We start from the raw sequence: 72,089 nt of genomic DNA on the forward strand, positions 1-72,089 counted from the left end.
CCCCTTAGGGGGTCGGAAACGGAAAAAAAATGTAGAGGGGTCACATCAGTGGGGAGGAGTGGACAGGACAGGTGACCCAAACCTGACCAACTGGGGTATTCCATCCCATCTGCCCCATGCTCAGTATAAAAGCTGAGGGATCAAAGGGTCAGCCCCCTTCCTGCGATGGCCGACGTCCAGAGAGGACTCTCTCTGTCCATCTGCCTTTGATCCCGATCCGTATGTTCCTGACTCCAGAGCTGGAATCCAGTTTCCATTCGTCGCTGACTCCAGTCTGGGACTTGCCCAGTGCCTGCCAGTGATGCAACTGTCATCCTGGGAGCTAGATATGGTTTTGGTAAATTCAGCCGAAACCACGACAGCATCTACAAGCACACAGGTTCAAAAAGCTCTGCATGTTAATCCCTGCAGAGAAATTAATTTTTTCGCTCATGTTATAAACTGAATTTTATTCTTATTAAGTTATAAATCATCTACCAACACACTTCTTTCCTACTCTCCCACCTCCTTCATGCTGCCCCTACACCAGACTGACTGATACAAGAAGTGAAGACCACAACCAAACTTCCAAAATAAACTCAGAAAGTATATTGCATGGCTGCAAAGCACATTCTGCAAAGAACACCAAAAGCGATTTCAAGCACAGGCAAAAGAAAAAGAATCCTGAATCATGGGAGTGAAACACAAATACCCATTGCCAGGAGATAAGATATATGATATGCCGAAAACAAGTTGAGAAATTACATTCTCAAGCAGCCACATGCAACAGCTCTGACCGTTTCTCTGTTACTGCGTTAGATAATGATCAGACCAGGAAAAGCATCAGGTGACACATGAAGGAGGCACTGCAACACTTACATCTCTCTGCTTCTTACTTCATGGGGGTGTCTGAATTCAGTCAGTTATTATCCAGCAAATAGAAGGCAATAGTTAAATGCTAAAGGATAACATTCAGCTAGTTTTTAGCCCACGATAGGTGAAAAATATCAGCAGGAAGACACACCTTGACTATGAGACCGATTATCAGTTTTTAATAGAACTGGAAATATATTGAGGGTGCAGTAAATGTATGCTGTATAGCAGGTAACATGTCACGCAGGTTGTTATGGAAACACATTGTCATTTGGGTGGAAACTCTTTAGAAAATTGAAGGGACTGCTTGCAAAAAGAAACAACTGTCATATCCTTACATCTGAAGAGCTGAATCAAGTATTAAACCCCCAGGACAACCCTTTGACACCAAAGAGAGGATGCTTATATGTAAAAGGAAGAGAGGCACAGACCAGTAGCAACACTTGTTGTTGTTGGAGTTCCAAGTCCCCAGGACTTCTTGTCCTGGTACCCTGCGACTAGCAAAGCAAAACGTGACAGTGTGAAGATGGTTTGGGGTAAGAAAAGTGCTGGAAGACTGATGGAGATTGACTTAGACAAGTACTGAATATAAGGCAAGTAGAGTTACTGTTTGATTAATAAAGCAATAGCTCAGGCCCTGAAATAAAGCCAAGCTGCCACATGCTCATTTTGTGGAGAAAAACTGACTCAGATAAGAGCCTCGGGTGTCTGGAGAGTTCAGTGAGGAGGAAGATGTCAGGACATACTGACCTGGAGGGCTACCTAGAAATGAACCTACAGAGTCATCTCAGCTTTGATGGTCAGCAGGAGGGTGAGTAGGACATGATGTTTCTCTTTACAAGGACTAGGCAAAAAAGGTTAGTACTAAGCACTGTTTTATTAGGAGAGCTAACAGGTGGGGATTTGACATTTCTGAGCATAAAGCCACGGAGGGAAGCTGCCTTTGGTAGAACTAGTGGGAATTTTAGGCAGCGAGAGCTAAACATCTCACAAGCCCATCAGGCAAATATTTGAAAGAATAATAACACAATAAATGTGGAATTTTATAGCCTCAGCTAATGAGCAGGCTTCAGCACCTACAGCTCTAACATAATTGAAAAGCAGAGCATTACTTAACTTATTTCTCATCAGTGTAGGTGTTTCATCCTCAAGGCTCAGTTTAATCTCCTTCACTCGCTTATTCCACCAGTGATCTGCCAAGAGTATTTCCCCTTTCGCTAGGCTGCCGAATTCTGCCTTTCGTAAAAGGCAGGACTATTAACTGGAATAACTCTCTGGGATTTGCTTCTGTTCTTTGTTTTGATGGGTAAACACCAGGTCCCACTGCATTTTTCCTCTCTCTTCTGTGGCGATATTAAACATATGCACTGCTTTTGCAAGATCTATCAAAACAAAAAACTATCTTCATGCAGGTTTTACAGTAGTCCTCTTCAGAATAAAAACAGATAAATACATAGAACAGACAGGTTAAAGAAGACGACAAAAGAGCAAGGCATCAGTCTCATGTAATACAGTTGCTACAGCTTTACATGGATTGATTCTGAGATGCTGTTCATCCCCAAACTCTTCCTCAAGTCTGCTTGAGTTGTGGATGCTCAACCTATCCTTTTGATTAATACTGCAAATAGCTCATGAATCAAGTTTGGCCTAATTTTCCAAAGCACTTAGATTTTCCTATCAGTCTGATATCACAGAACAGAACAGCAGCTGCTGGCTGCTCTGTTTGTGTAAAAGGGGGGTCAACAACACTTGAGAAAGTGTCTTGGAAGTCAAAACCCTGAAAATGAAAAACTCTCCATTAGAGAACCAGAACTTGCCTCTTCAATTAGGACTGTTCGAGCCCTGTTCATCCCTTCCTTAGCCCTCCAAGGAAATCTCCAACCACACCAGAAAACCTAATCTTAACATTCCCAGCATCGACAGAGGTGGAAAACAAATGCAGAGAACCACCGCTCCCCCCGCCCCATCTTTTTTTTTTCTTGATAAAAACCTTTTGGGTTGTTTCTGCCCTCTGATAAAGACATGAAAAAGAGGATAAATCCAATTCTGCAGGTCACCCTTATAGTTCTGACTAAATAATAGACACAAGGGTGTCAGTGACCTTCTTGTAAGATGGGTATCTGCTGATCTGCTCAGAGCAAGTTGTGCCTGCACAGAACTGGTCCCACTGTGAAGTTTACAGCTCTAAGCCTATTACAAAGGCTGAAGGAGTTTAGATGAAGGAAGAAAGGAATACATGTTTTCTGGGATTTATGTCTACAAGGGGGGAACAGTTTAAAGAACCCTATGGTAAACAGAAGTCAGACACTAATCCTCTTTTATTTCTTGTCTCTGTAGCAGGAATGCAAGGCTCCACAGCCATGAGAAGTGCTTACTTGGGAGAGACAGGCAACAAAGTTGAGAGCCCTCATCTGTACTTGTGCATCCCAGGCAAAGAGCCAGGGCATTCATGTGGGAGAGTCAAGGCAGTGACTAACAGATCTACTGCTCTGGGCTGGAAAGACCTAGTCCTCTTCTGCAGAAACCTTGCTTGCAGCTGCTATGGCAACAGGATAAAATGGACGCAGAAGAGGACCTTATTTTTTTTTTTAACTCTGTGCTGAGTCACCTGCTCTGCCTTGAAAAGCAAGTGAGGTCACTTTGTCCTGAAGCGGGAGGGCTGTTTCTGTAGTTCAGAATGAACCATCACAAAGCGGCCAGTGCACATCACAGCTGTAATCCCAGTACTCTGTATGAAATAGGTCCTGCTCATTAAACCCATCACTGAAACACAGCCACACCACAAGACAGACAGGGATGCAGAAGATAGCGTACCAGTAATGAAGAACCAGTGCAGTTAGGCAGAGCACAGTGCATGTTATTACAGGTTACAGGGCTCAGAGCCTTAGTTTGGTAAAGCCTCACACTGCCTAATTAAGTGTTACAAATAATCAGGCCTTATCTCACACCACATCCAAAAGGCATCATGTATCCTAACATCATCGCATACCTTTGGCTGATCCATGGGTCAGTGAAAGAAATCTCCAGCTCAGTGGCCTGTCCTGAGTTTCCATCAGAGGTTTCCTGTCCAACTTCTGGCCAGCTTATGAAGACTGATGAGCTCAGGGTCCCCAGGTGTTGGTGCTCTGGGCATATGTTGAGATAATTAAAGACACTTGGTTCCACCCTCAGCTGACTCCATCAGCAATTGCAGGAGGAATTACGGTCGTGCTGTACTCTATGGGGAAAGCCTTACCATCACTGTTTTTGGAAAAATGACACTCCTGTAAATATACGTTGCTATTTTGAGAGGGTTTTTTTGGTAACTACCATAGTGGTCCGCAGAACCCAGCCACCCTCGTTGAACAGAGCACACTCCAGAAACCATATTGCCTCAAAGAACTGGTTCCTACAAAAGCCAAGACAAAGCTTAGGAGCAGGAAATACAGTCACATCTGCAGAACTGAGACAAGAGGGATTTACTAACTGTCGTGCAGGAAGTCCGTGGCCAAGACCAGCTGCTTTGAGACCTGACAGTCTAACAGCTAAAACATAAGATGTTCCTCCATTTGTAAGCCCAGCCCCAATAAACTTTCAGCTTTATTTTGAGCCTTTTATTTCACTTCACTTTCACTGCTAAAAGTAATACTGATTATCCCAAGAGGAGGAGAATATTTCTTTGCCTCTCAGAGGTGCCACGGCAATTAACATGGGTATAACTTTTTAGGAAGCTACAGAAATGGAAGGCACTGTAGAAGTTCAAAGCAATATTATTATATGACTCAGAAAATGATACAATATGCTGACAGAAATTACACAGTATAGTGCTTAATAAACTTACAGCCAGCATAATAAAAATTCTGTCAGTAATAAAGTCCTCTCCCAGTTGACTGCAGACCTGTGTTGCCAAAAATTATCACCCCCCTGCAGATTCTATAGAACTCCACCTTCATACTCAGTAAAATGGTACCCCAATGACATTGGCAGCCCTTTTATTTATTATCTACAGTAATGAAAAATACTAATAATTAACCTTAAAATTCTTGGGCTTAGTACTAAACTGACACATTAAAAAAGTAAAAAGACTTTATGCACACTTAGGTGAATGCATCTGCATCCAAGTGAGTAAGCCATCATGCTGTGGAGCTACCTGAATCTAATATCTTAGATGTAACCTTTATTCCCCTTTACAGTTCTCTTCCTTTCTGACCCAGATGTTATTTACACTATGTCTTATTGCGGAATCATCTGGGCAATCTGTTCTTACATCCCTGTTTGGCCTGCAAAGCAACCAACACCTGTCCAGAAGCCTTAAAAATAATACAGAACAACAATAAAGCATTAGTAGAAATTTCTTCACTTCTAGCACGATGTCAGTTTTTCCTATTACTTTAGCAAGTAGCCACGAATAACGTATTTGTGCACACAAGTGATTGTGTGGAGAGCAAACATGCTGCCACAAATGCCAATGGCCAGTAATGTCTGTGGGACCATTTTGAAAGGCCTTTGATTTACTTTTTGTTAGGCATAAATGATCTGGTCATCGATTATGTGATCAAAACCAACATCTTGTCCACTCAGCTGTCAGCATTTTCCAAAAGGAGAACAGCATAGTCATAGAATAGTTTGTAAATAGCAAAGCAAAAGCTGTTCACATAAACAGATCAATGGACAAATGCATAGAGAAAACAGGGCCAATTGCCAGATTAGTCATAAAGAGAAGTGATTAGAATTCATGAAATGAGCATTACCAGTTTACCAGCTTTAACTATCACACCGCAGCAGACACTGCATTTCAGAAGACAGTAGTCTGAGCACAATGTGTTTGAAGTATTTGAATACTCATGAAGTACTGGTTTGAATCCACAACCTTTGGTCCCTTTATGGATGACAGGCCACATATCGGGATGTTTACTGAATGCAGATAAAACTTCGAAAGCAGTCTCTACTACCGGATAATAACAATAACTTATTAGCTTTTCATTAAAGGAAAAGAATTAGTGAGCAGTGTCCTTGGCCAGTCTTCTCAAGTCCGGCACGAGCATGCTATGCATGACTCATAGCTTTCTGTTTGTTGCAAAGCTGTGAACAGTGGCTTTTTATGTTATGCATACCACAAATTTCTGTTTCTGCACAGTCCCGTCCTTGTCACACTGATCTGAAGGTTTAGTGCAGACTATGAAAGCTACAGGATCTGCCTTTCCATGTCATCTACCAGACTGGACCACAATCCACATCACTAACAAAGAATGTGTTAGTTTGCCTTTCCCATGCAAATTGAAAGACAACCCATAAGCCAAATTCAGCTGAACTCTAAAATACAGCCCACGGTCAAAACAAGGGGCACACAGAAGTCGTGGGGATGGGGGACAGAAGGGGGAGAGGGGAGCCCCTAGGATCGCCCAACAGCAGGGTTAGGTTCTGTAATATCTACAAATAATTTCTATTTCAAAGGCTGTTGAAGCTGTGGGAGTTTCAGAGAGATCACAGCGGGGCACGACAATAGAAATGCTTGTCACATCCATGAGTGGGACATCCAGATTTAAGAGAAAGCTGCTGTCTGCACTACTTGATTCAAGTGCAATGAGGTAGACGGTGCTGACCCTACCTGTAACCAGCCAAAGCTGAGTGACAGAGTATGCCTGGCCAAACAGCATCAGCAGGGAGTGCGATTCATTACAGGGTACCAACTGTGCAGCTAGAAAGACACCATCACCAATGTTACAGCCATAAATCTTTACCTGAATCCTACTGACGGGCTTAAGCACGATCCTGATGAGATTCTTCTCTTTGCATATGTTATGAAAGAGGACTCATGACTTGGAACTGATTCAGAGAAAAATTCTTGTGTGAAATACTCAAATTCTAAGACCAGCCTGGAACCTGGCTCCTTCTTGCACTAAACATTTGCTTACAGATCCTTAAAAAGGCACAAAAAAAAAAAAAAAAAAAAGAAAAAGAGAAAGCTGAGCAAGTCATTTGTCAAAGGAAATTATGAAGAGGGAAGTGCTCAAGAACAATACATACTTATCATACTGTGGGAAACGTCAAAATTCTTTTGATATATTTACAGTGCAGTTACCCTGTGTTATGTCTTCGAAGGATGTGATGACCAAATGCCACAAGGCCTTCTCAGAAACGTAACATAGACCTAATAAATACATAAATAATCCAACATTTCTTTGACATTTATTGACTTCCCAGGGTCTCATGGAATATGAAAGACTGGCCTCTGGAATTTTAAGCAGTGTTGCCTTGTGTAATTGAAAGGCAAAAGATGGAAGGACTTTGTGTTCCCATAGTCTGAGATGCAAAAAGAATACAAGAAGTTGAAGGCAGGAGGAGAGGAAGTAGCTACTGAGCATGTTCTGAAGCCAGAGATAATATGGGTACCAATCTCTCATCCAGAGAGCCCATCAGTTAAATCTCATCTGTCAGAGTGAACTGGGATTGGCGTTTAAAATTCATATTCCATAGAAGAAACTAGAATTTAGGTTTGAGCACAGTTTAAGATGGCTTCTCATGCCACAGTGCCTTTGCTGAGATTTCTCCCTCATCCACTCTATTGGGATGTGGATACTGCTAGAATCATTCAGTGCACAACCAGAAAAAAATGAGGTTTTCCCCCCCTACTACTTCCCCCTACATTACAGAACGGTAAACAGGAAACAGATTTTGTCACCGGTCACGTTTTCAGTCTTTCTACAAGATGCTTCAAAATGTAGTTTATGAAGATACTCAGTTTGGACAAGAAGGAATGTACTGAGGAGGATTTCATGAAGCAAAACTGGCAATATTGGTGATAGTTGGTCCAATGTTGTGAAGATCTTGGAATTTGTGCTGTTTTCTTAAAAAATATATTGGTTGAATTGCAAAACTATAAATGTAAATAGTTTATATATCTGTGTGTGTACATATAGGGAAAGAAGCAGAATGTAAAGACAATGGAATAGCTCAAACTCCAATTCAGCTATCATGCTTGCAGAGCTTGATTTACTGTTTTTAATAGGGTGTCTTCTCTATGCTGGAGCTGTCTTAGGCATCATTAAATTACTAAAATTTGTTGCAAGCTAAGAACATACATATGTTTTTACAACGGTTCAGCTCAAATACCATAACTCATCTGACAGTAATTGTAAAGCACCACGAGATGAGGCTGAGACCAGACTGAACCCTCATGTGCACCCTCCTCCCCTCCTCATCCCCCCTCAAATAGCAAATAACCTCAACATGAGGGAAAAACAGACTGCCACTTCAATTTCCAGGACTAAATCAGAAAGAATAGGGGTCTGAATCTTTTTATTCCAAACTCAGACCCACCAACCTGGCTGACAGGCTGTGTGTTGCTCTGAATTGTGGGCTCTTCTTTCCTCTATCTGAAAAATCCTGATCTGCTTTGGAATGGTAATAGATCCTTTTAAAATCGGCATTAGGAAAGGCTGCCCTTACCAACTATAAACCATGAAATACGCATAGAAAGCACTGAAGTCAGACTTAAGTCACTTGTTTTGGTGCTTTTGGTTGAACCCAAGACAAGGAGATGTGTCAAGTGCATCAGGTGCATTCAAGAAAGGATGATACTGAAAAAGACTCTCCTTTTGAAGTTCTTGTGTTCCTCAAGGAACAAATCCAGGAAAGTTATTAGGCCTCTTATCTTGCTTTTGCAATTTTTTTGTGAACATAATGGATCTAATGTGGCTTCTCAATTTGAATTCCCCTAGAGTTAATATCCAGATCTGTATGGAATCAATGGAAGCTCAAAGAAAGAGGTCAGTGAAGCTAGAATTTCACTGCAAATGATAAACTCCTTTTTTATTATAACCATGACAAAATATGTCATTGCCTTGATATCCTTTCCTCTCCCATTCCAATCACAGGCAAAGGTGGCAGGTACCCTGTACTATGCTCAAGAGGATGCTGCAGCAATGAGATGACTTTGAAAGTTGGCCATTAGTAGGTCTTCCTCTGCTCTTGCAGAAGTCATTTTGAAAACATCACAAGGAATGCACTGTTATCCCTTTGCTACCCCGTCAGTTACTTGTTAAACATCATAATTTATTTCTGAGAAGCTGATTCTTGTTTCCTCAGCCTCTTCGCTTTTTCCAGAGATCTGGCTGCCTTGACAGAAACTAGGAAAAAATCAGAGCTGTGCTGTTATTGTTCTCTCCAAGTGGAATTTTTCCCCAGAATTTTCCAAGCTTTTTTTTTTCCCATACCAAAGACATCTTTTGACACAGGATGGAAATTGCATTTTTCTATGAGAGTTATAAAAAGGTGAATAAATATAATATTAAAAAGAAGCCTTATCATTGCATTCATCCAAATGAAGTTAAATATATAGGCGTACTTTACGCAACAGACTATGCCTCTTAGGTCTTGGCCACAATTCTCTGCCTGAAGCATGTCCCAGTGTCCAAAGCTCAGCTTAAACCATTTTTGTGTGCTTAGCAACTGATCTTTCATTTCTCAGTTGTTGCGTTGCCGTCACCTAACTACAGTCCAAGTTTTAGTATTCCTTCTCCAGGGTAAATTCCATTACATGATGCTGACTTCCTACAACACAAGCTATTATTTCCAGGGGTGGGGGTGGGGATTTTTAAAAGGCAAGAGCTGTAATTCTTGTATTTGCTGTCTGTGTTATAATCATACTTTTTTCATTTGTGATAGCATTTTTATTAATAGATTTCAAGGCTGGAAAAACGGAATAATGTTTCTGGCACACCATTTTACAGACAGGGAATCTCATATACAAGAAACGTCAGTGGCAAAAGACTACAAAATCTCAACTCCAGGAGTGGTGTCAAGACTGGATAATTCTTCAGTAATTCACAGACAACCCAATTTCAGGTACACAAGCATTTCTTTTCTTCAGTATTAGAAGTCTACCAACAGGTTGACAACACTTCTGTGTTTGGCCTATCACTCTATAGGGATATCAGCAGTACCAAAAGCCACAGCAAATTAAGATCATGGCATTCTATGCCCTTGGTCTGAAGATGAAATCCTACCTCTTAAACTTCCTTAATCATCTGAGTAGCCTTCGTGTCCGTTCACCAAGTGAGTTGTAAGGACAGACTGTACAAATGAGGTCTAATCAGAAACCTTCATGCATCTGATCTGCAGAAGGGCTAACTACCCACAGCTCCAGCTGAAGGTCACCAATTCCTTATCTTCACTCCCTCTGGGAGCTAGGACCATTCCCTCACTTAAAACATCTTATAACTAACGGAGGGTTGCTCCTCAGCCAGCTATGCCCAGGTACGCTGCTTTACTCACTTGGTCTAGACTGGCACAAGCCCTCCCTTTGATGTGGCATTTTCCACATCAAAGCTCTCGGGAGAAGACTCTGCTTTTGCTGAGCATTATGTATGACTCTCTGAGGCATCAGACTATAGCTCAGCTCTGTTACTAGAAGTCTTTAACTTTACTACTCTGTACTATGTATTGCAGCACAAAGCAGCTCAAGTGCCTACCAGCACTGCAGCACTGGGGCCACACAGGTGGTTTGTCATCACGGATGGGGAAGCCAGAAAGAGGAGCTCTTGCCAGCGACTGGCAAGTGCAGATTTACAACAGCGGCTCGTCTGTGCTCTTCCTTCTCTCTCAGGAGCTAAAGGTTCTGTATTAAGTAAACTGACTCACCAAATAACCCGCAGGGAGCTTTTCAAAATGACTCAAAACATTGCTAACAGGCTGCCAAGCTGCATCGCTGCACTGACTACACAAAACACAGTCGTCCTGGTGTTATCTTGCTGGCCAAGACAGGGCCATGTAACTCACCTGCTCCAAAGATACTTGTAAAAAAACATTATCCTCTACAGGCCATACAATATCTTGGGATCTCTGTTCCACTTTCCTGTGTCTTCACTTATCCAAGCACATCTTTTGGTAAGCAATTTGCCTTCAAAGTACTGTGCGTGAAAAGAAAAACATACCAAAGTTTCGTGATCACATTTCAGTCCCCTAACAGTTCATGGAAACATTTCTTTCTCATTTTTGCACAAGAAGCTGAAGTTACAGCAAGGAAAGGCAAAATGAAATCCTGAAATGTTCCTGAAGATCACATTCTGTCATAGCAGACTACAAGTAAGAGCCATAACCCAGACAGCCCAGAGCACATAAGGACCTGTAAAGATAACCAGCAACACTCAGAGAAATTTCATCAAGAAAATGGACAAAAAAATTACACAGACAGTATTAAGGTTATAAACCAATAAGCAAAATTTCTGTAGTTCTTCAAAGAAGATGTTCCCTCTCATTACACAGAGGGGCATGACACTCCCACAGAAAACATTATCTTCCTCCTCAGCAGAAACTCATATGAAATGCCAGTTGTAAGAGGCACTTAAGACAAATAAGCACCAAGTTCCCTGCCTTGCGTCTTCTCCTCACCACACAAATGACGTATTCACCCTTTAGAGAAGTGAACCTCATGGATGCCTTACATAAAAGCAGGACTAAAGAAGAACAGTCCTCACTTCAGTTTCACACCTCCTCTGGGTATTGCTATAAACCCCTTCAAAATCAGAAACATTTCTCACTTTGCTTTCCAGGAGGCAAGGCATAGCAATATGTTTTGGTTTCAGGATCTTGTATCTTTATTTTACATTCCACAAAGTCTTTCTGCTTCCCAGTCCTACACACATCTGGGTAGGCCCTTTCTGGGGCAATGCAAAGAGCACAGAAAAAAACCCAACTGTGAACCCATAAATAAGGATTTCTTTGTGCAAGGTGTTACCAGAGAGGCTGAGCTGAGCTGACCCATGCTTATGCTCAGGGTTGAGCTGCCTGACATTGGTGGCCTGTGAGGGACAGGGAAGGACATCACCTCAGGAAGTCTGGGGCTCAATCCAGAGTGAAAGCAAATGGCTGGCTATTAACCTATGCCACAAAAAGCTTTTGAAAACCTGGCATGAGGGAGTGAATTGCTTTCCCTGTAATCACTGCTCATTTACCTCTCCCATATTTCTGATTATGCTGTTCTGAGACACTTGATAATGGCCAAACCCACCCTTCCTTTTTGCTTTCTCATTGTTGAACCCTTTGTTTTCATAAGTTTCTCAATCACCCCAGAGTCACCCAGTTCCAGTTTCCAACGTGCTCTCTGTGTCCTCCATTCACAATTACTTACAGGGCTGCTGCCTTTCCTTGTCTCCAGATCTCTTTGAGCAAAGAACTGCCTTGTTCAAGGGTAAACTGGATGACAATCCCTATACCAGTGCAAACATGTTGCTTCTTTCTCACAAAGCCCCTTACAGCTGCTCAAGCTATTGATACCTTAAAACTAAAGCAGAAAATATGAGCCCCACACCTCAGAAAACCCCAAAGTGACAGGAACTAACAATCTTGCAGCTGTACACTCTAAAAAAGCTCCTGTGACGCCTTTCTCATTCGTTGTCACATCTAGTCATAGAATCATAGAATTGCTTTGGTTGGAAGGGACCTTTCAGATCATCGAGTCCAACCATCAACCTAACACCGACAAAAACCATCACTAAACCACGTCCCTCAGCACCACGTCTGTGCACGCATAAAGCTCTGCTGTACAGACTCTCAGCAGAGGGCGTATGGGACACCTCCAGTATCGAGGAGGTGGTCTCTAAAAGGCTTTTAGAATATGGGCTGTAGCAGCACAATTATCAGTGAAGAGCAAACACACTGTGCACTAAAAATAATCATTGAAGATCCTTTCATAGCTTCAACACAAGGTAAAGATTACCGAGACTCACACAAAAGCTATACCACACAAAAAGCAATTGGACATTTGGGGCTTTTACTTGTTTTAATGACTTTGATCCGGACAAAGCACTGCAGGTAATAGATGCTTTACAAAGCATTTAGTTTTTTATAGGTTAATCTGCTTAAAGCAGATGCAAAATTATTAAAAGACGAATTAGTATTCCTTGTAAGGGAAGCTTTGGGTTTTGTGCACAGAAGGTTGTCCACAGCCTCAGCCTTATCTTTCTTCTCAAGTAAAGCTGCCTTCATTCCTTGTTTTCATGGCTCAGAGAGGCTGGACCCAGACCCAGCAAGGCAGCTATTTTCTTACTCATACTTCCACTGCCATCTAGTGCCTCCGGCACAGACCGCAAGGTCCTCTTTCTTTACGAACTTGTCACAAAAGATAAAAAGTCCTAAGGTTCATGTCAAACCTCAGTTTTTCATTCGGAAACCAATCTTTGTGATACCACTATAGATTTTTTTTTTTCTGAGTACAGATCAGACTTGCCGTAATGAGATGGGTTTTTTTTTTTTTCTGTAGCCTGAAGTATGAGCTACCCCTCCTGACTGTCTGGGCTGAGTGGTGGTTTCAAATACCGTGTCAGTCACACTCAGTGAACTGGAATAGCACCGCTGTTTATCTGGTTGTGGTTAGGACCAAGAGACTTTTCACAGGGAATTAGTTCTCCTGAGGAAAAGAAATAGCTATAGTTAAGCAATAATGTGAACAGTGTTCATTAGCGTCAGGAATACGACATTGAGAAAAGGTGACTGCAGATATAACAAGCGGACTTGGCCTTGTTTTCCTCTCATATCATTCTGCTCTTTTACCAGCTGCAACTTCCATCATTTTTTTCAATGAAAAGAAGGGAGAGAGCCTGGAGACAAGCATTTCTGAGCGCATATTATGGACTCAGGCTTTTTATAAATGCATTACCACAACTCCTCCTATCTTGTTAAGTCATGATAAGTATGCAGGGACTGATAGAACTCCAAGGAGACTCTGTGCAAGCTTTACATCCCTCCCCAATGTGTTTCTACACCAAACAAGGCTGTTTCCAACCTATCCTATTGATCTCCATTCTACTGGTTCCACTAGAAATGCAGCTCCGTGAAGCACAGCATGTTGCCTTATCTTCTCTGGAAGATTTCCTTGCGGACAGTGGCAGCTGTTGGTGATGTGCCTGTTTCAGCTCACTGACTCTACCACTTTTGCCTGTTTTTTTTTTCCCCCTGTTGTGAGACTGTTGAATTGAGAAGCCATAGGACACTACTGTACTGCTGATCCTCAGAATCAAGGGAGTCCCTTCCAAAATTCTGTGAAAAAACCTACACCCATCGTGTGACTATCATTACAGGTAGAGCACCATCACTGTCCTACGCGCTGTAGCTCTCTGACATGAAGAACAACAAAGACAGCATCTTCAAAAGAAAATAAAGTCACCACTCGCAGTCCCCAACCATCACAAACACGGAGCTGACAACTGCTGAGCAGAGGCACATCCGCAATGGCTTACTCTCAGAGCACTGTCATTTTCCCACTTTTACACTTTCAAGAGGAGGTGACATGAGCTTTTAATCAATGCTTTCCCCTGCTAATGCTTTCAGTCTTTGTAGGAAGTTAAAGCAGCAGCTCTATTTCAGATCTATTAAGCACAAGTGCCACTATATCTATGTGCTGCATCTGTTTTCTAATGAGGAAACTGAGGCATAGAGTGAAGCCAGGACACCATGTTTGGAATAAATACCATACTATGACATCCAAGATTTCTTTAAATCTTAAACTGCTTGCATTCATTCTTATTTGCATAGGCACTTTAAAAAACAGTTGCAATTTTCTACCCTTTGGCTGGTGCACTCCAAATCTCCAACCACTACTCAAAGCTCTAGTAAGTGTAGTGAATTTAAATGTTAATAAAAAATCCAGGACTATCCAGGACTGCACAGAATGCTCCATAATCACTTAAAACAGAACAGTACATTTTGAAAAGTCAATAGAGCTTCATAAGTAAATTCATTATATTGTGCTTTCAGAGCACTGTCCCCAACAGAGATAAACCCAAACAGAGAACCTCCAGATCATCAGAAATGCACAGCATGCAACACGCACTTCTCTTTTATCTACAGTAGAGGGCACTGGTAATATTTACATGGTACTGAGCTCCTCACAGGGTTAAAGAAGCAGAATACGCCCCACAATCTTTTGAAAGAAGCAGGCACAAGGAGAAAAAGATAATTCACTTAGACAAAGCCAGGCTGAAATCTCACAGGGCGAATATAATCATCACCACACCTATACTCAGCATTTAGTGGAACCTAGCAACTTTCATAGAGATATTGCCTTCTGAAATGACCCAGTATGGGTAACCACCCCCAGCAGATGCCTTCAAAGGCATCTGAGGATGCAGTATATGCTCATCAGGGAGGATGCTAAACACAGAATTGCAGAATTGAAGAGAATTGCACCCTGTGGCTCCCAGACCTCCTCCCCCCGCCTCTGCGTACCTCCCACTGCCCTGCCCACCTCGAGCAAGTTGTAGACTGCCATGAGGGCACCCCTCAGCCTTCTCTTCTCCAAGCTGAACGAGCCAAGTGACCTCAGCCCCTCCTCCTAAGTCTTGCCCTCCAGGCCTTTCGCCACCTGGCTCACCCTCCTCTGCACACACTCGCAGAGTCTGATGTCCTTCTCACATTGAGGCGCCCAAAACTGCACACGGAAATCGAGGTGGGGCCGCACCAGCGCAGGGAAGAGTGGGACAATCCCCTCTCTCCCCCAGCCGGCTGTGCTCTGCCTGCTGGATGCACCCCAGGACACGCTTGGCCCTTTGGGCTTCCACAGCACACTCTGCACTCCGATTCCACTTGCCATCAACCCAAACCCCCGGCTCTCTTTCCGCGGGGCTGCTCTCCAGCCTCTAGGCCCCCAAGAAAAGGGAAAAAGGCTGGGCTGGACCAGGGCCGGGGCAGAAACGCTGGCCCCCGGGGCGGGGGGTGGGTTCTCACCCGCCATCCGGGGCCCAGCCGCTGGCGGGAGCGCCTTGCGCCGGGCACGGCGCCGCCACCGCCGTCGGGGCCGGGCACAGGCCTCGCTGCCTCCCCGCTGCCTCCCCCCTCTCCTACCTGCCCCCGGCTCCCTGCGGCTCCCGGACCCGCTCCCCCCGCCGCCACCTCCCTCCCAGCCCCACTGAGACCCTGCTCTCTCCCCTCCTGCAGGCCATGGCTGTCACAGAGCTGTTGCTCGCTGTGCTTCTCCAGAGCTGCTTCGAGCTCCCACAGGTGCTCGGCCATTGTCTGGACGCGGCCACGCAAGAGCGCGTGGCGCAGGGTGCGAGGAACCTGCGAGAGCAGGTGACTCGCCTGGGCCGGGGGCTGGAGCAGGCTGCCTTTGCCTGGGCAGCCCCGATCCTCCCTGCCTTGCAGCAATGGCAGGTCCTGGCCACCGCTGCAGTCCTCCTCCTGGTCTTTGGTCTCTGCTGCTGGCTCAGGAGAAGGTGCCGCCAACCAGCCGGCAGCAGCAAGGACGGCTCCACCATGGGCAAGGCTGATCTGGAAGAAAAATCCAGCGTTGCCCTGGCTGGGCGCAGCATTCCCGCCCAGCGCCTCCTGGACCTGTCCGAATCCTTCACGAAGGTGGAGGAGCTGGTGGACGACCTTCTCCGCATCTGCCAGAAGCTCTCCAGGAACAGTTTCATGCCACGACTGAGGCCAGTCGTCGGGGTGAGCAGCACCTTACGAGGTTGGAGTCCCTGCGAGGAGGATGCCATCTACCGCCTGCTCGTGCCCCTGAGCCCCCCTCGTGGCCATGTCTTCCACCTGGAGACGGGCACCACCTCCAAGGACATGCCGGCAAGGAAGTCCAGCCTCCGCGTAAAGCTGCAGTGCACCTGCACGAGGGAGCAGCTGCCCGGGGACATGCTGTGCTTCCTGCACCACCCCCAGAAGGAACTGAGGGAAAAACAGGGTCCCAGCCTCCTGGGCGTCCTCTGCACCGGCCCCTACCTGGACATGGAGAAGACCACACGCTGGTTGCAGATAGTGCTGAAAAGGGCCTGGGCGGCTATGCCTCAGTCGACCCACTGCCGGCTGACGGTGCTGCCCTCCAGGCACTCCTGCAACCTCCGGCTCACGGATGCTTCCGGCAGTACCGTCCTCATTGAGCTGGTGTTCGGAGTGAAGCAAGACGACTCCTACGTCTTCCTGAGCTGAAGGGGCCATTGCCGGGGGCCTTGCAGCAGAGACTCACCGCTGTCACCCCCTGGACAGCGATTGCCCTCCCTGTTCCCGAGACCCTTCCTTGGGGATCTTTACCCCATGTAAATACGTTTCAATAATCCCTTGTTTGACCAAACGCTGTGCCCGTCAGAGTCTGGGCATCACTTTGTTGGGGAAGGCGGGCGTAGGGTGCTGGCGGCTCAGCTGCCACGAGGTTGGGGAGCGTTTTGCAGAAGAGCGGCTGCAGCGGGCTCTGCTTTCGTGAGTCTCTGGGCTTTGGCTTCCCGGGGCTTGTGGGTCACTCCCAGGAGCAGCTCGGCATCGCACAGCTGCTCAGCCCCTTGCCCGCCTTGGGACGGTGGAGAGACTCTGAAGGGGAAAAGTGGGAAAACTTGTGGGCTCAGCTGAGACGGTCCGGTAGGTGAAGCACGAGCTACACATTGAAGCAAAGCAAAGTAAGAATTCACACACTGCTCCCCTGCTCTGCCCACCAGACCTGCCCGGGATGTTTAAAGGTAAAGGACACCCCGCAGTATCTTGGTACACAGTGCCAAGTGAAATCTTGTAAACACTGCTGCGACACACATTTTCCTCTGCTCAACTGCTAGTAGGTGTTCCGGGTTGTTTTTTAAAACACAAGTTCTAGAAACACCACCTTTTATCATTTCATTAACACATGAGCATGAATCAAAGGAACATATCTAGTGCAAAAGGAACTTGCTCTGAACTTTTCATGGGTTACCAGGATCGGGCAGGATAATTGCTAAGGTTCCAGCCACACACAAAAATCATTTAACCTTTACCCAAGATATCTTTGTTAAGAAAATGGATCATCATCTGCGTTTTATTTCTGTTTTAGCAAGCCCTGACATTACATAGTATTTCTTCTCATCAAGTATCAAAATATGCTCAAAAACTTAAAATAGCTGTGTGATGATTCTGCTACAAGCCTAGCAAGTCTTTTAAAATCAGGGTATTTTTTACAACCTTCCCCCCACAAGCACTTCCAGCATGTGCTAGACTTGTGTGAATGTAGTACTTACAAGGGGCATTAAAAGAAAAACAAGAAAAACTAACAAAAAAAAAAAAAAAAAAAAAAAAAAAATCAAAGTGAGTGTAATAAGGTCTCCAACCACTGGCCCTCTTTGGCCAGTCATCAAAGATAGCAATCATCAAAGATAGCAATAATTATGGTGGCTACTTTCACAATACGCACACCCTGCCAGAACAGGGACTCTGGCTAGAAACTTCAGGTAAGGCAACAAAAAATTATTACGTGAAAACAACTCACCTGCTGCTGCCATGCAGTAAAACTGATTCCACAAGGAAAGAGCAAACCACTATCACTCCCAATCAAATCCTGAACTAGAAATTTACTTTTGATACAGTAAAACCAGAAAGTGACTGCAAAAGGAATCATCAATAGCCTAAAGTAAGCGTCTCCTGTACTTTTAAAGGAAAGGAGTCCTGCTGTTTTGCAGGAATTTGGAAATCCCAAGAACTGCTCATCATGCCTAACCCCAAAGGTGGGGTGGCAGAGAAGGGACAGAATTGATTTTGATGCAGTGTTTGTGTAGGTGGTGGCACATACCTGGCTACCGGAAGAGAGTATTTCCAGGGTAACTCCTATCTACTGTCATGATGGCCTGGAAAACATGACTAGCTTTATGGAATTTCTCCCCCGCTTTTAAAGTTTAACACTTAAGTTCAGGCAGGGGGGGGAAAAAAACAAGAAGCACATTTCAAGCCAGATTCAAAAGGATACTCGAAGTAAGGAAGCCTCATTTAAACTTAAAAAGTACATCCATACAGCAGTGTGTTTCCATATCTAGAAAAAGACTTTCAGCTAAATCTCACAAGACTTCAGTACTTGGAAGTTTTGCATAGCTGGCCTTCAAATAAAATTTAATTCCCTTAACTAAATGCAAAAAAAAAAAAAAAAAAAAAAAAAAAAACCAAAAACAAAAAAACCCCAAATCCAGAAAGTAATAAAATGTATATTGAGCACTGTAAAAAAAAAAAATAAAAAATTATCAACAGGACAAGTCCTAATGCATATGGATTTTGAGATATTTGTTAATGAGGGCTGTTTGGCTATTCAGAGTGTCAGAAAAACTCTTCCAACCCAATTAAGCTAATGCCAAGCATATTTATCAGGAACCACAATGGACAAACTGTCAGCTTTACTACTGGAGAAAACGAAGACCCATTTACAGAAGCACTCTGCACAAATAAAGGGGTTTTAAGTGTTTTATTTGTCCTTTTGGAATGATTAGTATTTATAATCAACAATATAAATCCACCCCTCAGTAAGAGACCTGACAGCTTGTTATTGCCAAACATATTACAGCCTGCTGAAGGGTGAAGAATTACAGACATATAAAGATGAATAACATTATATCACCATTAAAACACTTAGTCTGTTCATAACAGTTTAATCCTCTAACACTATAAATTAAGATTAGAAAAAAAATCAACACTTCCAGTGATAAAGTACATTGTGTTTAGTACACAATATAACAGTACAGTTTATTACACTAGTGCATTAAAAGGTAAAAAAACTGGACATCTCCTTTGGAATAACTGCATCATTGCTGATCTCCCTCTTACACCAACACTGCTTACAGCCACACAAGCTACCAGGAAGACTCCAAGAAGTATCCTAACAGGAAAATCCGTCACAGCTAAAATAAGTTTATTATGAGAACTACTTCTCCTATACTCATATTGCTTGAATATGAGGACCTAAAATTAGATTCCTTCACATCTGGAGTTACCAGTGACATCCATTCTGAAATCAAGCAAGTCATGAACAGATTTGCATCCACACTTCAACCATCAAATGAAACTGAAGTGGAAAAATGGCTTTCATTTTTCACCCACTTAACTAAATAGTTATTTAATATTTGGAAGCCTTCTACAAGAGTTTTAAAGTTAAGTGGTTTGGACCATTTTTCAAGGTTACCAGCACATATGAAACTTGCATGTATGAATGATTCGTAACCAATCAATAGCAGTATCAGGATAATTGCTAAAATATTAAACATTTCTACTTATTAGAGATAGAATTTTGAGATCTCAAAAGCTAATTTGGAAGATAACCTTTATAAAATTTTTCCAGTAATGATTCTATTACATTAACTCATTACATTACATTAAATGGCAACTTCGAAGACTGAAGTTAACACTTAACTGGAATCAGCCTTCAAAATAAAGTGGATCAGAATAATAATCTGTATAAATCGAAGTATACTGCAAATCTGTTTCTCAAATATAAAATACTGCCTGCTACAGATAGGGCACTAGTGGCTGTATGAGGCTATACAGACCACGGAACTACTTGCTTGCCAACTAGGATGTGAATGAGAAAAGCAGACGGGCACAGGAAGCATGTTTCACTATGGCAATAGACATCATCTTCATTCAAACTGACCAACCGCAAACAAGGTAAATTCAGAAGCCAACCGAATTTGGAATGTGTATAATCAAAATCCCATTTGGTATCTCATTGTATTTGTATTCCAATCAATGTTTTTTAATGTAGCACAGTAACTTGGGAAAAACCCAACAATGAAGCAACAGCTAAAGAGAATCCCTCCTTTCCCAAGGATGTGAAATTCACTCTAAACTTTACTCCATGATGCCTAGGAAAAGTTTAAAAACAGAGACTCTTAAGTCAGTACCACTGCCTGGCACACTAAGCCATTCTGCCCGCGCCCACCTGCAGCCACTTACTTTATGAACAGATTGCAAGCTCTTAAGGGTAAAGACTATTTTGTTTGTTTATTTTATTTTATGGCAGGATGTGATAGTGTTCAAATCTCCTCTGTGCTACAGTAATATAATAAACTCAATAAGACTGCTATGCTTTAATTATTTCTTCTCTAATATTTAGATCAAAAGTGAGAGATGGTTGCCCAAGTTTCTAGGAAAAAAAGGCCAGTTTTTCCACATGTGACCTAAAACAGAAGTAAGCACTTGGCTTGTCAGCATCAATGATGCAAAGCTTTTATTCTTTGCACCATTCGAAAAACCCCACAAGACTACCACTACCAAACAGCAAGTTACAGTATCTCTTCATCCATTTCAACCCTTTAATTGGAAAGAGGAGGTAGTTTAGAAGTAAGGCACTGCCTGATATCAGCCGTAAGGCATGCTTCCATTCCACTGAAAACATGATCTATTTTAAGACTGGCAATGAAAGTTGGAAGAAGTAATTAAATGCACTTGGAGTACCGTAATGTCTAGCCTCAGACTGTAGCAGAAAAAACAGACAAAATAGTTTTTCTATAGTAAAAAAAAAAAAAGGTACTACATTTGAGAATGACAGACCTACAAAAGTATGGGGCCACTGGCTCATAAGGCTTACTGGCATTTAATTCTTTCAGAGTGAAAGGAATGGACACAACCATGTAAGTGTTAAAAGTGCATCTTGAGATGCCTCTGTCTTCTGCTAACTTCTAAAGTTATCTTAAAAATTATCTGGGAAGTTAAGGTGTTGAAATTGAAAGAGATTTAAATCCAAGATTTTGTTGTCATCATTACCTTGAACTAAAATTTACCCCCAAAAATCAAAGGGCAGAAATCCCATAGCAACCAGGGGGTAAAGTTACAGACATGTTGATACCTATTCAAGTAAACCTTTAACAAATAGTAAGGAGAGAATTCAGATTCCTTGCCGACTGATCGATCCCAGCATAGTGTTAAGTTGCCCTCAAAGTTTGAACTGGCTTTTATTCAAAGTAATACCAAGAACTGGGTTCTTCAAATGCAAAAGCCACCTCAGCTCGCTTCGACATGAAAGTTGTCAAACTGTGCAAACTCAAAGGAGCGAGTTCCAATAGCGGCCCAGCCGTTACTTGGTTTGGAAATGGTGACATTCTCCCAGAGCGGATAACCATTTAACAGTCCTGAGGCAGAAGTGCCCTGTCAAAAAAGGAAAAAGTTATCTTTTTAAAATTCAGTGATTAAGTATGTTGACACTGAGCCTACTCACATGGGAGAAGAGACAAGGCAGAAAGATGTCAAGTCAAATTTCAACTGTACTTCACACATTTTCCATGCAGAGGTGCTTCTAAATATTGCATAGAATCTTCCTGTGCCCGTCAGCCCTGTGAAACAGATCTAACACCTTTACAGCGAATACATAAAAGGCTCATCTTCCCCTAACTCACAGTTTTGCAACCTCAGTGTAGGATCTGAAAGGGAAAGTGGTTTTCCTCTCCCACTTGCATTAGGCACCCTCGAACAGCCCAACTCTCTTAAGGGGTATGATACACCTGGCACTGATTCTGTAGAATTAGGGAAAAGTCAAAAGGAAAGGGAGATGTATTTTAGACATTAAGCTGAGAGGAAGAGGGGACAGCAGAACTTTTAAGTATTATGTTGCCATTAAAATTAAAAATAGATTCAGGAAAACTTATATTTTATCTTGCCAGTGGGCCACTAAACAGTATTTAGAAAAAGTACTGCAATTTACTTGTATTTCTAGATCTGAAAGACAATTACAGAAACAGGTAAAAGCAAAGAATGCCTTCCAAAAAGCGGTCAGCGTGAGAATTCTTTAAAGAGGGCTCTGCACTTCTGTTACATCAAAGGCATATTTGGTACAAAATACTCCAGCAGCACAGATGGAAGTTTGTAGCATCATAATTTTAAAATTACCACCACCATTTTGTGTTTTAAATGATTTATGTTCATATTCAGCACCCCATTCAGGTTAGCAAATGTCTTGGCCCATTTTACAGGTAAGTGTAGCATACAAAAGCCAAACCTAAACTACATCCATTCCAGTAAACGCCTCGTGTACGAGCATCCCTTTGTCTCCTCATGTGAAAGCACAAAAGACAAAAAGCAGCTTCTAACACTCACTGACATTTTAAGATGAGGGAAAGACTCGGTGCATAATTTTAAAAGCCAGTTTACTTCAGTAGGAGATGTCCCCACCAAGGATTCAAGCTTCCTCACGTTTCAGGCCACATTGCAGTTGCAGAGGTTACATTAGGCAAAAGAATTAGGCATTCAGCAGAGGAACTTAAAGCCTTTTAGTTACTTGCACCAGTGTCACGCGCAGCTAAGCGCACAGGTATACTGAAAGTAGGGCTTGGGACTCCTTTCCTCATCAAGTGACTATGGGCAAAAGGGGTGGAGTTAGGGGTGCGGGGAAGGGGAGGGAAGAAGAACTGTGGCCAGGCTTCTCATTAACTGTGGCCTATTTTTAAAGCAACACTATGCCTGTGCTTTTTCAGTATAAGAAAGAAGGATGGCAGCTCACCTGAGTTCTCCAGCCCTTAACTACCTCCACATACAAAGCCCTAGCATACAAATGGAACTGGTGGGAGTCAGATTTGTAAAACAGGCCAGTATGGTATTTTACTGACAGTCCTCAGAACAGGAAGTTGAGTCATGATCTTCTCATTAGATTAAAAAGATTTGCCTCTCTAGCCTTCCTACCTGCAGCTTTCAATTCATCTTTCCATTTATTTTCCACACCCCTTCCAGTTTCTCAAGATCTCTTTAAAAATACAGGCACCGCAAGTTGGTATGGTATTTTAATATTGGTTTAAAATAGGAGAGATGTTATTTATGTTTTAGATAGGGCAAACTCATGCAAGTAGACAATCAACAGTATAGCACAGTTTTGTCTAAACCATTTAGGGCTGGAAGTTTCATAACTGGTTTTCTCGCTTTTTACCCGTGTCCTTACCTGAATGTTCAGAGTAAGCGTGTGCCACGCATTATCCCGGACACCAGAAAGGCCTTTCATTAATATTTCTTCTCCGGCTGCAAAACACGCTTAAGGTTAGCAAAGTGTTACCTCACCCTTTCGCTGAAACCGATAGATAAATATCAAGCCAGCAAAAGGAAAACAATACCTATTTTTCAGAAGTGTTCAGGACTGGCATGTTACCACTTTCAACTGCAGCATGGAAGGCTTAACACCCAAACCTGGACTCTACATTATCAGTGCATTCCCCTGTTTTGCCAGGACTGTTTTTCCACTGAAATCTCCAATGCTCTTGGGAATCTGGCCTGAGATAAGGATTCTCCTCTATTGAGAGTATGGGTTCATGAAGTGTGACAGTAGTTATTGCTCTGCTTGTTCTATAGACCTCCTTGTTTATGTATTGGAACTTTTTTAAATCAGAGGGTTTGAGTTGCCACTCATGCTGCTTATAGTCAAAATTTAAGCTAAGCAAAAATTGGGTGTGACTGACACCTGGGTGAAAGGCCTGAAAAAAAAAATAAAATGAAGTGCTACAAGTATAATCTTTATTCAGAATAATTATTCAGCAGAGAGTCTTAGCTGGAAGTTAATTTAACATTCAGGCTCCCTTCTAGAAAACTATAAAGGTGACAAAAATTATTATATCGTGTAACAAGTCTGAAATAATGAGGTGGTTAATCAAAATCCTCTCATTTCATCTAGGAAAATTATTTCTGACAGCCTGAGAAACTACTTCGGTAATGGTATGTCATACTGAAAGTAAATACTGGAGTCGATCCTAAACATATTTTTACATACAGCTTAAACTTCAGTTGTATGGAGTTAGACATTGCAAAGTTTCCTTAGGGAGCACCGGTATGTTAAGAGAAGCTAATGTAAAGCCTTCTTCATGATACACATCCATGATAAAAAAGGAATGGGGGAAAAGAAAAAAAAAAACCACAACAAAAAACAAACCTACAAAAAAAAGCCCAAAATGAGGAGAAATCATAAACTACAGCTACCAAATACAAAACGAGACCACTTTTAAGGTCCAGTACAGTGAGAAATGGGTCATTACAGGCTGTCTTTCTATTAGATATACCGCAGATCTAGAAGTTGCATTTGATTCGTCAGGAACTATTGAAAATTTTAATTTATGGTCATGAAGTGATAGAAAATGCATTTAAACAACAAAACCTGTCACTACTTCAAAGCAAATTAAAAAGAACTTTTAGCTATTGATGAAGTATTATGACATACACTCTTTCATGTGCCTGTCAAGTGCTCTATAGATGATCACATATGAATGCCAGCGCCACAAGAATATGCTCTCACTCCTCTGAGCCAGACTTAACAGCAAAATTTGTAATTTTTGCAAACAGTAAGCCACTCGTCATCATCACCAAAGCCAGACAAATGTACACTGACTTGCAATACTCTGCAAAACAGACCACTGCATCTCAAGCAGGTTTTTTTTTTTTAGGTGTAGTGTAAGAATACAGATCAAACTTTTCTGTAATTATTGTATCTGAGTATTTAGGAAAAGCAAAATAAAAGCAAAACCTATATTTGGTAGTGTAAAAGAGGTTTTGTCAGCAGAAAAAAAAAAAATCCAGAAAGCTGAGACCGAGAAGTGGACGGGCCAGTAGCCTTCAGATGCTCTCTTCTCATACAAAATGTGGCCATCATTAAAGCACAATGGGTTAAAGTCATAGCCATGACAACTGAGTTACAAAATCTGAATGTTAGTCATTTTTATCAGGGCTATCAAAATGACATATCAATATGTCAGCATCCTAGCAAAGAGCTGCTTACCCAGGTCACTGGTGACTCTGTAGGTGCCATCTGCAAAAACCCAGAAGAAAACTCCTTTGGTACGTCGAACATATATCCCACCATTGTCAACTCTTCCAGCAATAAACACGCCCCCATCATGTTGTTTTTCTATGTAGATGTCACAAGTGACTGTCATGTTCACCCTACAAAAGAAGTTTAGCGTTTTAACAAGCAATGAATCGATCTTTTTGAGCAGGCAGTAGGCAGAAGAGTACTCCCTATTTAGTACAGTAAACTTTTTGAGGAAAGATTTTAGCAATCCTAATTGTGACCTGCAGGTGCAAGATGCACAGGACTTGTCTGGACTCATCGTTTCCCACCTGTGAATCCATAGATTTTCTTAAGAAGAGCCATTCTTCTCAGAAACTAACAACAAAATGAAGTGTATTGTCAGCAACTTTCAATTAATTATTTAAAAAATGAACACAAACAAAACAAAAGCACGCAGAAGGTTTGCATCTCCACAGAAAAACTTTCAGGTCTGCAAATGCAAAGTCACTTTTAGACGACTAAATCAAACCCAAGATTTAAAGTTACAGCACCACATCTGCTAAAGTTTGATCTTCATTTCTCTAGGATTTTTAATACAGGCCAAGTCTTAAGTAATCCAGACCTCTTGCCCAAGAGCCCAACCAAACTTTTTTAAACAAATGTTCAAATACGTTGAAATTACGTATTTTCCTGAGGTGGCACTTCAGCTCAACAGTAAAGCACTATGTTATAACGATGGCTGCAAAGGGGAATAAAGTGAAGGAATACCAGAAAAATCAAACATCACCTAGAAAATTTACACAACGTCCCCCGCCCCAGGGTTGTGCTACAAGCCTCTTAACAGTAAAAATTAAAGGCATTCTTTACCTCTATTAGTGTACACTAAAGTTAGAAATCTACATCCCGTGTCTGGACTTGCAACATGGATACAGCCACAAGGTCACATATTTCAAAAGTCTCTAATTATCTATAATTATTTACAGAATGTGAAAAGACTCTATGATACCAGCTCAGCTGATAGCTAAATCATATTTATTTTAGCAACTTTGCTCCCCAACTCTTGCATAATAGTAAGAAGAACCCCAGATTTCATTCTAATGTAATGCTATTAGAAGTACCAGATGCTTGGATACATATTCATTACCCAAACAAGATTTCTTTTTTTCCTTCTTATGCACTAAAAAAAGAGATCCCCACATCTTGCTTAAGCCATTATAAAGAGATTGCAAGCAATCTATAATGAGTTAAATAGTAATATTTTCAGGATACAGCTAGGTTCAACAAAACCATCAGGGCAAAACGCTACCAAATTCAGGAGTAGAAACAAAAAGCTTTCACAAGCACAAGATTAAAATTCAAACCAAAACCAACTAAATAATCCTGAAATTCAATCATAATTATTTGCCATTGATGACTGAAGTCAAATATCGTTTCACAGAGAAATTCAGTGCAAGATTGGTTCGGTATTTCATTAGCACGCACTAATGGTTGAAAACATGAGCTTTAAACTGAGGATGAAGCAAACAAATCAGAGGGCCTGAAACTGAAGACTATCACTATGAAAAGTTACAAGTCAGTAAAACTTCAATAATCAACCAAATATTCAGGAAACAAGTTTGGTTCTGAAAACAAGATGAAAATTCAGAAAGAAATGGAATGAAAATGAAATTATAGGAAGTTTTTAGGAATCTCAGTACAGTAATTTAAGAATACGTCCTGTGTAGTTGTTATAGGAATCACTGAATATGATCTAGTAATGAGGAAAAGTTGATTCTAGGCAGCACACGAGACTTTGTTTAACAGATGACTGCAGAAGAAAACATCAGGTAACTGAAGAACAACCTCCAGCTACAAGATGGTGATATTCTTCCAGGCTTCAGAGCCAAAGTGATTCAATCACTTGTCCAGGCCAGAAATTAGAAGCATGAATCATGTTCTGAAAAAGCATTGCAGGGGGAAATCAATGATCCAACCAAAGTCCAAAAAACCTGACCAAATGGCTATTTTAAAGAATATATCAAAGAATTTAAGTTAGACTTCCAAATAGAAGAAAAAGTTTTAGCGTAAGTTTTATGGTTACTTACTATCACTAAACCAATTAGTTAACAGGTTCTTTTCAAACTGTTTTTTGATTTTAAATAAACACTATGCTAAAATATGCTGCTTGATTCCAAATTACCATCATTATAGACCCTAGAAATTGAAATCATAACCATACTCTTATCAAACCTCAGTTATGTTTACCCAGAAATAAAACTGTTTTGAGTAACAGTTGGATCAAATTCACACAATTCTAGGAACTGCTCAGAAGATGGCAGTCTACAACAAGTATAACTGAATTAACTCCCAGACTATTTCATTGATTCCAGATTGATCAAAATCACTAACAGTCAAGCAAGACAACTCATAATTAGGCTATTTAAACTGAAACAATTTTTTTGTTCCATTTAAAAATGCACTGAAACTCAGTGCACGCTTTGAATTAGGATTTTGACTTGGTCTTTCTAGTATGCCAACCCAGATCCATTATTCTGCAAAACCAGGTTAAACAAACATGTCCAGCAGGACATTAGGAAAAAAAATTCTAAGTGCAGCGGTTGGCCCAGCTAACAAGAGATGTGGTGGATCCTTGGATGGTTTTAAGACTCATTTAGACAAAGACACAGTTGATCTCTTAGAGTTGGCAAGAGCCCTGAGCAGGGCTCAATGACTTTTGGAAGTCCCTTTAAGTGATCATTTCTACATGTCTACGGAGAGTCTGAACGCAAAAGCCCTCTAAGAGAAATGAGGCTTGAAACAGATTAACTGATCATAATTCAGACTGGTAAGGAGGACATTTCCCAAGATGTCACTAGAAAATAGTATTTACATACCACTTAAAATTTCCTATGAGACTAATGGTCTGGTCTGCATCAGAAGCCCAAGTGATGGGTCGCTGAACCACCACCTGGCGGAGTGTGAACACATGATCTCCTGGGTCAGAAGCATTTACGAAGTATTCAAATACACCTGTCTGATCCGCAAAATTCGGGGCTTCACTGAAAGGAGGATTACCTGTTCAGAAAATAAAACCTATATCAAGACCAAAACATTATTTTCCTTCTGTGTACTCTCCAGAAATTTTGTCTGAAAATATTCTGCAGAATTTTGACTTACTCTATCAAAGCACAGTCTCCAAAGATGAAGATTTGGGAGCTGCAAGGTGATTTTAGTTTTTAAGCAGACCCCAGTCTTTGCAAAAATATATGAACAAGTAAATAACCTTCCTTCCTATCTTCCTTCCAAAAACTACTTCACTATATTTATGAGCTGTATGATTTGCATCAAGAACTTTAAAACTGTTACTGACCGCCCAGTTAAGACACAGAATTAAATACATCTCATTGCAAGTGAAGTATATAAGTGTAAATTGTTGGAGAAGCAGGTATAAACAAACAAAAATAAAACAGATTACTTCATGTCACTTCCACTAGAGGATTTAAATCACATAATTGTTATTGCCTTTCTACATTAAGACTATATCTGTGTGTGAATTAAGCTTTTGGATAAGAGAATTCTGACTTACGAATATTGAAATCATCTTTGTAATTTGAAGGAAAGGGCTGAGGTGGTGGAGGCTCTGGGCAACCACATTTCCACCCTGTCTTGAGTGTGGTTAAAGTGTAGACTTCGTCTATGTTTAGATCTAAAGAAAAACTTCCCTTCCACACCTGGAGTTAAAAGAAAGCTCAAGCTGCAAAAAATCAAACAGGTAAATAACAAAATACTCAATTCCTGAACTAAAGGAGATCTCTAAAGTCCCGATTTAAGGCAAAAATTTCATCTTCTTGCCTCAGCATTTAGTATCTCTGAACTATTCTGAAAACCCCCTTCCCCTAAACTCTTTATGACCTCCAGGTAAGCTTGTATATAGCTAGTAAAATTGTAATCCAGTGGAGCCAATAAAACATGCCCTAATTAGGCAGTTTAGGCATGAAAGTCCAGAGGTTCCAGCAAAGGGGGAAGAAACACCTGAAATTGCAGAATGTAATCAGAACTCATCAACTTACCTTAACAGGATGGAGTCGCTGGAAAAGACTAGAATTTCCGGATTCAAACCCAAGTCTAGAATGCCACACTTGAAGGGTTTCCACCATATACTACAGTCAAACACAACATAAAATTAAAAAAAAAAAAAAAAAAACACCAACAAAAAATTTGAATATTCACCTTGAGAAATATCAGTCCTGTAAGTGTGTCTCATTTTTGGTATTTTAGAGCTGTCGATCACATTAGAGGCCACTCTATTCAGCTAGCCATTACATATGGCTTATCTTTTTATAGATTATATGTCCTAACATGCAGTAATGCTGCTTATAAAGACAGAAAACATTGCAATCACACATGTAATCTTTAGCTTCTCTACTACCAACAACGGTATCCCTTTGATACAAACTCTGCCTAGCAACCAGGCTAAAATAATCTCCTGCTAATTTTGCTTTAATGAGACCTTTAGTTTAGTTACTGGTTCTTTGATACTCATTTTTGAGCAAAGTACTTCGCTTACAGATCTCCAAACCTCTGCAATACTACGGTGCATCAACTACATTAGTTAGAGGTTTTAATCATATCCAAATTCATTTTACAAGACTGATCAAATGTATTCAAGATCTACTTACAAATGACCCTTTGAGGTAGAAAGTTGCTCTCTGAGGTGTCACACTGAAATGAGGCAGTGGAGGCCTGATACATTGAGAGTGATTATGAGTCTGAAGAAAAAAAATAAATGATACAAAAGGAACATACATTACTGGGATGCATCACACGGCAATGTTCATAAAAAACATATTGCATAAACGGAAATTAAAAAAGCAACATAGGATCCATTTTCAACTATTTATTTCACTGTTATCTTAATAACTGCAATTATACTAGCTTAATACTTTTATTTTGAATACTTCTTTAAAAAAGCACATGATTTAATTTCCTCACAGAGTGTGTCATCAAATTAAAGCTAATTAGTGATAAAAAGGTGACATAGAAATTGGTCTCCAGGATGATTCAACTACTTACTCAAAGTTTAGATAGGAAAAAAGGATGTCTAGTGGTCTGACTAACAAAGCTACAAGCATCAAAGAACATGCCCATAGATACTGAACTACATAAATCAAACAGGTTCTTTATATAACAAAACATCTCCTTTATCTTTTCTAGTTCATTGAAATTGCTGATGCACATACCATAGTTTCAATGATGATGGTAAGGTTTCCTAGGCCATCTGTCAGAGCTACAAAACTCCCACCTCCTTCTAAGTGTCCATCCACTTGCAAGTATGACCAGCCTGGCTGAGTAAATTGCGTTGTGTGTGCTGAGACAAAACAGAACAATAATCAGAGGAAAATAATTAAGTCTTAATAAAAAAATAATATAATTTGTAGTCTGAATTAATTTCTGTCTCAAACATTCTTACACAACAAAAAACTTGATTTTGGGAAGCAAGTCATGGAACTCCCAATACAAGAAGAAAGATTAAAGAATTATATTAAGGCACAATTAAAAATATCATCTCTGTGGCAGACCAAGCTAAAATGATAGCAATTATTTAAACAGGAAGAAAAAATTATTACATCACTATGGAACTCCATCATGCACATTCAATATGAATATTCATCACGGTTTGGATTTTCCCAAATGTCTTTTTTTTTATTTAAAAAAAGAAAAAAGGGAAGAAAAAAAGAGTTGAGCCAGAGAAAGCATAGATGGACATCTCCATGAGGAATAACTAAATAAGTAAGGTTTTCAGCATGTAAGAGAGTACTAAAGAAGAATATGACCTAGACCATGAAAATACTGAGCAACAGGAAAACAGAACAACTGCTCAGTTGCTCTGAACTGTCCATATGACAGTATGGCCACTGTTTTTTAATGTTTTTATATATACAGGTAACTAGCAGAAGAATAAAAGTGAAAGCATTTGCCTTGTTACTCCTTTATAGCATTGCATATGCTACCTGCTCTACCGAACTGTGGCAAAGACAGTAAAATATTAAAGGACTACAGAGTAGGCAATGAATATGTGTGTCCATAGAACGTATTCCCCTTTTCCCAAGCACAAGGAAGTGCTGACTTACACAAGCCACGAATCTCAAGCAGGACAAGAATACAGAGGTTCTTTGTTCCATTTTCTCAAATTGAGAGGTATCAAATGTCTACTTAAGGATTACCAAAAAAAAGACAGAAAGGAACTAGGAAATTACGCTAACCTTTATGGGCCCTTCAGATCAAAATACTTTAGTAGTAACAGTTATAGAAGGCAGTAGTTTACTTATTTACGCTGTATCTAATGGTGAAGTATTAAGATTTCCCTTGCTACTAGATCTTTCTGCTTTCTATTGAAAGGAGTTTTTTTTCTTCTTCGAAGTATTCACAAAACTTTCCACAAAAAATAATAAACATAAAAACACTAAATAAGTACAGTTATGCTCCGTGTTAGACAATCACACTTTTACCCACAAACTTTTTACCTGTAATCCAGATAGGAGCTTCTACTTTGTAGTGGCCACTCCACGGCTCTTGTGCTGTCATTAATCCACATCGACCAAAGGGCAACTCTTCATAGTAACTAGCTACCAAGTTCCATGCAATGGTTCTGGAAGAAAAACAGGTTTGCTTGCTTCATTCATACAGGTAGTATTAGATGAACTTGGTACAAGAATTTATGCTTCCTTCATTCATACAGGTAGTATTAGATGAACTTGGTACAAGAATTTATGCTTCTTTTCTGCAGCATACACCCCCAAAAAAATATCTTTCCAGCTAAAGGAGAAAATAAATAAATAAAAATAAAACAGGAGAGGAAAACAAAACAAATCAACTTTCAGTGTTGAGAACCTCTTAGGAAATGTGCACTGATTAACGACTCATATTTACCTTTCTTCCTGTTTTGAAGGGGAAAAAAAGTTAAGTTATTAAGGTTTACAGCTTTTTGTTGAGGTGGGTTTTGGGGTTTTTTTTGTTTGGCTGGCTGTTGCTGCTGGCAATTTATTATTTTTTTTTGGTGAGGATGGAGGGGTGAGACAGTGGAAGTACCACTGAAAAAAAAATACTTCCTTTATCTATACAAATAATGACAGATAACAACGCTAACCAGGCATCCTCTAGGAGTTGTTGCCATTTCAAGCAGCTGTCACAACACTGACAAGGTTAATTACTTCAGGTCTTTTGATTTGGTCTTCATTGAAAATCTTCTGCTAGGACCTTAAACTTAAGACCTGTGCACCATAAGTATGGAAGTGCAGCTTAATAAAGCAGTTATGTAGAAAGCAAAAGCTGGCATGCTGTTCTGCCACTGCATACAGATGAGTGAAAAGGCCTCATGTTCTGAAGTCGTTGCCACAGATTTATCACACTATATATGCATTCCAGAAAAGATCCTGAAATCCTACAAAAGTTGCTCATAAAATAAACACCTCTTGAGTTGTAAACTCAACAACTTGCTCACATTGAACTTGTTCTGCAGAGTTTCAAACGTGGAAAAGGAACGTAGAGAACTCAAGTTCAAAGGGAACAAGCTTAGCAAGAAAGATAAGCTGCCTTTCAGCAGGAAGTTGATTTACAATATAAAAGCCAAGATAACTTCAGTAATTCCAAGTCCATATATCAAATATTCCACAATGATTTTTAAATACAATAGAATTGTATTTAGGTCTTGCTGTCAGGTTGCTAAACAATTGCGGCATATATAATTAAAAAGGGCTTATCAAAACGAAAAAAAAATGGGAAAAGAAAGACCCCAGAATAAGATATTAAAGCATATGAGAGTCAAGAGGTAACTGGAATGGTCGGGAGTTCACATAGGAAGTATTCATGTTAGAAAATTTCAGCTTGCAGAGCAGACAGAGATTCATAGAAACCACGTGACTCAAGAAACTTCCCTTTACAAGTAGGCAGGTGCTTTATGCTGTGCTCCATTTCAAGTGTTTCAGACAAAAACCATTTTTCTTTATTGTTCCAAAATGAAGTTACATAAAAACTAAAAAGCTTTGAACAATTATGCTTAGATCTTGATGTCTACATTTTTTTAATAAGATTTTTTTTTTTCAATCTTTTTTTTTTTTTTTCTTTCAGATTAGTAGTCATTGCACTGGAAACATCAAAGTGTGTTTTCTATTCTCCTCTAATACTACAAGTTATGTGATTTCCCAATAAACAGACTAGCTTTCTTCCAGATTTCAGTTCAGAAAGAAAATGCACAGAAAACAGTAAACATATCAAAAGTCTGCAGCAAGTTTTAGAACGGAGCCTGGGAAAGAAGTTGGACCAAAAAATCCAGATAATGACACCCACACCTACTTTGTCTACTGAAGACAAACAACTTGAAAAAAACCCTAAGAAAAACAGAGATAAATTAGCTTTATTGTTATTTTCCTCCAATGTTTTTCGTGTTTTAGTTCTTCTTAAGAACATTCCCTTCTTAACAAATATCATCAGGGTCTCAAAAGCATCTGAACTCATCTGCATAAGCCATGGGATACTGCAGAATCTCAAGAACATATTAAAACTTATGGAGCTTCTACCCCAGAAAGTGGCAAGGACAGCAGACTTCATACCTTACTATACTTGAATTCAGACTGACAGTGGAGAAAGTTTCAGTTTACCTGTCATATTACCATAGTGGATGTGTTATATAGTACCTGAAACAATTCTTACACATGAAGTAGTGAAGGCGAGCAACAGTGCACAGCACTTACGAGGTCATGTTTCCATTCACGTAGTTCTGGTTCAGGATCCGAGCCCAGCAGCCTGCACCTACTTCATCGTTGAAAGTACTGTAATCTTCTGAAGACCACAGTTTCTTCTTAGTCAGCAACGCATTTGGCACCGTTTTTGTTCCAGGATAGTGAGCCCTACACACATTTTAAAAAGAAAGAGCACTTATCACAAAAATAAAATTTGAAGCCTGGAAGTACAAACAGCAGCTAAAAGCTAAAGCTATGGAAATAAATTGGAAAAAATAGGGATGATAAACAGGATTAAAGTTACAGGGAGAAGAAACAGGTTCTAGAGGCAGACTCCTTCAGTGTATCTTTACTGACAGCTATGCTTCACTTAAAGCCCACACACTTACAACGTTCTTGTTTTGTCCCATTGGTATGCAATCAAGTAAAACAGTTTCACCATCAATTGAGAAATGAATAGTTTTTCTCTACTCTTTGATGCAATTTCTACTGTTAATGAACACAACTTCCACTGTATTTGCTTTTCACTTAACACTGCTGTTAACCAAATTAATGAATTTACTTTCATTAATATCTAGATTAGTCCTTAAAAAGTGGGACATGACTAAAGAGCGTGTAACTCCTATTCCATACAAAAACTAACTTCCTAAAAAATAAGTACATAAATCTTTTTTTAAACTTTTAATAGCACTGTAGAGTGTATACTTTAAGAAGACCCACCCAAATGCACAAAATAAACATTTGCTATCAGATTACAGTGAAGGCTTTCACACACAGTATGTGCTGGATTTGTTGAACTCTATGCAATTTATATTTAAAGAAAACACTAGATCATGCTACAGCCCTCTTTTAGATGTCTTGTGCCACTCCACAGCCTCAACAACTAACAAAAGATGTGCAGCAAAGGACAGGAGATCAGCTGTGTCCAGAACAGCATGCTCTGCTCCTTCAGTAGTGAAAACAACCTTTTTATCTCACTGGAAATGAAAACTCCTACAAAGGAGTGACTATACTTCAACTACCATCAGGAAATAATTGGTCGACTCAAGGGCCACTACCATATGGAGAGACTTGAGCATCCTGATTAATATTTCAAGAAAAATCACGAACACCTAAACACCTACCTTTCTTGCTGCCTGAAAAGATGACATGGAGTAGATTTTTTGTATCACTTACAGAAGTGATGCTTCAGCAGAAACAGTGGGATTTTGGATTCTCTGCTCAAAAGAGCAGTCAGACACAGTATAACAGAAGACCATTTCAAAGAGAGAACAAAAAGTGATGTGTATCATGAAAGGGGGAAAAAGAATGGATCTTGGTGGAGAAAAGGTAATGAAAGGAGAGAAATACAACAGAAGTGACACATACCTTTAAACCTCTTGTCACTGCAAGAGAAGAATTTACCCAAAGCTATTACTATCAGTGTTTGAATTCTTCAAACCACTGTCATTTATTAAAAAATATTTTCATCGTTCTCTCCTTCTTTCAGTCTCTCTGGAACCAGTAGATGGTTGGTTCAGCATCAGGGCCTCTAGCTTTAAAGTGCTAACAAAGTGTTTTTAAAATATTAACTATTATGAGATTGAGTGTGTTTTATACAGCAGATGACGAAGCAATATAACTCCAATGGCAAAAAAAAACGCAAAACACAACACACAGTTGCCTGTGTAGGGCAGCTAAACTAAATCAGATATATTAAGAAAATAATATCAATTAAGAAAAGTTCTTATACTTATGGATTGCAAATGCTGCTTTTGCACAATTGCCCACAGTGACTTCATTTGGATAACTTTGTTAAAAAACAAACAAACAAAAGACTTCGTGTTATTTTCTGTTTTACATATAGCAATTATCTGCAGGAGAAAACAAGGATAGAAATAGTACATTTCCCCACCATTTTTCTCCCACACATCAGTACAAGGCCATAGAAATAAAATAAATCTTAAAAAGACCAGCCTGTGTAATACACTACAACGAAGATTTGCAGGAAAGCACTACCTGTAAAAACCTCAAAATCTAGTTCTCAAAAACATGTCTGGAAAACAGAAATCATCAGCTAACACCACTGTCTTTCCTACTTCTGATTCTGTGTCAGCACACAGGCCTGGGAGGGACTTGGGACAGTTTGCATTCCCACTCTGCAGACACCACAGCATGATTCCACCATGGAGTAACGTCACAACACTGTCTTGCTTTTCTTAGGTTGCTAGTTTGGGCATAATATCAAATTTCTTTAAAAGGTCTGGTTTTCTGTGACACATTCAGCCAAATGTGTTTAGAACAGATGTGATTAAGAACACATACGCTGGTAACCAAAAAGACTGAATTGTCACCTAATGGCATAATAAATTTATAGAAGGTGAAAATGAAAGTTGTTACTCCTAAACCCACTGACACTTTCTAAACGATCCCTATTTTCTTTCAATTAATAGCAGGAAGAGCGAGGGGGAGTAAGAGGGTGGTAAATTTTCAACATATTAGAGTCAGAATAGCTTGGTCTCTAACTGTATAGATTGCAAAAATCTAACTGGTTTAACTGTGTTACAAACAAGTAGCACATCTAAAGTACTACTGTGGAAGTAACAAGCCTATCTGTGAAAAAAATTGTTTTCAAGAGCTTCACCGTAATTTAAATATGTTCAAAGTAGGAGAAATACCTGCTTATAATTCATTATATTTCATTTCACTGGTAAAATTGATGCAACAGTAATAGCTCTGAAAAGCTCTTTAGAAATAGCACATTATAAAGAGCTTTGGTGACCTGCGTCATTCCTATGTGGGTGAACATCTATTAATGGTTTTACAGTGTGTCTTCAGGGCTCCCTCTAATTTCTAGCCATTACAGCATCTTGCAGATGAAGCCTGGATGCAAACAGTGCAAAATAAAACAAAAGCAGCAGCTTTAACTAATCTCCCATCCAGCTTGTCTGATGACAGACCAGTAACAATTTATGTTACCAAGTAACAAATTATGTTACCAAGTTCAAAACTGATTTTCTGTGCATTCATGAAAAAATCCTGGCTATTTGAAATACTTTTGAACTAAAAAGAAAGCCAACAATTTTTTTTTTCCAAGATACCACGATGATGATACCACGCACCACTAGATGTCCAGTAGCCAACTCATTATCCGTTACACAGGAGAGTATTTCATCTCCCGTAAAACTCACACTTGCAAAGAATTAAGCAACTACAGCTTAATAAGACAGTGTAAAAAACGTTGAGCTTCAGGAACTGACTCTGGATACATACTTGTAGCTGCCAAAAGCCAGACAGGAAGCATGCTCACTACGTTGGGATCGTGGTAACTACTGTGGCTTTGTATGCAACCAGAGTGAGTTCACAATTGCTTTCACTTGATGATCCACAAATGATCCGAGACTACTGGCAAAAAACTGCCAGGATACTTCTTGTTGTTCAGAATGGGAGGAGGGATTGATTTGGAGGGAAAACCTTTATTTCTGCACCTCCTGTGGGTCAGATTATAAAGATGAATGAAAAGGACTCAAGGTGAAGCAAGGAACAGGCACATTTGAAGCATGTGATTGGGTCAGGCAAGTTCATGGAATCTAATAATTAAAATTTAGAGCTACTACAAAAAGAAAAGTTAATGAACAAGCCTTACACACATATCCACTCAGCAGACAAGTCAGTAATCAATCTCACATTTAGTCTACTACTTTTGTAAAATATTAGCATTATATGATGAAACCCAGAACTAGAAAAACAAGTCAGCTGGTCACATGCTTTCCAAACAAAATCTTTCCATCAAAACAAAATGGGAACTAAGAATCAAGACATTATTATAACTAAAACAAAAAGAATCACAGCCCCAATTCATTTCTGGATCATGCCCATTTCTGTAACAGACCAGCGGAAGTCAGTAATATAAGGCTGTACACAAAACTCTATAAAGCTGAAGTGCTTTTTGCATGCCAAATACAGGAACCAAAACAACCCTCAGAATAAACAAGATTGTCCAAAAAAACCTTCAATTCATCAAAAGTGCAGCCACAGCCAATAGGAATCTTCCACGTGATAGGAAACTCACAATTCAGTTAAGGGGTTGAGGCTGTCACGAGAACAACAGCCAAGGTCATTTGATGTGGGTTAGTAAGAAATGCTATAGCATCAGTCCTTTCATTGCCAGTAACAGTATAGAGGGGTGAAGCTTTGGCTGTGCTAGTTATAAATAGGCAAGATGAAAACAAACCACAAACAAACCACCAAGAAAGAAAAAAAGAGAGAACCCCCTACCCAATGACATCGACCACTCCGTGGAGCTCAGAGTCAAGCAGCAAGACAAAGGAAATGGGCTCCCACAGTCTATCGCTGGCTATGATCCTCACCTGCTGCAGACCGTGCTTATCCAATGTGTATCTCAACAGCTTTGGGAAAAAAAACGGAAAGCAAAGAATAGAGAGAAGGGAGAAATAAAAAAATGTTTTTCAAATTGTTAAAAATTTATATCGGGAAAGGCAGCATCTTCTTCAGCACTATTTGAACATATTTCAAAACAAATCATGTTCCAATTCTTGTTTTCACTCAGACAACAACTGTTACATAAAACAAGATGTAATAGATTGTCGAGTACAAAGTGCCTTCAAAGAAGGACACCTTCCTCTACCATGCCAAACCCCAAAGCACATGACAGAAGGAAAAATGAAAAACATTTGGTTCTTATTTTCTGCAGATAAAGACAAAGCATATCACATTTCATGCAAGACACTATTTGCAGATCAGCCACTTAGATGTTACAATGCTGAGGGTTAAGCTACAAGGACCACACAGACAGCAAGGACAACTGAACTGTAACTTAAAAAACCTTGTGAAAGCACAGTAAACATTCAATTAAGAAAAGGAATTGATTCCCCGTTATCCCTGCTAATGAACTATTTCAGTTTAACAATGAAGCAACACAAATGAGATTGGTTCTTCCTAAACACAACTGAAACAAGAAATGAGAAAAACACCAACACACACACCTTATTACTCAGCTCCATTTTATTTTGAGTTTTAAAACTGCAACCACTGTACACTTCCCTGGAGACATTTTAAGGCCTTCAAAGTCAATGAAGCAAATCTAAAACGTCACATAAGACCAAGTCTAACGATGTAGTCCAGAGGTCCCCTAAACAGCATGTGCTGTACTTGTAAATTCAGATAACATCAAATGCCTAACTATCTTCAAATCAGCCTGGGTATTTCTATCATATATGATCTTCTCTAACAGGGAACACAACCTGAAACAGTGCTGCAAGATTTTTTTTTTTTCCCACAGATCAGAATCTGAACTTGCTTATGTGCAGTCTGACCTTAGCCTAAAACATCAAGATTTCCTGCCCCAAAGTCTTGAGAACTTTGTCTGAATACAATGTTAGTATTACTTCTGCATAGTATTTTCCTGCTACATCTCGCATTAGAGTAAGGCAGTATTTGGTTTGCAGACTTAACATACATACAAAGGCTAAAGTATGTAGCGATTAGGACAGGTTCCTAATGACCAGAGAAAAACAGTTTTAATGCCCGTCTTCAAGGAAGCTATGAGAAACTGTTAAGTCCATTGCTCTAGCCTCGGTCCCCAGGAAGGTTATAGAGCAAGTCTTCCTGGAAGCCATTTCCAAGCACAGGAAGGACAGGAGGATGTCTGGGAACGGCAGCGTGGATTTACCAAGGGCAAATCCTATCTGACAAACACAGTTGCTTTCTACAACAGATTGCTAGCGATGTCCCCAAAGGCTGGTATTAGGGCCAGTACTGTTTGATGTCTTTAATAAAACTCAGGAAGTTTGTATTTTGCTTTGCTCGCACACCCAGATTTTGCTTTCCCTTTTAAACTGTCTTTTTCTCAACCCATAATTTTTCTCACTTTGACCCTTCTGATTCTCACCCCTACCCCATTAGGGAGGAGAGAACAAGTGGCTGTGTGGGGCTGAGCTGCCTACCAGAGCTGGCCTACACAACCGGTTATCTACCACACAGAAGGGCTGTTATTTAAAGGGAATTAACAGACTAGTAAAAACAGGCTGACAGGAACCTCGTCAAGTTCAACAGATGAAAACACCAAGTCCTACACCCGGGACACAATAACCCCTTGCAACTGTACAGGCTGTGGACTTATGAAAAATTCGGTTACACATAGAACTTAAAGGGAAAAAAAAAAAAAAAAAAAAAAAAGAGCATGAGCGTGCTCTAACATACAGAGTAAGTTGCCCAAAGGGGTTGTGAAGATACTAAAGCTGAATAAACCTCAGCACCACAAGGTAATTTCACTTGCTTGATGCAGAGGTTCAACCAGATGACCTCCCGAGGTCCTGTGCAAACCAAGTTAGTCAATAATTCTATCTAATTACAGATAACATGCCCAGAAATAAGACCCAAAAAAAAAAAAAAAGAGAAAAATTAAAAAGACAAGGCTATTCTACCAGTAAAATCTATTGGTTTTAATTGAAACAAACATTATGGCTTAAGATCAGTTACAGATTGTGCTTTGAACCACGTAATACAAAAATCCTGTTTAAAATCATAGAAAAAGCAGCCTGTTCCAAAATCATAAAATAAATCCAGAAGACAGGATTTTCCATAATTAATCTTTTTTCTTGCACCAGTTTAGCATAGTCAATTCATTTTTCTCTCTTATCGCAAATGTTTTCTACCTCAGAAAGAGCAAACAACAGTGAAGTGAAGTGAACTTGCTCTTCCTGCTGAACCGAGAAAGCATTCCTGGATCATAAGACTAATGATTCTTCTCAAGTTGCAACCATATTAACTATGAAAATCAACAGAACAAGAACCCCTTACATAAAAGCCACAGTCATTGACAAATAGCTCTTAAATACATCACCCATCATATTTGTTCATTAAGAATTACCATGATTTTTAAATAACAGACACTAGGAGACAGGGGAAAAAAACCAACCTGAATTGTTTCTGTTATTTGATCATTGTATTAGAAAACACTCATGCTACATCAACTAGAAATAAAATGTGATTTTTTCTGTCTGGTAAACAAAAACTGATGAAGGCAGATTTTTTTCCTACCACCTAACATGCACTAACTGTCCACTGTAATGGCTTACAAGTGGAAGATAACTTAAATCATTGAGAAATATGGAAAATCATTTTCACTTTGTCTACTTCCAGATAAACACCAGAAAAAAAAAAAAAAAAAAAGAATATCATGGAATATATTCAAGTCAAATCGTGTATTGGCATAGAGGCCTTTAGCAAAGACTTGACAAATCGAGCTAGGCTTTGTTAAACACAGCAAACAAAATCCATGTCTAACAAAAGATGTACTACTGAGCCATAATACATCCTGGGAGAAAATTGCTATGAATATATACTATACAAACACAGAAATAGCACCCATCAAAATAGCATAGGAAGACTGTAGTGAAGATGGTCTTGCAAACAAAATAAGGAAGCATAACATAACACAGTTTAAGACTTGAGCTAACTATATTACAATTATTTTTCCCATTTTCAAGCACTTTATGAATACGGGGTAAGCAATTTGATTTAGTAGCAGTTTAGCAGCAGTTCCTCTTCTAACAAAATTCCTGCTTTCAATGGCAAGTACTGGAACTCATTGGTATGAAATGATGGCGAGCAATGTGCTCAAGAAGACCACTCCTTCAACCAATGAAACACACTGAATGATAACAGCTGGGCAGCCTTTGTTCTCGTGAGAAAATATGAAGTCCTCTATCTTTCAAATCACAAGCCAGCAGACACCAAATATGGAGGGGGAAAAAACAAACTTATAAACTTTACCTTAAGTCTACCTTAGATATGCTTCAGATTGCAAATAGTATTTTAGGGACAGATAAAGCTCCACAGGGAGCAATGGTATCAATGTAAAAATTACCTGATATGAAAGAGAAAGGAAAGGAAAAAAGAAAATGAAAGGAAACACAGGAAATGGAAAAGTTACTTTTTGTGGATGGATGAGAAAAAAATAATTTCAATTATCTTGATAATTTGTAAATAAAACAATATAAATTTAATTTCAAAATAGAAGAACTAAGAAAAAGTCACAGAGAGGGTTATACTTGAAAAAGAGTACAATGTACAGGAAAGGATTTCTGAGAAGAGAATTTCAGACTATTTAGGAAAACAGACTGATGAGCAGATTTTGCAAACAACTAAACACAGTTATCTAAGAGACATACAGATAAGAGTGTACTCTTAGCAGCTTTCTGAACTTGAGCATTTGAAGGACAGACGCCTAAATACTATTATCTTTTCCTAGGTCATCAAGAACTCTGGTAGTTGGTGCCTTCAAGTCAGCACTGGCTGAGAAACATAGTGTTCTCATTTTGTACTAACCTTAATTTCTTGATAAATAACAACGCTACGGCACAGGAAATGCTCTCCCAACTCTTCTTTTTTTTCTGATCAGTACGGGTGGGGGAGTTGGGGAAAAATCCTTATGACATTCAAGAAAAATCTCTGACAAAAAGAACTTTCAGATGAAAGAAATGTCCATCATCCTAAAGGCTGCAAACAAAACTAGGTACTTCTAGCCTTGATTCTGTCAAACTCTTAAAAAAAAAAAAAGAATAAACACGCAGTGCATTCATTCTGGAAGTTTCACCAGCATGGAAATCATAACTAAAACATTTCCTAATGCACTGTAATTTGCTGAGGTTCAAGTCTTGCCTAACCTAAGTCATAAGTTTTTAAACCAAATTAGTTACTCAATGCTGGTATTATAATTGGTATTTATCAGGCAGCTACTTCCAGGTGATCAGTTTTTATAAGCTCAACACATACAGAAGCAGTTTCTTTAAAAAATCCCTGCATAACTGACGTGGTATAACCTTTGGACCATGCACGTGTTTAAGAAATTATGAGTGTATCACACCCTTTTATGTATAATGAGGATGAATGGTACACTAGAGACCACAGGCATGTTCTTATCACAGTAAGGTTAACAGAGGTAAGCCAGTTCACAAATGTAATACAAGTGAATACAAGTGAAAACAATTTATACGTGTATAGGTCGTTTCTACTGGGAACATGCTATAAATTTTGAAAACCAACTTACAGTTTTGAGAAATCGGAGATTACCAAGAAAGCAAGAGCAGCAGAGTAAGTATCAAGCCAGTTGACAGAAGCAAGGTAGTAAGAAAGTGTATTATGGAGCAAGAGTGCAGGCAAACAATCAAATTGCCATTTCCTAGAACTACAACAGTGAGCACTCCTAGCTGCTAAAATTGAGATGGTTGTATTAGTTTAAAAACAAACTATGGATGCTTGTTTTCACTTCTACTTCACCATCTGTGTGTGCACACAGAAACTCCTAGCTTTAGGAGGTTTTTGACCAGAAAAATCTCAAGCAAAGGACATGCAACAGGGAATGCTGCAAGCATGGGAAGCCCCAGAGTGGTAAGTTCCAGTGTGAAAGTTCAAGTTCACCTAAAATTAAAACTGATTGCAGACCAAGAATTCAGTCCTAAGGTTTTTCTGACTTTGAAGATGCACACATGCAGATTAGCTAAAAGTCTCTTGTCATTCACTAGTGCTAAGAAGCCTAAAATATAGCTCCTAACTGAACACTTGAAAAGAAATGACGGAGGAGTGGTAAGGTTACCTCAGACATGCACTAAACTGAAAGAAGAGAGGAAGACGTGAAAGAGTAATCAGTCACCATTGTACACGATGGCGACAAAACTGGGAATGGCTAGGAAGTACGAAATAAGAATATATGACTTCTCAAAATGGAGATGAAGATTTACTTACAGAAATGAAGTAATAAGCCATGTGTAAAACTTCTCCCTTCTCCCACACTTACCCGACTACCTCAACAGCATCATTAAGATATGGATCAACTATCATCTCCTTTGAAATGTTCCAATCTCCATCTGCAGCGATGATGCCAATGTTCGTTAGACCCAGTCTGTCCAAAGATTGTCGAAGTACCTTAGTAACAGATAACACCACTTAAAGTACAGCCTTCATCAACCGGGAAACATGAAAATTTAAGACTGAAAACAATTTAAGAACTGTAGTTGACGTCAGTGGAAGCATTTGTCTTCAAACCAAGATGGGTAAGAAAAGTTCTCACTTCTCAAAAGAGAGCTATAATGACAACTAACACTGAAGGGTTATTTATGACATTCAGATAGCCATTACGCAAAAATGGGCTTCCCATCACTTGAATTACTTTTGACACCTCATGTGCATACATGTACTCCCCTCAGACACACTCAATGTACTGACTCCATCCATCACATGCATGTAATTCATTACACATGAGTAATGGATTTATCGTCAAGTCAGTCACATTAAGTTCACCTAGAAGTGATGACTGGCTGGATTGTAGAAGTGGACGTACCTCCACAAGTGATCAAAAGGGAAAGTTAACTTGATCCCGAAAAAAGTATATTGAGAAAACAGGGACTGAAGTTTTAAATAGAAAAGACCTTGTAGAGAACTGTATGGTTACAAGAACAGAAATCCTTGCCAAACATCTGTCCTTTTCAAGTGAAGAGCATCTAAACATTCTTTTCATAGGCTATTCTATTGAACAAAAAAAAAAAAAAAAAACACAACTTTGATGTATTAAGAGTCTGATATTTAAGTTTACCCACTACTTGGCTCTCATATGTCTCACTAATTTGCAGGAATGTAATGCATAAAACTGGAATTGCGTATTTACAACAAAACTGAGGGCAGTCAACTTTGAATTCAAACATGCTGGTAGAACATAGTTCCTATTCTGTCTTTCCAGCTTCTCCTTATTATTTCACTGTCAAAGATAAGCCTCTCACGTCTTCCTATGGAACTTCTTCAACAAAATATACCCAGCTCTAACGGTTAAGAATGAACCAGGCTGATACAGGGATGATATTGTACAAGCATGCTTTATCTGAACACTCAATTTAAAAAAAAAAAAAAAAGAAAAATATGTAAAAGGTATTTTCAGCAGCTTCCACATACAGTTGCATCTGAAAAAGGATGTCAGTCCACACACAGCCTAAAATCCTTTTTTCAATCTTGGATATAAAGGAATGAGGTACTATGTGCTGTATGCATGCATGTATGAGAAAGATTTTTTCCAACCATTTGAAGATCAGTAGGTATGAATCCTTAAATAATTTCTTGTAATAGCCCTCCAGCATTGTGAAGGAGAATAGGGAGCATTTATATTTTGACATGTAGACAAATAAGGACACAAAGCCAAGTCCAAGTGTTGGTGACACTGATCTAAAGGATCTAGATCTAAAGGACATAAAACTTATTAAGAAGAAAAGTATCAATGAAGTTCTGTTCAGCTGCTTGAATCCTTTGAAGTATGAAGTTTACCAGAAGGAAAATTCATAATGGCAGAAATACTTACAGTAAGGTCTTTGCAATTTAAAGCTTTCTTGCTAGCTAGGCATTCAGGAAAACTGCCTAAACATAGAGTTCAGAAGAAGAAAATGACTAGAAAGGGTGCAGAACTTCCATGCTGAAAGATAAGTCCCAAGGACATAGAACTGTAGACACTCAAAATGCACTCCATAATAACATATACGGAGTAGTTCCCTCCATAGTAGTAGTTCCCAACACAGTATTCATGTTTATATACAGATAATCCTTAAATTATAGGGTTATTTTAAGATGAAAGTATTTAAAAATCTAATTGGAAGAATAGGATCTTCTTGAATAAAAATTTGTAAGAAACAGAACCATAATTTCTTTTTTTTCATTTTTTCTACTTAATAAGAAACATAACTAGTGCCTTAGCGGATGAAGTAACTAAAGTAACTTCATGCAAGTAAAAATTTAGCAAGATAAGTAAGAGCTTATCTATGTCATGTATTTGTCAGACATTACAGAAAATGTTTGGTGTGCAACAGCACACTTCAGTAAATAGACCTTTTTTGAAATGGCAGACCGCAAATAGAACTATTGTTCTGATTAGAGAATAAATGCTATGCACGACTGCAGAGTGAAAGAGAACAGTAAAATGGGTGATTAATGAAATGCCTTGTATCAATTTACGTAGAGCGGAGGGAAGGCTGACGCTTTTCAGCAAATATTTGAGTGATTTTAAGATCAAATTTTAAACTAAACGGTTAGCTCTAGAAGCCAAAAGCTTAGTCCCAATTCAACAGCACTTAAAAAGCTAAAAAGCAGAATGCCACATCTACACTCCACAGCTTGTTCTCCACATTCATTCTCTCCACCTTAGGAAGGCAAGACAAACAGATGAGAAAGCCTCCCAGGTGACATGACATAGGACTGAGAAAAACAGAACATTTCTATTTCTTACAAGATGTACAGAAAGCCAGAAAACCAGGTTTTAAAAGAAGAGCCAATCAGTGATGTGGGGAAATAAAATGAGCATTTAATTTAGAACAATGCCTTCTCTCTCTGATGATTCTTTTTACACAGGGTTCAGTCCCATAGGCATTCCAAGCAAGATAACATCTAGTCAGGGAAGAAATAATACTTGCAGCTCAAAAAAATTCTCACTATTTATCCTCCATCTTACTTGCATTGTTTCACTCCATTCTGCAGACAAGTGTTTTCAGTTCTGGTTAGTATTGCTTCTATAAGACACATACAGAACAACGAGAGATTCCTACTTGAAGTCCACAAACACACATACATCTCTCCCTTGTACCCTACCAGCATATCTTACCCATGATTAGGATTATCCTTTAGGAGACTACTAGTAACCTTAGTGATTTCTCCTTAGCCTATACCCGATTAGCGAACAACTATTCTTTTTGGAAAAGAAAAGCCTGGAACCCACATGACCTGAGGCTAAACACAACAGAAAAATTCTGCTTCCTGAGGGGTTTTTGTAATAGAGACAGCACCTTATGAACTTTTTTCCTAGCTTTAAAAAAAGTTAGGCTATGGTTTGTGTTGAACACACGTAGGGACGAGAAATTTTAAGAGGATTCTAAGCACACCCACTGAACAAGTTTAGACAGGGATTTAAGTTGCTTCACTAGCAAAATCTGAAGCATCTACACATTCACCTGAGTTTTGTTACTTAATATGCCCAAAGAAACAAGACACCTTGATTACAGATGCCAAGATATCCTGCTGTGTCACACTTCAGTGTATTTGTGTTTTCTCCAGAAGGGATCTTGTAAGTTGCTCAAAAACTCCAGTGCCAAACCTCTGTGTCCAAAAGGAACTAATGGCTTAGCAGCCTACAAAAGAGAGACTAGAAAATATCTTTAACAAAATTAGTTGTGGACTGATGTATACATAACAGAACTTATAAACAGATGTGCTATGATTTGGAAACTAAGTTACTGTGGTGGCAGTGGACCCAGTAAATCAATTTAAAATACATGACTGATTAACGTATTTGTTAACAAGAAACCCATAAAGCTGGATATAAGGTACTCCTCTTTCTTTGTACAAGGAATGCAACCAGCATAGAGCTTTCTGCCAGCTTTCTCCTTCAGGCAAAGCACTGCACAAATCATAGGAAACTGCCATAAGGGCATTCATCTAATTCTACCTTCTAGGAAATATAATTTTTAAAAGTAACATTTTACAGGAGAGCATTCTCAGTTTTCGGGAGTAGGCAGAATTTTATATATGCCAGCCTCGTGAAAGATACTTTTTTGCTCTTACTGCAATGTCTAGTTTAAGTGTTGGATGCCATTTCCTGTTATCATTCTACTAAAATTAATCATTGAAAAAGTAACTAGAGAAGTTGCCAAGGACAAGTGATGTGACTAATGTCATCCAGTGTAAACAAACTGTAAGAACCGAAACTTTTCTAACAGCCACTAATTGACTAATTTTAAGCAGATGAGATCAAATCCCTGCTGAGTTCTGAAAAAATAAGGATCAGCAGTTTTTCTACACACTCAGTTTCACTCTTATTTGCTTTTAAGAAGAGGCAATGCTATTAGGTGTTGCTAGAGGTAATGCTTATTACCATCCAAGCAGCAACAAGGAAATGAACAAAGCAGAAGCTTATACTTAAGATTCCACTTCAACAAAACAAACAGAAGTGAGTTTTCAAAGAAGGGCAGGGGGGCAGCAAGGGCAAACAGCAGTGTGAGATATTAGAGATATCTGAAGGTTGGTTATGGGAAATACTGTGTTCTTTCAATTCTTTTAGAACAGGAAGTACTGAGTTTTACACAACTAAAACCACAGACCCTTTATTATGTTTTCCATAAAATAAGCACCTGGAGTTTTATAGTAATAATTTAAGTGTATTATATCCATTGGAAGTTTGCTATGGAATTTTAAGTAATTCTAGATCTTGGACTTATAACTATATCCAAGCCAGTACATTCATTCAATGACGAACTTGTATGATTTCAGTAGCATCAACTGGAGCTTCCGTTAACACGTAGAGATCCTACACATTTAGCATACACAGACACACTTAAAGTTCAAAATAACAGACACACACAAAAAAAGATCTAGGGATCTGATCCTGTTAGCATTCCATGCCTGCAACTACAAGAAACAGAGCTCAGTTAAGTGAAGTAGTTGCAAGATTAAGATCGTTTTTCAAGACAAATTCAGAAGAGTTAGTTGTTTACATATGATAACAAACATTTCAAATCGGAGAAATAAGAAGAAATACATACCTTAATATATTTGCTACTAAATGCCCTTTCGTTCCATATCTATAAAGGAAAAGCAAAAATCCATTTAGAAAAATCGGGATACGTCAACACATAATGAAATATTTTATTTATGTATATGTAAGATTATACAATCCATTAATGAACTCCATTGTTTAAGTTTGCTAGAGGAAAGTGCTCTGGTTGTTACCACCTTTTGTTGATTGGTCTTGTTATCAGCTCTTCAGGGGAAAATTCTGTATGAAAGTTCAAAATAACTACTTGTTTATCTATCTCTAAGGTCTACTGATTGCCTTCTTGCTGAAAAGAACTCCAGAGCCACTTGAGCTCTACAATGGTAGCAGTGTTACCCATTTTTACTAATGGGTCTACAGTTTGTTAAGAAATTATTGAGAAACACATTGTGGCTTCAAGGTGTGGTCCTAATGAAAGTGCACTGCTGCCATGCACAGACATAGGAGAGCTAGAAGAAGTTACAGTTGCCTAGAGTTTCAGGGAGTCATTCAATTACACTTAGAGTAAGCGTAATTCCTAAGTATGGACTAAATCCACACTTGAACATAAGAGACATTCAGCACAGTTTAAGGAGACAGACACAAAATTATCTCATTTCTGTTGCTCTGGATTTTCCATCTTTTATGGAAAGAGCGTTTAAGCTAAACACAGCTCAAAATTCAAAAGCAGGAATGCTGGTCTTCCTTCCTACCTAATACCCTGGCCAATAAAAATGCATTGTCAGAAACCTTATTCTTTTCTTTTTTTAGTAACCACAACATGAATGCTGTGACTTGCAGTCACCAGTAAAGATGAAAGTATCCCCCTGCAGGTGTAGAGTACCCGACCATGTACAAGCAGACAGTTTCTTGCAGGTGGGATGTGTCCATTTGATTTTGATATTTCTAGATCTTTCCACAAGTGCTAACATGTGACTTCAGAAACGAGCCAAGCAAAAAGTTACTTACTGAAAGGCTCGTTTCATCATAAAGGAAATAATGATACATAACACACGCTATCAACCAAAAGTGCAGTAAAGACTAACAATGTAGAATCAGAACAGCATCAAAATCATTTTGACAGTTTCTGAGCCTTCACAGACCTCATTGCTTTCCTGTATTTCAGATCATACCCAGAAAGAAATCAGACAATCTGCAATGTCACCACATTTCCTGAAGAAGCAGAAATTCCCTTTTCTTAGAAATACAAAATTCAGAAGGTCAATCACTGTGAAGTAGCAACACAGAAGCCAGACATTACTCAAATATGTAAAGTGCAGAATTTACCTTCTACTCCAATAGTACAGCAAGGAGAAAAATTAACAGCAGTTGTTCTCCCTGTCCCCACAATTGAATTGCTGAAGCATCACTGTGTTACCCAAAATGCAAGACTGACACAGCTGAAAGAAGTCAGCAACATTGAGGGGGATGCATTCCAGAGGAGATATATATTAGATACACCTTCCCACAGCACAGCAGAAAGGTCAGACTTCCTTTGAAGGATGGGAACCATAGTTTTAGAAGCTTTGCTCTGGACTGCTGAAGTGATTTTCAGCTTTTCTGCTGTTGAACAACTGTCTTATATCAAAACACTTAGAAGTCCAAAATAAGTGTTTCAGTAAGTATAGGACTGATATTAGAGGAATCCTAACCAAACATTTTCTTAATCAGAAGAAAAAATAAAAAGTTGAATCTTGGTCAAATAATAAACTTGAGAAGTGTTTTTCTTGATTGTCTGCTTCTCTCTCATCTCCAAATTATGACATTTTTCTCAGACATTTGTTCACTACTTCCATATATTGCACTGTAACACAATACAGAAGTTACAATGTACTGTAACACATGCACCTTTATCTGCTATAAATAATGCAGGTAAAAATGGAAGAAGTTGGAGAGGACTGCCCTTCTGCAAAACAGTGACCTTATTTTATGCCAACTTAGCTGACTTTCACAAACTCTGTCTTAACTAATGCTTTTTGTTAACTGGTAACTGCTGAAATCCAAGCAGAACAAGCAAGGCAGAAAATGACAAGCCCAAGACTCAAACAGATTTCAGAATTCTCAAATTCTCTAGTACTCTAGGACTTTGTTCTAGAATTGGGAAGACAGGAGACTAGCATCATTTTGCACTGATTCTGCTTTAGTGGACGTTACTGCAGAACAACTGTAAACTAACATAACTTCTGCCTTTCCCCTTGCAACAGAAAATGCCAAAACTGCAAGTACAAAACAATTTCACTTCCCATCCCCCTCTTCCAGTAATCAGAGAGACAAGACCAAGATTTTACAAATGAACAATGACAAAATATACAGGAAATTTTGCTTTACTGACCCCGATATAATCAATGTCCAAATCATGATACTGTTTAGCTCCTAATATCCAAGAAACAACATAGTAAGCAGTGACATCTGGATAGTCATAGGGCCAGTTTTCACCCCTCCCTATCCATCCTGGAAATGTCCAAGGTAATCCTGGAAAAAGAGAAAAAAACCAAATGAGTAAGATAAGCGGTTGGTCTATATTACTACGTAAACTTCAACAGGAAGCTGTAATTTGTTCTACCCAAAATAATACACACTTCGAATTCAAATAGTTCCAGTGAAGACATTGAAACATAACTTATTTAACTAGCATGCTCTAACAGAAACCATGATCAAACATATTAATAGTTGCACTTTTTTTTTTTTTTTAAGATTGAAACTTTAATGACTAGAGAACAACTGACTACATGCAATCTTACTATTCTGTGGTATTAGCTCTAATAGGTTTAAAATTATAAAGATTTTAGGACAAAAGTTTATGAAGTTACAGACAAGGGATCAATACCAGAAACCAAAAATTGTTAACCTCCTGAATATGAATTTCAGAAGTGATGATCTGATCATAATATAGGAAGAAAGATTAGGATCATGAAAAAGCATTTCCCAGTCTCAGCTGTTTACTGGATCTTGTAGTAAATAAGAACAACAAATTAACCTAACCAGATCCTTCTAAGTTTTCAACTGACTTTGTGTAAGACAAAACAGGCTAATTCAAAGACAAACCCGCCTTCCTTTGTTGAAAGCTTGATCCGAGGGAAGACAGAGGTTATTAATAATCACAATTAGTCATAGAGAGTAAGTTTACTGCTTGTCACAGTGCTTGTCTAACAGAACCTGACTAGCAAATCCTGCACCAAGTCATGCCTTGTGGCTGGATGTGGCAAAGCCTGATCCCTGGAGGAGGGGGCTTTAGATACTTTTTAATTGATAGATTTCTTACCTTGGCTCATGTGAAATACATTTTATAAAGTGTTTCAATTAAAATTTCAAGTTCCACCTTTGTACTGTCACAGCACACACACAACCCATGATCAAAACAGGGAGACAGGGAAGTCCTCTTACAACTGAGCTATATACATAACACAAATCGGCAGACAAGAACCACTACAGTGTGGAGGGGGTGACTGGTTTGCAATAAGAACATATAACTGAATTTAGCACATAGAAGATTTACTGTAAATTGACTTTATCCCTCCCAATTTTTTTACTTGATTATTCATAAATTCACCTCTGATGATAAATCATTTATGTATATTGCTGTGATACAATCCAAGCATTAATGTTACTTGATACAAGCAAATGATCCTATGCTACTCGGTGCACTAGCACAACATAAGAATGTTATGCTACTGTAACAAAGTAAAACACGGTAAGTTTAAGTAAAGCATCAAGGCAAGTTTACCTAATACTACAGATTCTACTTGGTCTACTGCAAAAATCAAAAATCATCTGCCCATTAAAATTAATATGCTAAGGTCAGATATGTAATTTAGCTATGGGGGGAAAAAAGCATTTAAGTCCTGAAGCTTGAAGCAATTTACCAATCAGTTTAATTTTTGGATTCCTCTTTTTAGCTTCTTTCATCAGCCACCATTCATAGCCCCGGAAGTAGTTCTCATCATTTTCATAGTGCATATGGGAGGGTTCAGTGCCATCTAGGAAGGAAAGAGACAGGTAGCTCACAATTATCTTCTGTGTCATACGCTGTTACACGTTGTAAGTCTTCTGTATTGCTCACTGCCATATTATGCAAGCACATATCTCCAACATGGTTCACACGTTCTTTGGTATGTATTTCAAAGCAAAATGACCAGTTGGAGGGAATACGCAAGACTTGCCACCCTTCATTCTTAGCATAAACTTAACAGTCTTAAGGGACTATGCCTGCTTTTAACATCAGAATATGATTGGACATTTTCTATCCCCAGCTATCATAATATTAAATCTATATTCATGATTATTTTCATCCCAACAACCATTAGGAAAGTTACAGCATTAAGATCAGGAGGGGAAAAAAAAAAAAAACCCAACTTTTGTAGAAGTGGGTTATATATAAACCAAAAGGCAAAGAAAAGAAGGTTGTAATTTCTTATAGTTTGTTTCTTTTGTACAAGGCAAGTCCAAGGAGAGAAGAGAAAGAACTACAATGACAGGAAAGAGATTTTTTTAAATTTTTTTTATAGTAAAAGATCCAGTTTATAATTTCCATAGTGTTCTGTGACTGCAGGAAGTTTTTGGAACTGAAGGCTGAATTCCCTCAGGCAAAGCTAAACAAACTGGAAAAGCATGAAAGAATCAGTGCTGCATGGGAAGTCATTACACATAAAAAATAAATTAATAACTTGTGCACACAATTGCACAATTACTCATGCTAAACTATATGTCTAATTGTTTCAGAGATCTCTTTTGATGAGACACTTTTTTTTTTTTTTTTTTTAATCGAGCCTGCTGAAACAGCACATTTCATTACAGCAAATAGGAGTGATCTTTGCTACCTTACTAACACCTAACCATTTGGAAGTTCTACTTGTCAGAGACATAGAACAACAATTATAGACCAAACTTAAGACTTTTTTTGATCACACTGCAAACAGACTCCTTATCACACCTCTGAGGTCAAGATAAGAACTGCAGTCTAGTGTGTTAAGACACATGCATCTTATTTGTTCTCCTTCTAAAATCTAGAAAGCCATCCATCAAGTATTTAACATTCTCCTTAGCCAGAAGCAAGAGTTTTTGAAGAGAAGGTCTTTGCACACATGAAGATGACTCCATTCTCCTCTAACCAACAATTTATCGACCAAATACCGAGCACTTAAACCCAGTATAGTACTTTTCACCGTGTTAATTTTTCTTAAGGGAAGTAAACCACAGAATGAAAAACAGTATCACACAGACATTTAAAAAAATATATAAAATGCCACAAAGACAGATGCTATATTTTCTATTTATTGAATCTGCTTTAAGTCTATTTTTGAAGTGGCCAAGAGTTACTTTGGGGAGTGAGGGGAAGACATAAACTGTAGTTTAGTTACTGCTTCTCAGCTTCCAATCACAAGCAGTTACAGTTTCTCCTACATGAAAATATAGTAGGCTAGGCAAATTACAGCAAGACATTTTCATATGCAATTGTGCCCAGGCAAAAAAAAACCATAGTGCCTACTGTCAGACACTCCAGTGAAATGTACCAGTTCATAAAACTGCTTCTCGCCATCTGTCTTTGCATTTATTTTCATGCTTCTAAGATATAAACTACCTAGTCCTACACAAGTTTCACAGTTTGTTACAAAACTGGTCTTTGAGAAATGCTCTGCAATTCAGAAAGCTACTGGAGCTTCCTAAATCTTGAGGGGAAGAGGCAAGGAGGGAAGAAGAACTCATTTGCTCTAGGATGCAAGCTATTAACCATATGATAGTGAGAATTGTCTCTAGAATGTTAGTGCAAATTTCTCTTCTACGAGTTAGTATTCATTGTTTATGTTTTTCTGCAACTACAGAATGCATCTCCACGCCTCAGCTAAGTGACACATGCAGGACATGTTGCTTACAGCATCACTGCAACAAGAAGTTAAGCCCTGCTCACGCAAAATCCATACCTGTTGACTGACCATCACCTCCAATCTCTACTTTGAGGATATGTAAAGAAGCACCAAAATTTGGCTAGAAAAAGAGAAACAGAAAAACAAACAGAATCCTGCTGTTAACAAGAAGAATGCAATAAATAAGTGTACAATTTTGAGGGTGCTAAAAATTCAATACTTTTTTTAAACATCCATTATAGATGCAGTGAGAGATTATAACAAAATTCTGCTTCAAAAGGAAATCGAGCAAAACAAATAGTACATTTAGCTTTAGTCAGTTTCACTGACTCTTGCACCATTAATGACACTTCTCTCCAACTGTACAAATTTTAAAATGGTTATGCTCAAGAAAATACTGAAGCGCTCTTAAAGTAGGACAATGGCTACATGAGGAATACAGTATTTTTAATGCTATTAGATGTCAAGTTCATTTTCTTTTGAAATCAAATTATTGAAATTAATATTTCTGTAAAAAATGTATTATGTAAAGGGTTAAACTGCTTATGTGAAAGAGCATATATATGGGTCAGAAATAACCTGCTAACAACAGACAGGCAAAAGTAAAACAACCATCATACTGGAAAACAAATGGCCACATAGTCCACTATCCTCTTCCCCCAGCATCTGACTGGTAGAGCAGAACATAAAATTCAAGCTCATACAGGTGATCCTACTCCTAGTATGTTCTTCCAGCCATTAGTGGCTTTAGAGTTGCTCAAGCCAGAATTTACAACTAATCATTATTTTAATGACCACTAATGAGCTGGCCTCCTCCATGGCATTACCCAAGTATAATTTTGGCATTCAAAAAAAAGTTTTAAGATGTGAAAATGCAGTTTGATTAAAAAAATATGCTGCATAGACAATAATTTGCTTGGCCTACAAGTTTGGGCCTTTTTTTTATTTGTTTTTAAATAAGAAGCAAATATTTTTCTTCCTGACACTTCTGATTTTAAACTTCTAACGCATTTGCTGTCCCATCCCCATCATGAAAGCTGAATGACATTAAAAGACAAGGAGGATGAGGCAAGGTATACCCCTCCCAGGTATCTCATGACAGCTTAGGATGTTTTGGTGAAAGAACATGTCAAAAATTCTTTGAAGATCATGATCTCTCAGCTAGATTTTCTTTTACCACATGCCTGTTGATTCCTTCAGAAAACTCTTATTTGTAACACACAGCTTCAGTCTCCAAAAAACATAGGTTTTGATCCCCCTTATGCCTTACTCTGCCCTTTACAACCAATTCTTTAAACTACACAGTAAATTATTCCCCTCCGGCCATCTGGATTACACTGCTTGAAAGTGACATGACATCCTCTTCCAGCAGAGTAATTTACAGTGCCAAAAGCAAAACAAGTTATTACTGTCCAGTGCAATAATCTTACCATATATTAAATTGGGTAACTCCACAGGTTACACTTGCTAACTAAAGCATCTTACAAACCAGTAACATTCACACACCTTTCTAGAGTAACTGCACTTATACTTGAGATTCGTTTGAAGTAGATGATGCCATCTGCACAGTCATTTTCATGTTATGTGAATCTATCTGTACTCCAAAAAAAAAAAAAAAAATCAAAACTGCCTCAAAGATCCACTTCCTGCAATTGCTAGGAAGAGCTAAACCCCTCATTTTAGCCACAAAAACAATTTAATCCTCTTTACACCCACATGGATGCCAAAATATGTTGAAAACATATTTTTAAAATGTATTGTGAAAACATAAAAGGAATTTTCATAATAATTTGAAGAAATAGGCTCCTGAAAAACATGCTGGTTGTCAAAAACAACAGCTAAAATTTAAGGTTCTGATAAAAATCAACATTAAAGTAGATGTTTCACAAGATGGGATACTACTCAAGCAGTACTGAATATACTATAGCAGTTCCAACATTACACAATAAGAAATTTTCCATGAAATTAGACATTATCGCAGCATTGAAACCAACTTTACCTTGAACAGATAATCTAAAATCTGGGAGCGATAGGGTTCTTGGTAGTTCACCAGGAGTCTAGATGTGGCCTAAAATGGAAAGAAAACATAATAATATGAAAAACTAACTTTAAAATACGTAAGTACATCCCAGTTCATCAGTCTAGGACTTTCACATAGCTAATAAACCTACAAAAATAATTATAGCACCAGCAACTTAGCTAAGCACCTGTAAAACCTCTTTTATAACCCTTCAGTTTTGCCTTTCTGGTTGCATAGATTGCAATTGCCTAGTACTCCGATTACCTGCAATTTACAGCAGAGTACAGAGAATAGAGAAACAAAGAGAACTCACAAACTTATCGTAAGCAAAACACAGCTCCTTCCCAGCACCATTTCTCCCGCTCTACTCGAATCCCCCACTTTGGCTCACTGTATACCAAAGGCAATGGGAGCTCACAGGGCACCCAGGTAGGAGGGCAAGCAAAGCAACTCCTCAGCAGGTCCAAGAGCAGGCAAGAACTCGCAGAAACTCATGGCTCTGCTCACTGGACCACTGGAAAGCGTACAACTGGCTATTGGCTCATCCAACATTTTAAAACGCATAGAGACAACCAGCTAGGAAGACCCACCACAGAAAAAAATCCACCCTGGCTTAGCTCTTCCCCAACAGCACCGAGGATGTGGCCGGCTCTTGGCACCCCAAGCAGCCTGATGAGAAAGAGCCCCTGAGCCCCCCTGATCAGGGGACAGGCACAAACCAGGGCCCGGCTCCACCTCTCCTCCCAGTCCGGACCACTGCCCCCACAGCTCCCTCACCTCCCTCTGTCCTCATAGCTCCCCATAGAACTCTCCCCGCCCAGCCCTCACGGCTCCCCTCACAGACGCCCCCAGCCCTCACGGCTCCCCTCAGCCCTCACGGCTCTCCTCAGAGACCCCCAGCCCTCACGGCTCCCCTCAGAGACCCCCAGCCCTCACGGCTCCCCTCAGAGACGCCCCCAGCTCTCACGGCTCCCCTCAGAGACCCAGGCCCGGGCCCCGCCGGCCAGCACTGAAGCCACCAAACACGCCCACTGATGGAATGCCCCACCGCGAAGCGTCCGTTGCCACCGCTGTCCCAAGGAGGGCACCACAGCTCCGGAGGAGCCCCCCCGCGGGCCGGCGCCGCTCACCCCGCCGCCGCTGATAGCCCCGATCCCGTCGAACTCCCTGCCCAGCCCGTCGACATCGTCCAGCACGTAGGTGGCCGCCGAGAGCGCAGCGGCACCGACCCCGGGGGGTCCCAGGCCCCAGCTGCAGATAAGCAGGAGCCAGCCCCACAGCAGAGGAGCGCACCCCATCCCAAGCCGCTCCGCTCCGCGCTGCCGACAGCGTCCCGGCCGCGCCGTCCCGTCCCTACAGCAACTCGCCACTGCCCGGCTCCGCGCGTCACGTGACCGCGCAACCTGGCAATCACCTGGAGAGGGCGGGGCGGGAGCGCCCCTGGCCGCCATTTTGCTAAAGGGAAAGGCTTTCAGCCCTTACGGGCAACCGCCCTGCCCCCAGTTGAAGTTAGCGGTTGCCATTTTGAGAAAGGGCAAGGCAAGTGCCAGTTGGTGGGAAGCGTGCCGCCATGCTGGGATTGGGCACTGTATAGCGAGTGAAGCTATGGCGGAGCCATCTTGGGTGTGGGAAAGCTGGCGGGCTGTGAGGCGAGGCGGGGTGTGGGCGTCGCGGCGGGACAGGGCACAGGGAAATTGCGTTTAGTGCTGTATTGGCAGCCAGGTTGTGAGAGCTACACCAAACTGATCGGGTTTTTCGGGGCCTCTGGCAAGGCACGGCAGTTTTCTTGGGAGTGAAATGGTGTTTCCCAGTGAATCTCTCATTTCCAGGCCCTCGCCAGCACCCAGTTTCCTGGCTTCGGGCCACTCTCAGGCTGCCACTGAGCCCTTGTACAGTAGGCAAAAATCGGCACTCTAAAGGAGAAAACTCCAGCGCGCAGTAAGAAAGACCTTTGATTGCTCGCACAGGAAGAGGCAGGGAGTGGCCCTGGGGCACAGGGCCAGGCCCGGAGAGGCCCTGCCCCAGAGAGGGATGCGGCAGCCCCAAGGGCTTCCCTGGGAAGCCCAGTTGGCAACAGTTAGATCAGCAGCTGCATACGCAGGACCCCAGAGAGGGATCCTGAAAGTGGGTTTTGGCTTACCCCGCTGGCAGGACTGAACAAGCCTTTCTGTTTTACAGCCTTCACTGGGAAGGCAGCAGGGCAGCCGCATAATAATACAAGATGGTGCCGTGCCACATGTTAGAAGTCCATGAGAATAGCCAGGGAGTTCCCTCAGACTCCAGATCTTGAAAGCATTCCGCTCAGAGGAAAGGTAATCAGGAGATTGGTGATCAGCTTCATTATCCTATAAAAATCCGTAATGGATCGGTGTTTTAAAGAGATAATGCTCCATGTGCTTGAGGAAGAATTATACTGGGAGATGCAGTGGCAGATGTCATGCGGGCAGTGTGTCAGAGCTGTGGAAAAGCCCAGGTTTTGCATGTTTCTGTCCATAAAGAATGCTGTTATTCGAGCCACTGCCTCTTGTCCATGTCATTGAGGGATCTAATGCCTCAGTGATGACATTACCTGACTGATGTTTCCTGTTTATTTCTTTTTTTAATAACAATACCAAACACTCACAAAACATTCTGCACTTTACAGCAATATCAAGCATTAACTAATGAACCTGCTCACACCCAAATGAGCTATACATTGTCATTATTACATACAGAAGGACAGAGTGACTTCCTCAAGGCTACAGTGAGTCAGTGGCAGAATTATGCTCATGGTCCTAATTTACATTCATTCCAGCAGACTGTACAGCTTTGCATGCCTGGAAGGTTTGCAAAACCATCATGAATTATTGATTGGCTAATTTTGATAATTTCTTAAATTAATGCATCAAAGGCTTCAGCTTTGGAATTCAGTCTCTTATTCACTCATAGGAGCCTAAAAGTGTCAGCTTTTAAAACTCTTATTTCCATCCTGTGATGTACTGAGTGCCTCCCCTTTTCAGTTGGTATAGAAGAACATTCTTAGAATCTGTTTTGGTGGAAAGAAGAGGGTATTTTGGTGAGGAGTTCTATTCTGCATTAGGAATCTCAACCTTGCTTTTTACCTATTTTTTTCTTTACACTTTTGTCCACTACCCATGTGATCTGGACCCTTCATAAGCCCAAATATAACCAATAAAATTATTGAGGATTTATTCATTGCTTCTTTTGTAGATAAGATAATTTTCCACTGTTAATGTTTTTCTATTACAGTTGTTCTTTCCTGATAGTACTTTAATCTCAGCCAACCCAAAAAACACCTGCTGTTCCGAGATGACTGATTTAAGATACCGTATATGTCCAGATCTCTTAAAAAGCCTGGGAAACTGTGCTGCTTGCATCAGAAATTAAATTGTTCCATATGGACACATGCTTTTTGCATATAGCTTTACTTCCAGAAAGTATAAAATGCATCATGTTCCCTCTTGCTTCCTTTGATCATTCAGTCCCACTATCAATTGTTACAGTGAAGAACTGTAGGTATGTATCAATCAACTATGTTTCTCTATTTCTAATAATGATAAAAGCTGCTTTTTCTTCAGTGAAGTATAGGAACCCTTCACAGAACAGCAGGACCAGGTCACTAGACATTGTTCTTAGTAGGTACCATGTTAGGAAAAGGCAAGTGAGAAATGAAAAATAGGTCTTTATCTAATGACTTTTCCCTCAGTACGAATAAGTGTTTGTCTGAAATTTATTATAGAAATTAATTTAACCGAGTGGCTGGAAAGTCTCCCTTTCACCAAACTGGAGGGGGCTATCATACCAATTCAAGAATGACCACAAGTAGAATGATTTGATAATTTAGGCTTCGTATAACAAGTGCATCAGTAGAAAAACTGGATGAAAAAGTCATGCTGTGGCTGGAAAAGGGAAGGAACCTAATCTCTGCATCCAGTGGTGAAATATTACAGAGCTGCCTGATATCGTTCTCAAGGAAGTCAGTATGTCCTATTTTAGAGCTTTTCAATTGCTCATCTCTTTCATTTCTCCTTAGCATCTGAATCATGAAACAGGCCAGTTTTTGTGTTACCCAATAGATGTACTTTTAAAGTGAAATTGTACCCAGTTTCTTAGAACTGAACTGAATTGTTCCAAACAGAATTTAAGAAAAAAAAAAGAGCGCACAATAAATTATTCTGCTCACAGAGGGAGAAGAGAACTGTGTTCATGTAACGATTTTCCACCTGTCTAATTGAACAGAATTATCTGTTAAAAGAATCACTCCTGTGAAAGCTGCATCCAACCTCAGATTCAGTTTATATGAAAATATATAAACATGCAACCTGTTGCAGTGCATGAAATTCTGTTATCGTTTGTTATCTAGAACTGCTCACAAACTTCCTCCCATCAGGAGGCAAAAGGAAAAAAAAATCAGTAACAAATTCTGAAAATAATGAATTTTTTTTGGACAAACTCCTAAAGTCATCGTGATATATTTTTATGGGCTCTCCTTAAGTGGATTCTTACTTGATTCTGTGATGAGTCCGTTGGGAAAGGCAAGTGACAAGTCCTTCAGTCAACAAAAGACCCTATGTTTTGAACATATACAAGTAAACACAAATAAATACATACACACTCCACAGTATTTTATTTCTGTAGAGTTGTTTCTCTGCAGAATGTATCGTGTCCTAGATAAGAGGTTTGTAATATACTCATGTAATTATGCAATATTTTCAATAAAACTTTTTTAAACTTACTAAAACTATTGCTAGATTTAGCAAGGTTGCTTTGTGCATATGTCTACATGTTAGCTCTTTTCCCATTAATAAGCTCAGATTAACAAGGTCTAAAAATAATAATACAAAGAGTTGAGACGTGTGTGAGCTGTTGCCTTATGTGTGTATCCAAGAGTTGCTTCCTGTTGCTTTATCTGATGAAGCCGTTTTTCTTCTCAGAAGCAGACACGGGTTTCACTACCCATGGCATAACTGCGAAACTGCTGCACGGGGACACATGGCTGCCTGGGTAAGTGTTCAGAATTCAAGAACTCAGATACACAGCTTATGTTCTGGTGCAGATTTCAACCTGGCTCTCCCTTAATGTGATGCTGACATCATACAACAAAAAGGAGGGACACAAAAGGGGCTGGGAAAGATTGCTTCGGGAGAAGGATTATTTCACTCCCAGCACAAGTGAAATGTGATACAAAAGGGCAAACGACATCAAAAGGTTGAATTAGGGTGGACATGCCAGCTTGATTTATTTTTGTAATGGTTGCCATCATCAAAATACCTGTTGCTTAGGAGAGAGGGGAAGGATGGAGAAGAAAAGTGTTTGGGGGTGAGTTTTCCGGATTTTGAGCTGCCTTCACTGCAAAAAATGCCTCAGGCCTCACAGGGGGTTATAGCCAATAGCTCTGCTATTATTGTTCTTTAATATTTTACAGCACTAGCAAGGTACTCATGAGGAAAGATGCAGTTCATTTTATGTAAAAATGTTACTGAAAGGCTTATTTCAACTCTCCTGAACTGTAAAGTTTTTCAGAATTAAGTTTTGAGATCTGCTCAATAGGAAAAAAGATCCAGCTATGGAAGGTCCTTGTACTTGAGGAAGTCAGATTGGCACTATAACTTATTTTGACAACACAGAGCAATCTACTTTGTTGAAATTGCTTTGAGAGAAAAAAGAAATCAAGAAACCATCTGTCCTTCCATCTTATGGCTCATAGACAGTAACACCAGTACAGCAGCTACTGCACTAGCTCACACAACATTGCTTTCTCCCCCTGAAACTTAACTAAAAAACAAAGTACTTGTAAAAACTTACCACTTTATAATGAATATTGCTTACAGCAACTTGCCCTTTTATGAAATTGAATTTGAAATAAAGGGGAATGTATCAGTTGCAGATGTTTCCAAAATTATACTGGTGTTTATTAGCTAATGGAAGATTTTAATTTTTTTTAATTACTGACTAAACTTTTCTGTTAATAAAACAATATCCTTACAGTCGTCTTCATCTTTCCTAATTTCCCAAACTATAGCAGAATTCAAGTATCTGAAAAATAAAGACTCTTCCATTCTTCCCGTAGAAGGTTGTTTACAGATAAGCATATGGAATATCATTTTGCGTTTGTGCTTATGAAAGTATACTTTTATACTTACTTTGTTGCTTTCAAAATGTCATAAATGGAGAGACTACATAAAGCCCTCTTTGAATCTGAAATGTAGGAACGCATCAATACAAATACACATGTAATGAATCTTTCAGAAACTTTCACAGGGTTCCTTTACAGGCTTGTTTGCATACAGTTCTTGAAGCATAGCATTTGCTAGTCCATTTCTCTGAGTTTTATGTCTGACTAACTTTTTTCAGAGTTCTTGTACAGCAGGTTTTCTGTAGCAAAATGCTAAAGAGACAGGGACAATGATAATCACTGAATAATGAGGCTAAAAGATAAAATTACTGTCAAGATTATATCTGATACCAAAATAAGTCTATAAAATAAGTCACAAGTCTAAAGAATTAGTCACAATGGGTTTGGACCATGAAAGTCAAACCATTAGACTATGTCCTCAATAGTTTTTTAGAAAAAAATTAACAATCGGTGGGGAAAATTATCAAACATTTTGTTTTAGGGTAGCTGTAAGCCAATACCAGCAGGTGCGCTCAGTAGCTGAGAGAAAACCTGGGAATGCTTCAGATCACATCTTAAGTAAGACATACCATTTTTTGCATTACATAATCCTATTTATCAGAAAAAAACTAAGTAAGGGAGTATGATGTTGACCACATCCGCTGAGATAAGGCCACAGGTAACCAAAGAAATGTTTTGTAATCAGAGCAAAACAATGCTTTCTGCTTTTATGTTTCTGTGCAAGAGACTGCAGCCTGCACTGCGGTACACTGCATTTGCTGGCTCGTTGACACACTTCAGTATAGGTCATCGGTACGTGCCAGAATGACCCACTTCTTGTTATTATTCTCATTGAAAGCATGTCCTCATATAAGTAACATCAGTGTGTCATCAAAGCTAGGACATGGGTTACCTGGGGAATTTCAGACAGCTTCCAGGGCTTTGTTCATAGAAACTATTGAGGATATTGGTTAAAAATAAAAGAAAACCATGGGGTACAGTGGCCTTTGAACAAGAAGGACAGAAAAAAATTGCTAAGGTAGCCAATTTCACATGGCCTCAAGTCTCTTCTTTGAATCCCATCTTCAGTGTCCCAACCTGCCATTAGCCAGTTGTATCTTAGATATTAGTTCCTTAGGGCAGGTGGCAGAAGAGCAAAGCAAGGTCTTTCCCCAAAGAACATGCTGTATATTCAGACAAGTGCAATAAAAGGAGAAGTGTTTTACATTATGATCAGTGATATCAACGGAGCAAAACTTTTAGAAACTGGGCTAAAAAGAGAAAGCTGAAGAAAAAAAGGTGGGCGATGTGAAGAAATTGGCATGTTGGTCTGTGAGTAGGTATGAAAGAGCTGATAAAGGTAACTGTGAGAGGAGCTGTTGTGAGTAACATGGAGACAAGTCGGGAGCTTGTAAGGATGATGAATCTGTAATATAACAAGTCAACTAACAATGGAGAAAGAGTTTGTGGAGGAGGGAGAAGGAATTCCAGTTTCTCAGTCATGCGACTAGTAAACACTGCCTCATACTCTTGCTACACTATACACATGCTTCTGAAAGGGCACGTTTCCCTGTTAGACATGAAGAGACCTGTCATAGGAAAAGAAATGCTAAAATGTGATTAGAAGGAGGTAGGTAGTTTCTCTTTTACTCATCTGGTCAGTCTGTGTATGTTTGCTTTGCTTTTGGTGAGAAGTGGGTCATCAAAACCCTGGGATCCAGTTTCTAGAGCTAGGTTTTTATTTAATTCGTGATTCTTATCTGTACTGATAAGCTTATGATGACCTGTTTACTGTGTGGTTTTATTAAACCACACTGAAAAGCAGATTTCTTAGTTTTTTTCTGAAATACAGATACTGCAGTTTTTTTAATTAGTCCTCATGTAAGTGAAGCTGCTCAATGGACCAAATTGGCAAGTCCTTCTCAAGAATTTTCCTTGTTTTAAGCCTGTGAATGAATTTAGCTCTAACTGTGAAAAGTTAGCCAACTTGATCAGATAAAGCAGTGGCTGGTAAAATTAAATACGTGCTTTGTGACTAGTTTTGTCTCTCAATATGCATGAAAGTTAATTTTTTATGGAAAAGAGATCCAACAGAGGCAATTAATGTAGCTGGGTTTCTCTGATAAACCCACAAACCTACACACACATCAAAATGATAAAAGGCAGAATGAATTTGCCTATGACAGGGGAAGAGCCCTGCACCCGAGCTGGCTTCAGTTTGAACTGTTTCCTGTGTGGGCGCAGTTGTAGACAGTGCTATCTTGCAACCTACTCGCTCTCCACCCTCTTCCACCTCCTCTGCTGGCAGTCTAGGCTCAAACCACAGATTATTTGTCACAGGCAGATATTATTAGTTAGATAGGCAGTCTGTGAAGCAGTTAGTGTATTTGGGAGTAGAACTGGACCACAGCAAGTATTCCCCATTCTCGTATTTCCTGAACTTAACAATTACAGCTTTGGTGGAAAGAATTACTGAGCGTCAGAGCTGTGATATAATCGGTGAGTACCTGCAGTCTCATGGCTATGATTTTACACCCTTACTTACTTAAAGGTCAGCTCTTCTAAGCACTTCTAACAGTCACACATGCAACTCTTCCATTTAGTCAGGGCTGCCATTTTACTGGTATTTTCATGCTGAAGCTGTTGACACCCACAGCCCTGGTAGTGCCTAAGATAAGCTTAATTGCTAATGATTTTATAAACGCATGGCAACTGCAATTCTTAGGGGAAAAAAATATATGATGAAAAATTGTACTCAGAGAGTCTGAACCTCACATGAGTCTGACACCCTGGCAGATTCTGCTGTGTGTGCAGGAACCCAGTAGCCTGCCAGGTTTCACATGAGGGTTCCTGGGACACGCAGTGAGCTTTGCTGGAATAGCAATGCTGGAATAGTTGATGGCAAGTTCTTAGGGGATCGCATACGAAGGAGGAGAGGGGAAGTGGGGAAGTGTGAGAATGCAACAAGACAAGGGAGTAATTCACAACAGGGAGACATACCAGCCGCACATTCTCCTCTTCTGAGTAGATCCCAGCGTCTAGCGGTACCTGAATCCCTGTCGTTCTGTCCTTGCCTCTCCATTGCCTGAGAGGGGAGGAGGTTATTGCAGATAAGAAATCTATCATATTCATATGGCCAAACCCTATTCTGCTCACCAGAATAATAGAAAGTGCACTCATCCTGCTTCTGCTGTAAAAGTAGGTTCCTTTTCTTATGCTCTCCGAAATCCAGGGGTGTTTAAAACTTTTGGTCCTTACAAACAGTTTCTTTCTTCAAAAAAAAGACACTCATCAAGAAGCCCATAAAAAACAAACAAAAATAATGTTATAGCTGATGTTTTTCCTTTTTGGTAACAGAAGGCTGGAATCTTACCAACCAGGTCCTGAAGAACTAACAGATGACCACCCATCAGACTACAGAGGGTTTTTTCTTGCATCCGGGCTGGAGTTAGCCCAAAGATACTACTGAGGGTGGACAATGAACAACACTGCTAAGTGCCATGATGATCACACCCTGGATAAATATTTGTTTCCATTTGTGTACAGCATGGTGATGATAATCAGTATTCCCATCAACTGCATATCCCTCTACGCATCTTGCGTTCAGGTGAGGAAGAAGAATGAGCTAGCAGTCTACCTCTTCAGCCTGTCCCTGGCTGACCTTTTGTACTCTCTGATTCTGCCTTTGTGGATTGATTATGCCTGGAATGGAGATAACTGGAGGCTCTCTGCCTTACTTTGTCAGATTTCCGCCTTCTTTATGTATATGAATTTCTACACCAGCACTGCGTTCCTCGCTTGCATCTCTATTGACAGGTACCTGGCGTTAGTTCACCCCTTGAAGCTCCAGCACTTGCGTACAAGAAGATTTTCGTTGATTGTCAGCATAATTGTTTGGTTTCTGGAAAGCATCTTGAATTCAGTCATATTGGTGAACAAAGAAGTATTCAACGATCCTTGCAATTTCACTAATCATACATTATGCTATGATAAATACCCCCTGGAATGGTGGCAGGCACAGATAAATTTGTTCCGGATATGCTCAGGGTACCTGGTCCCTTTGATAATCATCGTGTTTTGCTACCATAAGATCTACCAAGTAGTGAGATGTAATCAAGCCACAGTAGATGAAGAAAAGAAAAAAGTGAGGAAACTTATTCTGAATATCACAGTTACTTTCATTGTTTGCTTCACTCCTTATCACGTTATGTTGCTTATTCGCAGCATCAAAGAACCTCACACCACTGACCCACAGGTTTTGCAGTTGATGTACAAGGTTTACAGAATCACACAGGCTTTAACAAGTTTGAATTGTGTTGCCGATCCCATTCTTTACTGCTTTGTGAGTGAAACTGCACGAACAGACATACTAAATTTGTTCAGGTGTTGCTTATGCCTACGAAAATGTGAGAGAGACCAAGCGAAACACCATGCTCTGTACAGTTCCGCTACAAAGGGCAGAACTTCCTGTGAAATAGAGACTGTCAGAAATGCCTGAGTGAGCACATTCAAAGCAACACTGGGTAACCTAAAGGGGAAAGAAAGGAAAATTCTTCCCCAGTCTGTACCTAGGAATTACCCCAAAAGTCACAGATACTAATCTAAGTATCTGGAGCTAATAAGAACTTATTACAGGGTTAATGAAGTCAATGGAGCTTCAGTGTGTATCTTTAAATCGGGCATGGTACGTAAACCAATGTCAACAATCAAACGCACAGTCAAGAGTGATGACCATGACATGCTGACAAAATTACTGAGGGTCCCCCACAGAACTGCCTCCTGTCACAGCTCGCCAGCCAGCCCCTGTGCTGGGCATACACGTACTCGGATGGAGGAAGGCTGAAGTCCTCTTAACCAAGTCATTTGTTTTTCAGTTTTAGTAGAAACCCAAAGCTTAGCTGGAAAGGAACCCCCAAAGGGGTTTTTTTAACAAATCGATACTGTGACAGAAGTGAGTAAAGCATGCACACACATGGAGAATCATTCAAATGATTCACAAAGGAGCAGAGAGACAGAGGATGGTAAATCTTCTCTCTAATTTCATGGTGTAATTTATGCTGCTATGATGGTTCTTGTGTTTCAGTAATTACTCAAATTCTCCCTGGTTAAAATTCTTTACCACATGTAGACAGGTACTTACCTGTTCTTAAGCTTCTCAGCTTTTGTTTTCTTTGGAAAATGTATGTTCTAATGTATAACCATATGTCATGCAGTTTCATTACAATGTCAATATTGGGTTTCAGATAATTGAAGATTCATTGTTTCAAGAGCCTATAAGGAACCAAATTATAGCCACCAGTGGTTTAACTTGGATGAAATTTTTCCTGATGTACGCAGGGAGGAAAGGGAAGGATTGAAAGGTGAGGTTCCACATCTCCACAACGTAAAGGACTAGCCTTTAGCTTTGCTTATGATGACTGAAATCTGGAGTGTGGTTACATTTGCAGAGTCTATAGAGCAAGAAGGTTTATATCCATTTATCAGCATATAAACCCGGAGGCCTCAGCTAGAGGTTCCAAGGGCTCTCAGTCTGCCAGTTGTAAAAAAAATCAAACAACAAACCAACAAGAAATACTGACAAACCAGCAAAGAACACAAATGTACCGACAAACAATAAGAATGGCAGCAAAAGAACCCACATTTTGAAAGGGTTGAAGTTAGCACAAATGGAAGGTAACAGCTGTGAATTCAGGCACCTGTTCCTGCACAGGCTCCTGCAACGGCTGCGTGGCTCCCTGGTAGCAGTGGGCACTTGACCCTCTGAAAAGAGTTAAAATACCATGGAAAGTCTATTTTTTCTCCTCTCACAACCTTTTCACTTTTGTTCAGTTGCCAGGAAGAATGTTTGGTTACGGTGGGTGTCCAGTTTCATAGAGAAAAATATTTTTTTTCCATCAGAAAAATCCCATCTAGCAAGTCTGTGTAGTGGACACTAGAATACTTTTAGGTCTGACATTATGCTTGGAGGATGAGCATACAGTGATCACAAGCAACACGGAAATTCTTCTGAGAAGATCCTTCTGTGTGTAAATTACAAATCTTTCCATTACAAAGAGCCACTTGAATTGTTCTCATGAGTTCCTGTTTGTGTCTGTTTATACTTTCAATTAATTTCACATTCCGAGAAGGGAACTTGAAAGTCTGAGGAGACTGGGCTTGTTCAGCCTGGAGAAGAGAAGGTTTTGGAGGACCTAATGACATCCTTGCAATACCTGCAAGGAAGGTATTGAGAAGATGGAACCAAGCTCTTCACAAGAGTGCACCGCAGGAGGACAAGAAATCATGTGCCTAACTTGAAGCAAGAAGGGTCAGAGGACTGCCAAGCAGTGGAGCAGATTGCACCAAGATGTTCCACATGCTCCATCCTGACAGGTTTTCAAGACCCAACTGAAAAAAGCCCTGAGCAACCTGGTCTGGCCTCATAGCTGACATTCCTTCAAGCAGAAGGTTGGACTAGAGACTTTCTGAGGTCCTTTCCAACCAGAATCGTCCTGTGATACTATGCACTGTGTATGTCACTATTCTGGCTGTTGCCTTCCTCTCTAAGATAGTATGTTTCTTTCCCTTCGTTGTTTCCATTTGCTGGATTTTGTTTTGTTTTGAGGTGAAGTTTTGTTTTTTGGGTTTTTTTTTTTTTTTTTCTGTAATACCTTCTTATGTTTTATGAAGGAAAAAGTATGGAAGCAGCAGTGCAAGTTACTTCACTGCAGATTTGTCCCTGTGCTGACCTATGTATTTTGCAACAGAAATTTCACTGCAGCACTGGAATAAAAGAGGAACCAAGCTTCACTGTAACTTCATGGAAAAAAAGAACTCAGTGGTTCATTTCTTGACCTTTCACATGCCAGAAAGGTTGGAAAATTAATTCCAATGGGGTTTTTACTTTGTTTCAAATAAAGAATAATGAAAACTAAAACTAAGCAACAGAACTGAGTCAAATTTAACTTGTGCAACAGGGAGTAGTGAGGGCTGGCCGCTCTGCAAGGGATGGGGAGCCAGGAGCTGAGGGTGACAGCCAGGCAAGCTGGGCAGCATCCTCACTGAGAAGCCAGGCAGTCCCCTGTCACCCCAATGAGGCACATAGAGCAGGCCCAGTAACCAGCGTTGCCCAACAGCTCAGTGGTCACCAGACAAATCCACAGTGATGAGGCAGGTCTGAGGTCAAGCCGTGAAGCCAAGTAAGGAAGGCAAGGTCAAGATCAGCAAGGTACGAGGCCAGGCACAGCCACACCATGTCAGCATTGGACTCCACATGGCCAGCCAAACCCCAAAGAGGCAGGAGAAGACACTGCAAACTCTTTTGGTAAAGGGCCAAACTCTTAGGGCCCTGACCCTGTGCAAAGAGCTTAATTTCCACAAAATTTGACCCTGAGATCTTATACTTTTTAATATTCCACCAAATGCTCATAAAAGCTGTAGCTTGGACCAGCTTACATTGGTGTGTGGATGTTTTCCATAGCATCATTTCCTACAGTGCCTCCCTGCACTGCTGAAGATGCACTTCAAGATAAAGGAAAAGAATGGCGATGGCTGGCCTGTAGGCTGGGCTTCACAAAAAAAAATTCAGACAAGTTCAGAGTCCTATGACTTTAGGATAATAAAACATAGGCACCTAATCCCTTAGATTGTTCTGAAATGCTCGGTCTTTGTGTTCAAATCGCAACCCTCTGAAGAAATGAGGAAACTTTCAGATATAGAGACTACAATGTCCTGTACTTCAATCATTTGTGTATTTATCTTGTTATTCTTACATAGCTAAAAATTTACACTTTTTTTTTGTTCTCTCTCTAAATTTTTTTGTCCCAGCTGGACCAAATTTACCACATGAAAGTGAACATTTATGTTCTTTTTAAAATTGCAGTGTTACAGGAGAGGTGTTTTTCACTATGCAAAAATGCCATAGCAAAAAGTAAATGTCTTCATCCAAGCTCCAATCCAATACAATGTATATTATTGTTATTGAATATTCCACTTAGAATTCCCAATGGCTCTGCAGACAAAAAACAAATGCAAATTCACAAGAACTCTTCCCAAAGCAAGGGCGTTCCTCACAGAAAAGAGTTTATAAAATCCAAATGTCTCTTTAGTGGCAAGAAGAAATGCATGCATTCAGATTCCATTTTCCTCACAGACAATGCCTAAAAGCATTAATATATGGCCTCAGTGAGTCACTGTAGTTCTATCTCATTTCCCAATCTATACAATAAGAATATGGATAATTAACAGGGCTGTGATGGTAATTTATTTAATATCCTCAGGGTATGAAATGTCAGTGGCAAATGATATTGTTGTCAGCACAATAACAGCAGAGGTGAATTTATATGTCAGTCATTCACTTAAAGCAGAGTCCATCTGCCAAAAGTCCAGCAAAGATATAGCTCAGCTTTGTAAGTCAGGAAGTTTTCAGTGAACTGTGGTGACCTAGCTGGCGGAGTTTCAGACATCAGTTAATCTGTTTTCCTTGGAATCTTAGGCACAACCTGCATCACCACATTAGTGATGCGGATCATACACATCAGCTTTGCTGTGTTAATGTCAGTGGGATCAGTCCTGACTCACATGGTTGTAGTCTAACAGAGGCTCTTGCAAACCGAGAAACACAAAGGGAAGTGTGAATTTGAGTGGCAAGATTAATATATTCCACTTCCTGTTTCCATTCATGGAAAATGACGCTTCTAAAATAATTCTGATCAGTCTAGTGACAATCTTCAGCAGTGTCACTCCTAATTTAATGCCGGTAAAGAAGGGAGCATTGGGGCATAGTTTAGCCATGTGCCACTTTCCATATTACTTACCAGTTTCATCCGTGTCATCATCGGCCTAGTTCTCTATTTTTAAGGTGGTAAAGCAGCAAACCATTGATTTGCTCCCCACATCAACAGAACGTAGAGAGAGAACATGGGTGGGAGTATTAGGGCGCTTGAGACCAGCATGACCAAAACAGCACATCTTCTTGCGCAGAGGAAGGCTGCGGGGATGGAAACCAAAGCGTGTGGCTCCCAGCTCAGCAGGAGCCAGGGGCAGCTGCTGCACCCACAGCCCAGGGCTGCCAGTTGCCGGGATTTTCCTTCTACGTGAGGTGGCAACTCTTTGTGGTTCCAGAGCCCTGCAAAGTGGCAGCTCACCCCTGCTCTGCCGCACCTGCAGCATCCCCCGCTGTGCTGATCCAAGGCGGCATCTGATAAGTGATGCTCTGGTGCTCATAAGGGGAAGGAGAGCGAAACACCTTGTGCGTGTTGTAAAGGTTTTTCTTTTATGGCTGTGTTACTGATAAATTTCTAGCCTAAGCTCACGCAGGGAGGTTTTGGCTGCTTAGCTATAAATTAAACAAGATATTTCACCTAAATATTGTAATATCCTAGAAAGACAAAGTCTGTTCAGGGCTGGGTCTTTGGGAAAAAAAAAAAATAAACAAGCAAACCACTACCAACAAAAACCAAACAGGAAAGAAAAGGCTGTGCCAAATGACATGGAGAAAGCCTGATCCAGGTGAATAACAAAGACACTGCCCAAGAC

At 39.9% G+C, this 72,089-nt stretch overlaps 3 protein-coding genes across 5 annotated transcripts; 2 read left to right on the forward strand and 1 right to left on the reverse strand.

Moving 5' to 3' along the window:
• Positions 1-15,768: 15,768 nt before the first annotated feature.
• Positions 15,769-16,758, forward strand: LOC141465902 (inositol 1,4,5-trisphosphate receptor-interacting protein-like 1). Its single transcript, XM_074149588.1, has one exon. It carries the CDS (start codon positions 15,769-15,771, stop codon positions 16,756-16,758), a length of 990 nt encoding a protein of 329 aa, XP_074005689.1.
• A 2,242-nt stretch (positions 16,759-19,000) lies between these two features.
• GALC (galactosylceramidase) lies at positions 19,001-57,823 on the reverse strand. Of its 3 annotated transcripts, none has more exons than XM_074148653.1 (17): positions 57,589-57,823; positions 56,438-56,506; positions 54,496-54,559; positions 52,441-52,554; positions 50,910-51,049; positions 48,588-48,626; positions 38,275-38,405; positions 34,030-34,185; positions 31,804-31,928; positions 30,520-30,647; positions 29,959-30,048; positions 29,350-29,439; positions 28,866-29,010; positions 28,174-28,354; positions 25,289-25,452; positions 23,471-23,547; positions 19,001-21,690 (listed from the first exon to the last, which is right to left on the reverse strand). In XM_074148653.1, exons 1-17 carry the CDS (start codon positions 57,754-57,756, stop codon positions 21,547-21,549), a joined length of 2,025 nt encoding a protein of 674 aa, XP_074004754.1. In that variant the 5' UTR covers positions 57,757-57,823; the 3' UTR covers positions 19,001-21,546. The 3 variants fall into 3 exon arrangements, with proteins under 3 accessions (XP_074004754.1, XP_074004755.1, XP_074004756.1); XM_074148654.1 differs by lacking the exon at positions 38,275-38,405 and adding an exon at positions 43,817-43,944 and having other exon boundaries at positions 57,589-57,817; XM_074148655.1 differs by having other exon boundaries at positions 19,008-21,690; positions 29,356-29,439; positions 57,589-57,657.
• Positions 57,824-66,051: 8,228 nt separating this feature from the next.
• Positions 66,052-67,071, forward strand: GPR65 (G protein-coupled receptor 65). Its single transcript, XM_074149589.1, has one exon. It carries the CDS (start codon positions 66,052-66,054, stop codon positions 67,069-67,071), a length of 1,020 nt encoding a protein of 339 aa, XP_074005690.1.
• The last annotated feature ends 5,018 nt before the right edge of the window (positions 67,072-72,089 follow it).

This window comes from Numenius arquata, chromosome 6 (assembly GCF_964106895.1).
Source record: "Numenius arquata chromosome 6, bNumArq3.hap1.1, whole genome shotgun sequence".
Lineage (NCBI taxonomy): Eukaryota > Metazoa > Chordata > Aves > Charadriiformes > Scolopacidae > Numenius > Numenius arquata.

What these genes read in the sequence shown, in the direction of transcription:
- LOC141465902 (XM_074149588.1), top strand. Translation starts at nt 15,769, where the DNA reads ATGGCTGTCACAGAGCTGTTGCTCGCTGTGCTTCTCCAGAGCTGCTTC.
- GALC (XM_074148653.1), bottom strand. Translation starts at nt 57,756, where the DNA reads ATGGGGTGCGCTCCTCTGCTGTGGGGCTGGCTCCTGCTTATCTGCAGC. An exon ending in AGGTGATGGTCAGTCAACAG is followed by an intron (nt 52,555 to 54,495) that starts GTATGGATTTTG and finishes TTTCCTTCCTAG; the next exon opens with ATGGCACTGAACCCTCCCAT. An exon ending in AGCTCCTATCTGGATTACAG is followed by an intron (nt 30,648 to 31,803) that starts GTAAAAAGTTTG and finishes GTTTTGTCTCAG; the next exon opens with CACACACAACGCAATTTACT.
- GPR65 (XM_074149589.1), top strand. Translation starts at nt 66,052, where the DNA reads ATGAACAACACTGCTAAGTGCCATGATGATCACACCCTGGATAAATAT.